Source organism: Brienomyrus brachyistius, chromosome 8, assembly GCF_023856365.1.
Source record: "Brienomyrus brachyistius isolate T26 chromosome 8, BBRACH_0.4, whole genome shotgun sequence".
Lineage (NCBI taxonomy): Eukaryota > Metazoa > Chordata > Actinopteri > Osteoglossiformes > Mormyridae > Brienomyrus > Brienomyrus brachyistius.
Window position 1 is genome coordinate 11,839,929 of NC_064540.1, and position 60,948 is coordinate 11,900,876.

A 60,948-nucleotide genomic window follows, 5' to 3' on the forward strand; every position below is an offset into this window, starting at 1 on the left:
TTGGCACAAGGAGTTGAATCAGGTGTGTTAAATGAGAGGAAACCCAAAAATGTGCAGGGCTCCGGCCCTCTAGGACTGGAGTTTGACTGAACTGAGGCATCAGCAGAACATAAAAAGATGAAGGAGAGTAAAGGGCAAAAAAAGAAAACAGTGGCAAGATCAAACTGGTAATAAAGCACTAGCGAAATCCTGCTGAAGCTGATATTTTTAACCATTGCAAGCCTCTAGGCAATGTGCACTATGCTAACTGTGTAACAGGTGTGGCTTGCATCGACAAAACATAAGCACAACCTGCACAGTGTGAGCCTTAAATAAAGGTACAATCTCCAATGGACATAACTGAACTTCTGTCCTAACTATGGGGCAGAGTTGTCATCCAAGTGGACCCAAGGGGTAAATAATGTTAATAGCTGTAATACCATCAGCCAACCTCTAGGAGTTGGTTTGAGGAGCCCAGCTTTTTCTTGAATAAGGATCGAACCCATATCCTCTATAATTAGAAACTCCGCATGCTCCTGGCAGGATGATCAGCCGTGGTAAAGACCCGTGACCTGAGCTATGAGAACTAATCTCATTTTTTCCTTGACTCCAGGGACTGTGCATCATGACTCAATGTCATGGCTCAATGATCTCCAATAAAGCATCTTCCTCGATTGTTGTACAGCCATCAATGTGTAGTCAAGAGACGTATAGTGAAAGAGAAGTTTTTAATACCGGAACTTCCAAACCATTTTTATGGTTTCATTTTCATGGAAATTAAGTCTATAGTGAACTTCTTCCATCTCATTGTAAAGTGTATAGAATGTACTAAAATATAAATTAGATTTTTTTGTTAAGTTTGAAACATCTGACCCTTTTAGGTTACAAATAGACTTTGAAATGAAATATGAATTTACTGTAACGATTCCACCATGGTCAACCTCCAGGGTCAAACCTTACTAAGCTAAATGCCTTAGATCTGTTTTCCCAGTTAAGGGAGCTAATCACATTTTTTTTTTTGGGGGGTGGGGGGGGGGGGGGGGTGGGGCAACAGTTTGCTCTTAAAATGACTTGTTAGACACAAAGTCACATGCTTGCTGAAACCAGGCATTGCTATATAATAACTGCTAACATCAACATATGAATTCTCAGACCAACACAAAAGCAAAATATCAGCAATCTTTGATGTTGTCATTTGTCTGTATTTGTGGATCGTTCACATAACATCTTCATGTCCTCATTTGTAAGGTAGCGTGGGAAAAACTGCAAAAACATGCTAATGCATTCCGCATGGTCGGCGTAACTGTCGCTGCATCGTCACTGCACAATGGACACGTGCATTGCCCCAGATCAGGGCAAACTGGTAAATTTACATTCAGGTCTCGGAAAACAGTCACCTCCCCTCACAATAAAATGCAAATTGTCATTATTAAACAAACAGGTCACTACATTATTTTGACGTGTTATTTGTTATCGCCATCCACTGGGAAGAATTCAATGCAGCCAAATCCTCTCAACACCACAAGCCGAAAGGCTGTAGAAAAAAATTGCCGGTTTGTGATGACAGGGCATAGCGATGGCCTGCTAAGGTGGTCAGAGTGACTGTACGCCTGAATATGACTGGAGACACCATTCATGGGCAATGCTATGCATACCCTCCTACACAGTCTTGCTATGTACCATATGCTGCTTGGTTTCAAGAGCAGGTTTCAAAACATGACTGGATTTATAGGAACTAGTCTTCAAAAGTTGCCGGTTGCCAGTCTTCTTTCACGCATTGTGCTGATCTCGCCTGATGTGGGAGCAAAAAACTGTTTCAGTTTCAGTGCCTTGTATTTTGTACATAATTTTGATTCAAAACATGAAATAGTTGTACAGCAACCAGATGAATGTAACACTATCTGCCAATATATATTATAGTGATTGCAATATAATGTGCAATATATGCTAAGTGCATTAAACATTATTGCTAACACACGATACACATGCTAAAGACTGTTTAAAACTCTCCAGACCTGCACTGCTGTGGCCACCCATGGTCACTTTATCAGTAATATACATTATTTATTGTTACTTATTCATTTATTTGATGTTAATTATTGCAATGTTTCACTGCTTTTTTTCTCTATCTACTCTATGAAGAAGGCATTCAAGCAAGACTTATATTGTACTATTTATTCTGTACTTGGTACATATACTGTAACAATAAACAATGAAGTTTGAATGACCAGCTTCTTTTTTGTTGCAGACTGCTGTAGTTTCAGTAAAACATGTAAAATTCTGAATGAAATATCTTAGGAAAATTCTCTGAAATCAGGTTCAGGTGTGTTCAGAGTACGCTTCATGGGTTCATCATTATCATATCATATCATATCTATTGGGTATTAAGGAAGAGATCATGGATCAAGTCTGATGTTTTGAACTAATGTTGTCTTTCATTGTATCCGATATCTGGATCTTTATGTGGCACCAAGTGTCCATAATGTCGTCTTCTTCGGGACGCTTGACGTCAGTGGCATTAGTCATATTCCCGGGACGCAGTGGGGTCACTTTTCAGGTGTGGTGAGCTGTGGACCAGTGTTGGGCTCCCATATTACTCTGTCTCATACACACATAAGATTGTCTGTCAGATTTCACAAAAATGCAAATATATATATGATCGTTACCCATAAGACACTTGTGTGTGTATGGAGATATACATATAAGTGTATATGCGCATGCATGTGTGTGTGTGTATATATATATACATTAAGAGCAAGCAATGGAAAAACAAATTAAATGACGTCACCTGGAGTCAGAAGATTTGAAACTAGTTTCTAAATGTTGATCAGAAACCACCACATCCGTATAGCTTTAGGCTGAATGACTCACAGGCACCGTTTGTTGTAATTGAACTCTGAGAAGAATTCTAGGCAATGTGTACTATGCGTATTTATTTGAAATGGTAGCAACTTCTACTAGGTGAAGTACCTAGTGTGTGTTTGTGACCGTTTCCATTAATCACAGCAGATTGAGGCTGGTCTTGCTGATAATGGTCATATGATATGATCACTCTAGGCAGAACAACAGAGGATATTTAGATGCCAAACCCTAATAGGATATCAGACCCTTGTTCTGAGGATAATCCTGTGACTCTAAGGCAGTGTTTCCCAATCCGGCCCTTGGGGATCCACACACAGTCCATGTTTTTGCTCCCTCCCAGCTCCCTACCAGAAGCAAAAAAGTGGGCCGTCTGTGCTGTAAGTACCTTCTGGTGTACAACTTCAGGACTGTATGATCACTAGTGGCAGAATAGAGTTGATTAAGCTATTTGGATAATAATACTAATTAATTTTAATGTAGATATATAAATCCCTGGGGCGGCATGGTGGTGCATTGGTTAGCACTGTTGCCTTACACCTCTGGGACCCGGGTTCGAGTCTCCGCCTGGGTTACATGTATGCAGAGTTTACATGTTCTCCCCATGTTGTCGTGGGATTTTCTCCAGGTACTCCAGTTTCCCCCCACAGTCCAAAGACCTGCTGAGGCTAATTGGAGTTACTAAATTGCCCATCGGAGTGAATGGTGTGTGTGTGTGTGTGTGAGTGACTGCTGTGCGTGAGTGTGACCTGTGATAGGCTGGCCCCCCCATCCTGGTTTGTGCCCATAGCTTTTGGGATAGGCTCCGGATCCCCCGCGACCCAGAAGGGTAAGCGGTTTGGACAATAGATGGATGGATGGATGGATTTATTAATTCCAAGCACAGTAAGGTTATTCCTGAAAAGAAGGAACTTTTATTGGTATTTAACATCCTACTGATTTTTGGTACAAGATTTAAGGATGAAGAATAACAGGAAGAGGCAATAAGTAATACAGAGCTTCAAGAAAATTATTCTACATTTAACTTTTACCTTTTTCAAGGTAACATCAACGAATGGGGAGGAAGACAGGAAATCAGTCATGTCTTTAAATTTCAGTAACAACCATCCCAACTGGGCTTTGTAGCAGGTTTCCTGACACATGTTGTTTTTCTGTCACGCTGAAAAGCACCTTTTCTGAAGGCATTTAAGCTTCTAGAGCTTCTAGCTAACATCATTGGGTTTGTAATGATATTTATATTCTACAGGAGAAAGACTGTAGATATAATTATTTCTCTATTTCTACCACAAGCGTTAAATTTTCTGTACCGTTAATTTACAGTTTAACAACTAATAAGTAAACTGAAGAATTGATGACCTTTGCTCTAATATTTCTGTGATATCACTTACATTTTACATATTGTTTCCTGAAAATTAATTTCCTACCAGAAAAATGAATCGCTACTGCAAGTATTACTCATGCATCAAATCTGAATTATCTCCTCAAAGCCTACCCAATTTAATGTGTACAGGTCATTTCTGAATATGAAAAAGTTTTGATACTCCATGGGTAAGGAATTACTGAGTCATTTCTGAAAGTTTATCAGGCACAATGTGCTGATGCCAAGTAATTTGGAACACCCACATTTGATTATGGTAATGCGATGGAAAAACAATTCTACTAGAGGCGTGCTAAGGTGAAAGGAGAACCTGAAGAGAGGTTATAAGCGGAACAATTTATCAATGTGTGTTTTTCTCGAGCACATTATTTTTAATAATTTGAGCAAACCGTGTTTATTCACATAAAGCTAATGTAATGGTAGACTGTAGAGTTTATTAGCACAAGTCATTCTGTGTCTAAAAATAAAAGCGGCATCTGAATTTAATCTCTAGGACTGAGTCGGCAGATCTCTGAATTAGGCAGAGTGGGAACTGGGTGCGCTAACGGCTGTTAGCCTGCACTACACAAGCATTCCACACGATGTCAACAGAGCCGGAACGCGTGTTTTCACTGCAAGATGCCCAGAGGGGCATCATCCTGAAGCATTGTTTCAAATTCGCATTTTAATTCAATAATGGGAGGAGTTAAAATTAAATGCATTAAGCTTAGTCAAGTAAAATTATAGCACTAATTATGTGCTATATATCACTAATTATGTGAAATTAGTACATTTTGAATATTCTTACCTTTGCCATTTCCATTATGATACTTCTTTAAATGAGGCTTTTTGGACAGGATTGGCTAAAAAAAAAAAAAAAAAAAAGTAAAGTAAATGAGTCACTTAGACTATGTTTTTTACATTAAAACTCTCCACCTCTAAAAAAAATCTCCTGCTATATTCTAGTTCCTTTAAACAATACACTACCTTCATTTATAGCAAGGGCAGATTCCCAGTAAACCCTGCTGCTTTTCTTTCTCCAATAGTATGTTACAGGAAGAAGTGCGGTTTATTGGGTGTTTGGGTCAATCTAACAAACCGACTGACATCAGGATGAGTGTGAAAGCACGCAGCAGTCCAGCGGCCCACTTTTGCTCCCAGCCGAAACTCTGAAAATTTACTATTATAAATGGGGTTTGGCCTTTTTTTCATTCATCTGTCAGATGGCATCCATGTGGCTTTGGGTCGTGTGACATGCTACACTAAAAGGTGGACCATTTTCCCAGTGGATATAAGGATATTATTCATCTTTAAAGGTGTATCCCCAACAAGAAGAAACTTTAACACATGGACAGCAGGTGGCATGGTGATTAAGAATCGGTATTATTACCAAAAGGCAAGCAGAAACTCGAGTGTTGCTCTCCTGCCTAGGATGCTTTATTACAAACATCCTGATATATACATGAGTTATAAAAAGCATTTATAAACTGCATATCAAAGCTTTTGCTAAACAATCTAACACTTGTCTTTGGTATTATCATATCAAACACACCAAGTGGCTATCGGTTAGCATTAACAACCATAGCAACAGCAGCACATTCACTTTAAGGAAACGAATAGCTGTCTAGTTTTCACTTAAAAAGAAATGGTATGGTAATTTAAATCAGATTCGATGTTAAAAGGAAAAATTGCCATATTTTCATAGAAACTCTCCCCTCCTAAATTGTTTTCGATCTTAGATGCTATAAACCTTTCTCCCTGCTCCTATTAGACATGCTATGTTTAAAATGTTAAAAATGTTTTGTTGTTCATCATATATACAGACTGTCTTTTAAAGTTACTTCATTTGCTTTAAGGTATAAAAAAAACTTCACTGGTTTAGTATGCTAATAACTAAGACAAATAAAAGACTTAGTTACAGCACATAAGCTTTTCCGCATGGAGTAAAACCTAATCATAAACACAGTGACACATATTTTACGTAATTCTTATTATGGTTTAATTTTCACTTCCAATAGTCATGAATAAACATGTTTAATGTACTGTACACTGGTCAGCAGTAGAAGGTTATGCAATGGACACAAAGGAGGATTATGCACTGTGTACTTTAAGCAGGCAAGGCGTGTGATTTACAGCAAGACGCTGTTCTGGTCTGTCAGAAGGTCGGGGGGTTGCTTTCGGGGCTGGTGAACGTGTCCCGGATCCTGCGCCCTTCAGATTGTCTGACCCGTGACCTCCGTCTGACAGAGTGGACAAGAGCAGGAGATATGAGTGTGAACGAGCCCCCCCCCCCCCAAGAATCTGACCACCACCACCCCACCCCCCCCCACCAATCTCCCATTTCCAGGCACCTCCAATCTGGAACAGACACACAAAAAAAAAGCTATGCGGTGGTGGGGGGATGAGTAGCTATCCACCTTCGAGATTCTGCTTCCTGTTACAACCAGGCTCTGCCATGTAAGATTCGGCTATAACGCTAAGCCACCCTAATCACTATCTTAATGATTAGTGATAGTAACGCAAAAGGCTTGTTCTGAAAGGTTTTTTTATATCACAGTATTTCAATCGCTCTGTGTCTGTGTTATATTTGCTTACGAAAGATGTTGTGCATTTATTATAAACGACAAACCAATCTGAAGAGCGATGTCTGTTTTTCGTATAACTGCAATTTAGAACAATTTTCCGAATGTAATTCTTTCTTCAACTGAAAAATAAGCATTTAGCAAACTCAAACTTTGCTGTCATTTTCATAAATATGTACTATGGCAACACTTAAATGTATGCATTTTCGATGCTGAATAATGCAACAGAAAGGGCAAAACAAAACAAAAAAAATTAGTATTGCATGAATCCTCCATTTTTTCAACTCTAGTAAATGGAGCTGTAAAAAATCGCTACCGGGGGAGGATGAAATCCAATTATGGGAGAAAAATGACGTGGTCTTATTTAGCGAGGCAGAGCAGAGCGGCGCGTCCTCCTCCTGTCTCGGGACGCAGCCAGCCGACCGCTGACGGTCTGTCTATCATGATCTGCCGCCTTCTCGCTTTCGCTTGTCACCACTGCTGTGGCTAACTGTCAGCGCAACGAAAGCAGCCGGCAGACAGCAAGCCAGCCAGAGGGCCGGACGCGTGAGCAGATAATAATGCCGGCTCTCTCTACCGCCTCCGCTCGCCACTTCTGCAGAATGCGCTGATCGCTCCTACAGGGAAGAGTAGGTTTGTTTCTAATGGCTTTTTTTAACAGGCCGTGAAAACAACTTATTAAATATAGTAGAACCACAGTGATGGTGGAGAGAGGAAAATATATGTCTGTCGCAATATTGAGCAATCATTCTATGCATCACACCCATTACTGTTCCAATATTTAGAGTAGTAATAATCCATACATTAATAATAATATAGAGTAATGCGCTTGTGGAATTCATATTTGCCCGTCTGAGTGATTTCGGTACATGTCTGTGTTCTCCTGTTTCCTTGTAGAGCTGAGAGTGCAAGCAAGGTGTCTGTCCTGTGGTCAGGCGCTGCCTTGCTTCTCGCCATGAAGGAAACAGATGCGCACTAATCTGGTGCCACCAGGAGCAGACAGGAGGTCGCTGTAACGCTCGCTCCCCATCGGCGGGGCTCCCTCACCTGACAGCCCCACAGAGAGCCGGGGATTCTGGGGGACTGTGCTCTCTCACTGGCATCATGGACTAAGTGACACAGTAAAATGACAGCGGTGACAGGGACGGGTTAAAAGGCTACCCCCCCCCCCCCCCAACAAACACACACAGACCACATAAAGGTGCCAAAAAGGACCATCACACTCTCCAGCAAGATTATTAGAAGTGGCAGGAAGCTGCCAGGGTCCTTACATCACACTCCCATGATCCTGGGTTTGTATGCGCTTTATATTGGGATTCATACTTTTTACAGTTGAACTATTATTATTTTTCCATCCATCCATCCATCCATCCATCCATCCATCCATCCATCCATCCATCCATCCATCTTCTAACTGCTTAAATAGTGCAAGGTCACAAGTCAGGGTCTGGAGTCTATCCCAGACATCACAGGACACAAAGCAGTGGAACACCTTGGACGGCATGACAGTCTATCACACATATTATCATTTTTATTCTTCCTAATTATTAATGGGCGTGTTTCCTGTGCCTGGCTGACGCAGTGTACTGTAACCTTCACTGCGCTATGGTCCGCTGGCTTTGACATCATTAAAGGCCCTAATGCTGTTTACTGTATAAATGCAAATTGACAAGGCGGTTGGGAGTAAAGGTACATTTAAAGAACATTTTGTGTCATTTTATTGTTGCATTTTTAATTTCGGTAGAATTACCACTGCAACATGTAATAGTCCTCTTAATGTAAGGCTTAAAGCCAAAGAACCCGATAACTGTAAACTCATTAGCCTGCCTTTCTAATGCTAATTTGAAAAACATTTACTTTAGACATGTTTCATCCTTATTTCCCCAAAGAGAGTTTAAAGACTGAGTGCAGCTGATGAGTAGGACTTGAGGGGAATATAAGGATGATCCTTTATCCAGGAGACAGTGGTGGATTTGTGGGGACGGCTTTGTGAGAATTGCAAACCAGACCAAGTAGAACATAGACTGAGCACTTACTGAGCTTCTACTGTTGTCAGCATGTTTTCTGAATAACAAGGCATCCATCAGTCAATGATGATTAGTCAAAAGGAAAGGAAATCAAATCTCCCAGAATGCACTGCCTTCAGTCTGGTATGACTTCGTAAACCTCATTAACCAAATTCTTGATTGTTTTTCGGCATATCTGACAATTTTGATTTGTTTGGTACATTTAAAAATCTGGTTCCGTCGGCTATCGTATGATTATAAGAGAACCTTTTAAACACGGCCCTGGCCAAGCGTCCCTCCAGCGTACTGAGGAGGATATCCATCAGGACCACAAGTCTGTGAATTATCAACACAAGGACAGTTCGACTGTGTCACACTCTCTTCTTAGTACCTATTTTAAAGCCTATTACAACCTGCCATTGTTGCAAGTTAATAATAAATATTGTTCTAGGTTGTGATTGGTTAACCTGTTGGGATGTCTTACATACAACATTAAAGACTAAGACATCAAAAACATACTACTGTACTGTCATGTCTATGTGCATGTGATGGGCTGAACTTTTAAGATTTAAAATGTTATCTTCTTTTGCTTTTTAATTTGGTCTTATATGTGCATGCGAGACCTCAGGGTGGAGAAGGACTTAGCAAGGTGTAAAATGTATGGTGATTATTGCCTGTGCAACAATACTCATTTATTGTGCATTGGTCCACATTTAAAAGTGGATTTTCTCTGTGTATAGTTGTTGGACCGTGTAAGATACATACATAACCCTGTAATTGCTGGGTTATTAGACTAGGAGGAAATGGGAGGGGGTAATGGGGGGGGGGGGGGGGTAATAAGGACAGCATCAACACAAGAAAAAGTGCACACAAAAAATAAAGGAGCTATTCGTCTCCCTCCATTGGCTCTTGCTCACACAAAGTTCAAGTCCTTGGAGTTTGCGGTCACAGCTGTCAATGGAATGTCACTCACATACATCAAATCACTCATCAGAACCTGTGGTCCATCCTGCCTTCTATGGTTAGCAGGTTAACGAAGCCTGGTGATTCCTCTGTCTATGGTAACAAGCATCTTACAAAGCTACCCAACAAGATCTGTTCTGAAAAGTTCCTCACAATCTCCACGAAATAGACACACCTCTTCCAGTAACACCTTCCCAAACTGAACTCATCCCTCAAAACTGACCCTCATGGGCTCACTGTCTATTGCTGACTTGACACATTGCATTGTATTATACCTGTTACTAATGGATACATTTTGTTTGTGCATTTGACACTTGTGTATTACACACTAGGGTGTGCTCACATTCGGTGATCCACACCATGCCCAAACCCAAGCATGTTTGACTCCCAAAGTCCAGTTTATTTGACTGGTATGATTGTGAGACAGTACAGGCCGCTTGAAGAGGTGCACTCAGGCATAGTACACATCTAGCGTGATTTAACCATGCTCGAGCATGGAACACTGACTTGACAAGCGTTTGATGCAACTGCTATGTACTAAACCCAGAAGGAATGGATCGTGTAGGCTGTACAGATCGCATAGCGACAAACATTTAACAAAAATTCCAGCAGAGAGATCACTCAGGCTTAAAACAGAGGTGTAATGTTTGCTAATGAGAGAATCCAAGAACAACTGAATGCAGATCACAAAAACTCAGAGATATTTGGTAAAATACGGGACTTCTCGTATTTGCAGCACGATTAAATGAACATCGCTATGTTGCATCCCCAATAAATTCTTAAGAGGGCCGTGCATCACCGCGTGCAAAATGATTCCAAAAACCCCCAAAATAAGTACGTCCATCATGAGCTCCATCATGCTGTGTGATAGCACTTTCCTTCTTATGTTTTTATCACCACAAAAAGTCACACACGATGACGAAAGAGTGGCTCGGACCCAGCAAGTTAAGTGCAATGTGAGTGTAGACCAGCGGGGGAGTGAGGAGGGGGGGGCAATCATGTTTGGGCACCGTACAAGGTAACTGGGCCAAGTGTGAGTACACCCTTATTTTCTTACTAAGTTCTCCTTAGGAGACATTTTTGTGTTGATTCTATGATGCACCTGAGTCTGCCCATTTAATGACATGATGTAATGTAATGGCAGATTTCATGTAGCTGTTTTGTCTCAAATGTGTTTTGCCTCCTTGTTTCTAGCTAATCTTTGTGTGTTCAGCCTAGCAGCACTTCTGACGAAGTTGGATCACTGACAGCTGTAACCCTGTTTCATACGACCTGCCTCACCTGTACGTCACTTTGAACAAGAGTGTCTGCCATTTACATGTAAATTTGCTGCTACAGGTGAATGTACTGGTGTCAAGTTCTCCGTATGCTGAAAGAACAAAACAGTTACCCTTCATCTCCTCACAAGGAATGTGTCAATCACCATCTTCAGCTATATGTTATTTACTTACAGGAAATTTCTGTCAGTCTCCTTGAAAATTTATTTACCTGCAGTTTCAGTGAATGGATCTTTTGCTGAGTACAATAATGCCAAAATCGTGGCTTTTGTTTAATGTCTCCTAGGTACAGTTTTTAGCTTTAGCCCAAAGGCAGAAAAACTCATTTGAACTGGTGTCTTTAAGGTGTATTTGTCTGCATGTCCTCTGATGGATCTGCATCCTCTACAGAATGTGTCTCTCCTTTCCATGCTTTTCTCCAATTCACCCAATGTCCCAACTGGTTCCACAGCTGTCAAAAATCGACATTTTTATGTATTACATGTTTATTTGGTTGTGCGGATGTTTCGGTAAATTCAGAACCGGTTCCACGCTTGAGGGCAGTCAGTTCCGAAGGCATCCAGAAATCTTATGTTTACCAGCCCATTCCCTGAGGACGGTTCTACTTCCTATGATTTTTTTTTCCCTTCTCTCAGAAGAACACGCAAGACCTCTAATTGCACTGCAGGTTACCTCCAGCACATCTGTGCTCTGTGCTTGCCGTAAGAAAACTCAGATATTTCTGTCTGCTAATATTGCAACTGAAGCATTACCGTGTCCCTTCTACAATGGTTTAAAATTCTATAAAACATGCTTCCTGTGACTTTCTGCATCTTTGCATGAAAAATACATTGTAATAATGTGTCAGCTTCCTATTTTAAATATATCTGTATGATCAATTGTATGCGCATAGTGTTACAGTAATGCAAGGAATCTTGGACCTGAACCTCTCTAAGTCCCAGGGGATGGGCACATTTTCTCTTAGTAGCAAGGTGTAGCTCCTATCCAAAACTGCTTCAGTGAAAATCTGACAGTTGGAATACCCATGCTCTTCCAGTACAGTCTTCTTAATCTTCCTCTATTCAGCCAAATCCATGCCGGATGATTGTAAAAGATGAACAGATGGTGACATGAAACCATACTCCATACAATAGCTAAGGCGTGTGTATCTGTTTCTGTAGCCATCCGTTGCTGATTGGAAGGACATTATGGGAAAAGAAATGTGAAAAGTGCAGTGTTTCGCACTCCTCTCTCACTGGAGCTTTAATGTTTCTGCACTGTGTGCGTCTTTTAAGCACTGAGCAATTAATAAGGGCTGCATTCATACCCCATTCACAACTGCGTGTTTGCTTGGAAGTAATCATCTCGCAGACTGATAATGGACTGTCAGACCATGAAATCAGTGGATGCCCACTGACTTGTTTTTTGCCCAAATTTAATACCAGAATTGTGTATTGTAGTTATACTGTATATGCATTATGTGAAATGTGTCATGTTGTTTGAGTCATGAAAGAGAAAATCTTGTACTAAATAAGATTTATAGCTTCCAAAAATCAAAAACAAACTGTAGGTAAGTGGGTAAAATATGCACATACATATGGATAATTTGCTCTTTAATTTGAATGTGTTTTGAATCCAACTTGCCCCAGAAGTCCCTGTCTCACTCAAGCTGAGAGCAGGCTGTGCGCTCGCAGTCTCCTGAGGCATCAGCAATCAGGCCAAACGAGCGACTCCGACATCCCAACAGCAGAAATCGCACCCTGCTCACGCTCCATCAGCTGCGATTATACCACTGGATGACAGGCAGCGGGAAATGGGAATCAATTTCCTGCCGTTTAAATGCAAGGCGGACTTCCCATCTCGCTTTTTTCCTGCTTAGTCACAGGAGAGCTGTTGGCTTCATGGGCAGTGCTTGGACACAGTGCAGCCGACGATGATCCTGACGTATAACCGAGACTGACAGGCAGGCAAGGCAGCAGAAGCGCACATAAACTTCGTCTGCAGTTGCGCTAGCAAAGCCTGGGAACTGTGTACGGATGCCATTCCCATGTGGCTGCGGGCCTATCAATGCTCCTCTTTCATACATGCTTTTATTTTCATATCCCAGAAGTGGAGGCCAAAATGTTCTTTAGAAGGGGTACGGTAATATGATGAGCATCCAGGAGGCTCACACGCTAGTTAACGTATCCCAGCACTCACATCTAAGTGTGGTCTCCTTAAGCCATACCAATAAGAATGGAGAAAGGACTAAGGCATGAGCATGTTTATTTAAAATAATGCTAAAGCCTCCGGACTGACCTGGCATGTTCGGTCTCACTTCCCAACTGCTCATATTTAAAGATTACAGCAGGAGTTTCTTCCCGAAAGGAGATTCAGTTCTGCATGGCAGTTGCTGTTTAAGTCTAAAATCAAGAGTAATGCATGAACTGAGCGTTTGTCAGAAAACGCTGAAGCTCATTTCCCCCTGAATTATGTTGGTGAAAGATGGATTTTTCTTTTTGAGGCCTCATCAGTGAGATGGACAGTAGGAGCCGTTTCGTAGAGCCAATCTGTGCAGAGAAAGTCAGTAGTGTGAATTGCACTCTTCAGTCCCAGACAAAAATTGGTTCTAGTTTGTTCCTTTGCTTGTCACTGGGGCTGTATCTTATAATTCTTTACCTTTAAAGGTACAGAAATTGACTCCCCAAAAGTACAAACAACTTTAATACACCTCCAAAGGTACAAAAATGTTACTCATAGTCCATTTCTGTACCTTAAAAGGTGCAATTACATACCTACAGCTAAGGGTACACCTGGTAGACCCTTGAGGGTACAGCCCCAGTGACAAGCAAAGGTACAAATTGGTACATGTGTGAAACCAGAGCATGCGAGAAGCAGTTTTGTTGGCAAAGAAACTTCATCCATCCTTCCATCTTCTAACCACTTTTCATGGTCTGGGTAATAAGGGGCCTGCAGCCTATCCCAGGCAGCATAGGGAACAAGGCTGAGACATCCTGGACGGGATGCCAGTTCATCACATAACACACACACACATGTGTGCGCACATGCCTCTCTATGGGCAATTTAGAGATACCAGTTACCCTAACTGCATTCCTGTGGCCTGCGAGAGGAAATAGGAGAACCTGGAGGCAACTCGTATGACACAAGGAGAGTATGGAAACTTTGGCAAAGAGACTACGTAACGATGTATAATAATTTTGGTCAATGCTTGTATTTGTTTTGTATAAAGTGTGCATAGGTATGCAAAGAGAACATCAAGCTTATGAAGGAAATAGCAGACATTTTATTGTCAGGATTTGTCCCTGTCATGCCCATTGTGTTTCTGTTTGCCCAGCAGATGTTGCTGGCCATCACATTTTCTCCCCCTCATGTTCCTGATTACCCTCACTTGTTCCCTATTACTCAGAGTTCCTAGTGTTAGGTTCATTGGCAATGACTTGCACATGTTCCTTGTCTACCCTTATTGTCTGTATATATAGGTACATCCCCTTACCTCGCTTCTCTGTGGATTATTGTTAATATAAGTGTTATATACGTTTGGGAACCCCATTAGTGTATCATGTTATTGTTTCCTCTGTACCTCTTTGAGTGTTTGATTCCAGCCCTTGTAAATTTCTAATCACTTACCCACCTGTGTTTGACCCCTCGCGATCCTTTTATTTCTAGCGTGGCTTGTTTTCAGTGCATAATGAAGTCTCTTGAATGTCAGAACAGCGCACTGTGGATCATCCCTCCTTCCCAGCATGACATTATTACACAGTGGAGATATAATCTTTTACTGGGCATGCTCATTACGTTTACTGAGGACTTGGATACATGCAAAATATGTGTGAATGTAAGTAACACCTGGTTCAATTAAATATTGATCCTTCCATGATTAAAGATGCTTTGAAACAACATAAAAAGAAAACATGCCACCTTTAACATATACATATACATATTTTTAAGTCTCGAAACTACCTGGGATTCCATTTTAATACATATGATCCGTCTTTATTTTGAAATGAAAGGGCGTCTTCTGTTACTTCACATATTCATATCTGAATGACCTTGAAGAAACGCCAGAGAGTCACTGTATAAGGTATTACGTATATTTACATATATTCCATACACTCATAAATTAAGAACTGGGTAGCAGCATGATCAACAAAACAGATATAAATATATATCTCCTGAAATTCAATGGAGAATTATGCATTTCATTTCAATGCAAAGATGAATTGCAATAGAGCAAAGGATAGAGAATCTGTATGAAGAAAAAGCAATCGAATTTAAGTCAATGAAATTCAGTGATATTCTGCTGCCTTGTTTGTTTAATATTATCATATTAATCCATGTTTATTTTATTTTCAATGACGTTCTTGTATGGATTTCAATGCATGAATTTAGAACAGTAAAATATTTACTCACAAAGCAGTTTTTCTGGCACAAAGATCTTAAAATTAAAGAGTTAAAGTTAAAAGTTAGAAAACTATCAAAAATAGATACATACTATGTGGCCATTTTTTAAGAAGAATGCCTTTATTGTCATTGTACAGAAATCAAGTAATCTGCAGTTTAGGAGTGAGTGTTCGGAGGGTTGCTAGTTCAGATCCCGCAGCCAGCTGAGTAATAGTATCACTGTTATTCTTGTGAGCAAAACATTCAACCTGAAAATCGCTGCAGGAAGGCTATGCAGAAGGCTGACAGTACTCTGAGCCCAGCTGTCATTCCCACTTGAATACTGTATAAATGCATGCTATCCATATACCTTTCTCCATATCACTGCTATCTCTTCATGGGGCTGAGCAGGAGGCCCTCAAGGATGGCAAGTCATACTGAGCTGTTGCTTTTCCATGTTGTGACCAAGACTAGTCGTTAACAAGGTGTTTTTGGCAACAAAACTGCTGCTGATTGGCTGTTTTTATCTCACTGTTCTCTGCAGTCTCTGTACACAGTAGCATGTCGTAATCTCTGGAGGGTTACTGCCTCAGACATGCTGCAACCATCACGTCTGGCACCAACAGTCACACCACTCTAAAAATCACTCGCGTCTCGCATCTTAGCTGTTCTAATGCTTAGTGAACCTCCTGACCCTGTCTGCATGCTGTATGAATTCAGATGCAGACACGTGATTGGCTGGTTGGAAGAGCAAGCTGTGTGCACTGACAAACAGGTGTGGCCACTGAATGTGTGTGTGTAGGTATATATTCTACTTTAACAAACAAGTTATATTACATCACTATCATGCTTATAATCATGATCCCTGGATGGAGGAATCCTCGTTAATGCAATAACTCAAAAGTAGAAATCCACCCTGTTCAAATTCTAAGACAGGCAGGCCCAAAATCGAAACAGTGTCAAACGGTAATAGCCAAGAAACGGGCAGATTCAGATACTTGATTAACGCGATAACTCAAAAACTATTTAAGCGATGTTTTTTTCAAACTTTGTAGACATATTCTATTGCTGACAAACTGGAATTGATCTGGATTTGAGACTAATCACACTAAAACTGAAGCAATTCCACTTAGTGTCAGCAAAGGGAAGGGTGACTTCAGAAGACACTAACCCTTATGAAGAGGCTAACTCTGATCTTATTACTTTATTTGCTCCATTTGATCGTTGATGGACCTTATTACCACTCTACTGTACAGAAAAGTATATGGATGAAAATCTAAACCTGATACACCTGAGGCAAATCACCCCCAAATCGAAACAGAGGCGATAGACGAAGATGGAAAGGGAGGCTGCAGGAGCCATCTTGAACAAAAGGTCATATAAGAATCTAAATAATATAAATGAATTAATGAATTATATGAATTATACTATAAATGAATTAAGACATGGACCACCTAACTGGTGGGGAAAGACTGGCATGTAAGCGGAATGTGCTATAAATGAACAGGTGTAGATTCAGAGGAGTCACAACTAGAACTAGTAAAAAACATTATTATTATTATTATTGTTGTTGTTGTTATTATTATTATTGTTATAACTGGATAACTGGGCAGGGACAACAGATGAAAATGACCTATAGAGCTAATTGTTAATAGGCTGGCTCATTTAACGTCTTTTGTTCTGTTGATCATTGAGCACTGTCCCTGTCAAATAAATAAATAAATTCGATTAAGCAGACTATGTGAATAACAGAAATATTTTTATGTAACATTAAATGAAAATTTCTGTGCAAAAGTAAGTGAAGTAATTTCCTGCTTATAAATGTGTCTCTCACATTTTAAAAGATGTTGTTTCTTCTTGCCAATGTCCAGATTTTGAGCTGTCTTGCAACAGCCGGTTTCACGTCTTGCCACATTTTCATTGGACTACAGCCCAGACTTTGACAATGCCATTTTAAGACGCACATTTTTTTCTTAATCCATTTATTCGGAAGGTTTTCCGGAATGTGCATGAGAATTGTCCACGCTCGACTCATTTAATAAAGGATCTGACCGTCTCCAGAATATTTTTGCATGACTCAGAATTTCCAGCTTACCAACATGAGAAAACATTAAGCATTAACATAAAAGAAATATCCATCATTGAATGTCAGGAAAATGTATGATGGGCAAAAAAATTAAACGATCTTTCTGTGAAATGTCAATTGTGAAAATGGGCAGACAGTAATACTATTTGATGCTATTAAATTCTGTTTAGCTTTGGAAAAACTAATAGAGGAAAATATGTGAAAATTTCCAACAGGTTTTCCTGGTCAGGGTCACATTGGGGGGTCAGAAGACTGTCCCAGGCAGCAAAGGGGCACAAGGCTGGGACACACCCTGGGGGGTGAGGGGGGTGGGGACATGCACCCACACACTCAGCATGGGCACTTTGGAGATGTCTTACCTACATATCTCTGCACTGGGGGAGATCATGAAAAATGTACACACACACACAGGTGGGATTCGAACCCCCAACTGTGGAGATACATGGTCACTGTGCTTCATATCGTCACATTGCAGATTTATCCATCTCAAGTATGAAATGCTGCAGCAGAGGAAATAGTTCAGTAATGGAAGTAGTACTTCAGTAGTAGAAAATAATTATAACTACTTTCCATTTAAATTCCTCTCTTTATATTGTCATTTGTGTTTCTCGCTTAAAATAAGCTGACGATTATTTCATTAATTCACTATCTCCTCTGGAATGCAGGACGCTAGTACTTTAATCTCATTCCTCAATGGTTTCCTTGGGTACAGGATGCCACTGCTTAATGTTATTGATTTAAAAAAAGGACTTAATTCTATTGTCCAGCTGGCTTCAACAAAACACAGGCAGGAAGCCAAATACCTTTTCTATTGAGAGGTTCCTGTGCTCTGCACCATCTTTAATTAGCCCATCCTGTCTCATTAATAAATTCAGTACCGTCACGCAGCAAACCTGAAAAGACATCCCTGACAGCAGGCCAGCCTCTCTCTGCCGCTATTGCGATACCTCTTTGATGTCACCCCATTGTAAACATCTGTTTGTTCTCCAGGGAGCTCCAGCTTCCAGTTAAATTATTCGCCAACTCCTCCCGTAGCCTAAAAAGAGCATCAATTATTAATTACAATTCTAATAGCACCGTATTCCCTGAACTACAGAGCATTCCAGCAACTCAAAAACTACAAATGGAATTTGTCTGATTATGCTAAGCAGAGACGCAAATGAAGAAATTATCCAGCACATCAAAAATGCATGGAGCTTGTACCTTCGAAAGTTAAACTCAGTATAAACTCAACTGTACATGGCCTTGCTGTCTGATAGCAAGAATACACCATCAGGCCTGACCAGCTCCATTTCCCATAACATTTGGCTACAATACAAATCTGGTTCTATGGAGAAAAGATAAATGTTAGCAAATACTGTAGATATACCCTTCTTGCAAACAGAGCTACAATACATTTGAAGTTCTCACCACACATTACAAATGTTTCCAATAGACTGATATGACATCCAGATGAGGCGAGTTGCTGAAAGTTATCTGAATTTGTCTTTCACTTAATCTATTTTTCTTTTGGTAAAAATAAAAGATGCAGACATGCAGCTGAGACTATTTCTGGCCTCGTTTGAAACCCAGCCAAATCTCCGTGGCCTTTATGCCACCCCACTGCCTGTGTGTGGTATTACTCACAACACACCGATAACGTGAATGTGTGGGACAGGCTGGGTTCCGACCCTCCTTCTCCTGTACAGACCAATCAAATGTTTCAGTGTTTATCTGCCGCTAATAAAGTTTCAGCTACATTGAGTACTGTGTTCCCACATATTACTGGGAAAAAAATTCAACTAGCAGCTCATATGAAACATTTTTATAAGAATGTGGCGGACAGATCACTAAAGCAGCCTCTTTTCTGGCAGCTGTTACATGGTTGTCAGATGCTAATGCTATGGGCCAAATCATGTTTTCTTTTGCTCTCTCCAAAAACAAAGTCTCTTTAAGGGTGAATGGATGCAGTTTTACGTACTTTTTACATTTTTGGCGATAACACTTAACCTTAAAGGGCACAAATACTTAGTAATGACTCAGTTATGACTGAAGAACAAATCACGAATAATTTGAGTAGCTACTTGAGATAAAAGATGCGTCATGATTTATTAATGACGAACAAACATGAGATCAGTTTTTCATTTGTTATTCATTATTTGTTCTTTCAGTTGTTCCTTCAGTAGCTGACAAACGTTTACAGAATTGACAGATTTTGTAACAAATTCAGTATCTGCTTAAGATAAGACGTTACGATTCGTTAATGATGAACGAACATGAGATCATGTTACTTGGCCCAAATTTCTTCATTTAGAATATGAAGGTACATTCCTGGAAAAGGGTCACAACACCATGCTTAGATATGGTTAGCATCTAAGCATCTGAATGATGATGATGGTAGTAATAATAACCATAAATAATGCTTTGTCACATTGGCAAAAGGGCATCGCCATGCAAATAAAAGCTGTAAGGTAACTATGGAACCCTGGGACCTGCATGGTGCTCTCGGTAATGACAGAGCCGATTCCTCCCCCCACCCTCGCCCCCACGAACTGCTGAAGGGCACACTGGGGAGCGCTCTGATGTAAAGTTCATACGGTCGGTCTCCAGGGAACCCTATGCCTTTCACGTGGCAGAATACTTAAGCGTGCCGGGGCGGAGGTCTGTGTTGGTACTTCTTATTCTCCTCAGACCCAGGCTGGTCACACTGCAGTCAAAGGTGAGGGCTCTGTGCGCAAATCAGGGGACTCTCCATTATTTATTAAAAGCCTTGTTTTGTTGCCTTGGGGTGGACTGATAAGACTTTTTATGTTCATCATAAATCCAGGTGTTTATCATGACTATTGAAATGATAAAATACATGAACAGATGTTGGGATGAAGTAACCCGAAGCAGAAACACAGAAACTGAATCAGTCAGAGTGGTTTACTGCATTTCCAAACATGCTAAACCATGTTTCTCCCCAATAGTGTCAGTCAACACTATTGTTTCACCAGAAAGCTGAATAGGGTATTTCAACGGGACGTCCTTGACTTCATTGTCATACTGAATGCATTTACATGCATTTATTTAGCAGTTGCATTTGTCCAAAGTGACATACAAGTGAAGATCGGAGAGCCGGGCCAGCCAGTCCATAGAGTAACTGGGAGTTAAGGGCCTTGCCCAGGGGCCCAATGGTGACATCACTCTGCCAGCCAATGGATAAGAAGCTGTTAAGTCCCAGTCTACAAAGCCACTGCCCAAATAACTCAGGGATGCTCCGATCCCAAAACTGGACAGCAATTCCAGAATATCTTCAAGAATCAAGCTTGTGCTCACAAAACCACGCTCACACCCTGTAAGCACAAGCCGTTGGCTGCAAGCTTCAGAGCCTGGCAAGAGCACCTTTAGACCTGGGTGTGAGAGAGTTGTGGTGAGATTGGGTCTGATGTCCATGTGAATAATTTATATCAGGACATACCTCTGCTTCATAAGCATTATGTCCAAAAAAAAACACAACCGAGAGTGGCCTCACCATGACCCAACCGCTCAAAGCTGCATCGCACAATCAAGCATGCTCTGATGTGATTGGTCACGACTGAGGCATAGGAGGATCAAAGGCACTGAGCACTAGGCAGCGTCGCGGTTACCTGGCTGTACCTTTCACAGGGTGGCAGATTGATCTGGAGGGTTTTCTGTTTGGTGTTACTGAAAGCCCATGATATGTGACTGAAGATCAATATGATGTCATTTCTTAAGGGTCCCAAAATGCGTAGAAAGTTAAGTTTGAACCAGAAACTAACAATTAAAAACAAACAAACAAACAAATGGTTTATCATCTAGTTACTTCCCTGCTCTTTTGCTTATGTTTTCCAATAGATACTTGAATTTAAGTGAATCGAGCTCAGATTAATATTAATAGAATATGTTTGTATTTTTTCCATTGCCATACTGCTCACCAGATAGCACTAAAATTGTGAAGCCTGAAGTAAGGAAACAAGCATCAGAGTCACTTGTCTGTAAAATTACACCCAGTTATATGCAGGAGAAATGTTTAAATAGTAATATCCAGTGTCTCAGAATGTATTCTGGTCTCTCTTTTGTTGTCCTATTTTATCAAGTTTAATAATGATTCATTTTTCACCCTGGTATTCTTAGGAGATTTAGTCAAGCTCTCTAACGCTGCCTGTGGATCACCCATGGACCAGTCTCCTGTGAATTTAATACATAAATCATTGTCAATTGAGGTGTAAATTTTTAACCTCGGTCTGTTTGTCTTCAGCAGCCGGAAGGAGGGTTTCTCTCTCTTTGCTTTTACTTTCTTAATGTTTTATCTGCCCTGTTTTGCATCAGCTCCTACTCCTTCTCCTCCCTGTTAAGGTGGAGGTTCTCTACAGCTTCATATCGCTGACACCATGTGTGACTGTCGACATGAGGAGCTGTGTTTTGCTATTCTGTCCAAAAGGTTCTGACCTGCTGCCACCTGACCACAAGACCGATTACTGCAAACTCTGCGCAGACTGTGAAATGCTTTGCTTTTAGCATCGCTTCTTGCTCTGTCATACAGGCCCCTTTTATGAAGTACTGTTGAGTAATGTGTCTCAGGCACTATGATTCTTTTAAAGCTGGTGCTGGTCTCACACTTACCTCTTTGCTTGACTGTTCAATTTCCAAGGAAATGCCAGTCAGGGCAATATCTAGACAGTACAATGGATTTCACATCCATTAATAATTAAGCACTTTGTTCAAAGGTATTTTATAACCCCGGATTTTTAATCTTTGAAAAATTCTTTTGTCTCTGTGGCTGAAACACATTGGGTTTATATTAACTCTCTTTTGATTTTGTGCTTTGTGTGTGTGGGGATCTAATGTACGTCACAATGTGATAAGAAAACCTGTTATTTTGATATTGTATATAACATTTTTCAGGTCCCCATGAATATTTGTGAACGTAATCAAAAAACAAAAAATGGAAAAAGTCTTGTATATGGTTTGGTTACTTATGCCATAAGGTTACGGCTGAGTGGGGGTTAAGGTTGTCATGTTGGGATTAGAGTTTTCCCCATAGAAATGAATGGAGAGTCCCCACAAAGTAGGGCTGGGCGATATGGACCGTAAATTATATCTCGATATTTTTAGCTGAACCGCGATATACGATATATATCTCAATATTGTTTTCCCATAAAGCAATAACAAACAGACAGTTCCAAGTCAGAGCCAAATGTCCTCAATGTCACATGGGCACTTTTATTTATAGACAGCTGTATATATACATGAAAAAATGGCTCAAAAATGTCGATTTGTCCTACGTTACTGCGTTTCGACAGATATATCTATCGATCGTTGCTACCTTACCGAAAATGTTATTGTCATTTTTATGGGCTGAAACTGAAAACGGATAATCCAAAAAATAAATGCGTAACTTGTCTAAAAAACACAAACTAATGTAATGTAAGCAGGCATTGCGAGTCTGAAATACCTTATAAGATTAAGTGTTAAAACATGTCAGGTATTTCGACAGTAAATCAGCGTGATGCTGACAGTAAAGTGTGATCAATGTATTTAATAAAATATTTCAAATGTATTATAGGGCTGGCCCCCCGTCCTGGGTTGTTCCCTGCCTCGTGTCCATTGCTTCCGGGATAGGCTTCGGACCCCCGCGACCCAGTAGGATAAGTGGTTTGGAAAAAGGATGGATGGATGGATGATAGGTAGGATAGACACATGGGCAGTTCTTCAAGCACGAGAAAAGGGGCTTGATTTCATTGTGCGCATGGGTATTACCCGAAGGTAGGACATTTCCATAGGTTAGGATGAAATGGTAGAACACCAGCATATATTATTTTACCAAACAGGGGGTATTTCAATAAGCAGGATTTCTTGCTTAGCCAGATAACTTGTTGGATTTATGGTAATCTGGGATAAATGGACTATATAATCATCCACTTAAATGTAGCTCAGACTACCTTAAATCTGACAAGTTATGGGGCTAAACAAGAAATTCTGCTTCGTGAAACAGAACCCACAGCTCCTCTTTGCTAGCTTGCCTTGTGTCAGTGCCTGTCTCCATGTTGTTGCTGCATGCAGGACTTGTGAGTGAGTGGGAGGGATGGGTTGTGTTCGGAGAGGGACAGGGCAGGGCGCAGTTATGTAAGAGACAGACAGGATGAGGAGAAATAGGTGAAGTGGCGGTGCTATTTATATAATTTTAAAGCAAAAAACTTTATCAATATAAACGATATTGTCTCATCATATATCTTGTATGAAAATATATCGATATATCGTAAAAACCCGATATATTGCCCAACCCTGCCACAAAGATATAATTAGAAACCTGTGTGTGTGTGTGATAGTGTATATAACAAAAATGAATGGCTACTTAAAGTGGTTTTCCTCTATGCCTGTTCATGGGCCTAAGTAGTTTTGCAAGGGGCTGCAATTATAAGCCCCCTGGTCACAATGTCACCAAAAGTAGTTAATTAAAAATGGCCAAATCAGCAACCGTAACTCTGAACTGTCCTTACGGTACTGAGGGCATATTTTTCTAGTTCATCCGGGACAAATCAGGATATTTCTTAAGACACATGAGCCTGCATGGATCTCTCACATCTCTCACGATTCCTGGGCTCTTGAAAGCTCGTTTTCCTACTACGGCTCCCTCTGTGGGCAGCAGTGACACTCCAACACGCTAATCCCTGAGCTCACAATCTCTTCTGCCATGTGAGGGATATATTAAGAAGGGCCATTTTTGGCTAGAGGAGTATGCAGTCTTTGGTGATAATTGTTTTTCTTTCTCTTCTGTTTCTCCTCGAAGCGAGTCGCAGTGTCCCTTCAAATGGAAATGACCTGGAAGCCAATTCTTCACAGCGTCAAAAGGCTAAACCTCATCCATCTTAAGGATTAGCACAATATGTAGCTAGATTCTGACGGAATAATCAGTCACGACCGCACCCTGCACACTGTCCCCTGGCACCAAATGAACAGATTGGTCAGATGATTTGGATCGATGGGATTGCACTCTGATAGCACTGCCGTATACCCAAGCCTGAGAGAATAGATTGGATTTAATGGTATTTCACTGCTGAACCACTAACATTCTATATCAGCCCTTATATAATGATTATTTGCTGTAGTGATCCACAATTTCTTTTAAAAATAAAAGAGCACATTCCATTTCTTCATAAGGTTTCATCAATTCTTGTCATTTTCAAGCACAGAAAATAGAATCAGGTGTGTTGTGTAAGTTCTACAATGAAAATAAATACATGGTACTGTAAGTGAATTAGCTTAGATATTACAGGAACTTACATGGTTTCCTATAAAAAAATGAAAGCAATAAACTATAGTGTCGAATCAAACATAAAACGAGGAGCTTCTATCTAATGTTAAAGTCTTACTACGTTGAGTTATACTCAGTGGTGTTTTTTGCCTTGGGGGTCAGGAAATCTAATTTTTCCCTCTTGCCGTATTTTTTTTTAATCCACCCGAATCACTGGTAATATACAGCGCAGCAACTAGTTTGTGGACATCCAACATACAAAATATAATTCAACCTTTTCAAGGTCTGTTCCTTAAACATCTGCATGAATTAATTAGCCCGGCCAATACTGTTCTTTATTTTATGTGTAACATATGGGGCACACTGGGAAAAAGAGATGAGTTTCATTAATATGTAACATTCTCATTAGTTATTACAACGTATAACCTATCTCAAATTTACATAAAAATGGAATATAATTTTAATTAATCTAGAAGTGCACTTTAATTTTTCACGGTCCAGTGTTTCACTTTGATGTCCATGTCATTTGGCAAATAAATGACAAGCGCTCCTCGCAGTGAGAGTCCACTGGAAGAGAATTTCAGCCTGTCGTGCAGTAAATATCGATGTTGAAGGTTACCATTCTCCCCTGGATAATGTATTTCGGAAGTCGCGGTTAGGTTGACATGCACAATTAAAATTTTTTGTATTTCTCATGGCATGCGGGACAAAGGCGGGGTTTTATTAACTGAATGGGAGTAGGGAAACAAACGAGACCGCGAGGGGTCAAAACGAGAAGGCTGGTACAGGGAAGGACACGGGCAGACGGAAGGAGTATCATCAATGACCGGACTGGGGATGACGGGACACACAGGTACTTAAATACACAAGACTAACGAGGGGTAACAAGCAACAGGCGTGATTCATCAGGGCCACGTTAGGGAGGAGACAGGGGGGTCAGGCGGACGCGACCAGCAGGACGCAACATATTTCACGTATAATTTTTCAAATTCTGTCGCATTGAAGGCGTCAATAACAGGTTTGCTTCACCTTCCAGGAATATGCTGATAAAACATAACATTTAATGTTTCCACACAATTTACGTTTTACTTGATAAAATTTGATTTTTGGTGTTTTCCACATTGAGAAGCAAAACAGCCATGTACAATTTGACAACGGTCTAGTGCAGGACCATATTAATGCAGACTTAATATTATTATTATTATTATTATTATTATTATTAATAATAATAAATGTGCAGGAATTCATTCCCTCTTTGTTTCACAGATTTTTATTCTGCTGCCAGACAAAAAAAAAACACCATTTGATGTGTAGTTATCTGAATGAACGATAGTCACTCTGTCAGGCAAAAATGTATAACCTGAAATCAAAGTTAGATCTGAGTGCAAGATACCTATTACTCAAACCTCATGTCATTTCTGGAAACCAAGAGACATTTGAAGTGATCATTTCCATCATCTTTTTGTGCCATTTTATATCATTTTAATATCATCAAAGAACACCAGACACTATGATTCCATCTATTCAATTTTAAGGGGTCGATAGCTGAGATGTTAAAATCTTGGGATTGTCACTTGAGTTATATGTTCACCATTTGGGTTAGAACATTTAGAGAGTTTGTTCTCCATGCAACAAAGACACCGGTGAAATAAAGGTCAGGGCACAGGGTTGCCCGGCGTCCCTGCAGGAAATAAGGGTAAGGGCCTTGCTCAAGTACCCAACAGTGTCATCCTTCTGCTGACCGAGGGAATTGATCCAGCAACCTTCTGATCACAGGCACATTTAAAAAGTCTGTTTAGTCAAGGGTGCTGTGATTGTCAGTATTGGGCTGATGGGCTGGAATCTGGCCAGGGTGTACCCTGCCTTGTGTCCTACACTGCATGGGATAGGCTCCAGGTAACCATCAACAAGGTGGGGTACACCATGGACGGGATGCCAGTACACCACAGAGCACAAGTCGTGGTACACCATGGGCGGGATGCCAGACCATCACAGGGCACGAGGCGGGGTACACCCTGCATGGGATGTCAGTCTATCACAGGGCACGAGGTGGGGTACACCCTGCATGGGATGTCAGTCCATTACAGGGCACGAGGTGGGGTACACCCTGGACGGATTGCCAGTCCATTACAGGGCACGAGGCGGGGGACACCCTGGACGGGATGCTAGACCATCACAGGGCACGAGGTGAGGCACACCCTCAGTCCAGCATTGTCTGATGTGGCCTCCATTCCATGTTTCTGTTTTGTAATCTGTCTGTCTGGTTGTCACACTGATCTCATCGCCCTCTTTCTCATTCCCAATCATTCACCAAACATCCATTCTTGAGTCCTTCACCTTGTTAGATACATCCAAACTCATCAGCAACCCCAAGTCTTGGCAGTTACCTGTTTCCTAAATAGTTCATCCTGAAGGACTCTAGGATCATCAGGCAGACACCTTCAGAGGGTGAGTGGGTGCATAGGTCCGGATGCTTTATGTCTGTCCAGTCTTACAGCAATAAAACCATGTTCAGCAAACCTTCCAGTTCATGAAGCAGTATAAGCACTTGGCTGTCTCTAAATGAGCAAATTAACAAAGCCCTTGCGTTATGTGCCTTTCAACTATTTACAACTTGAAAGGCAATTTTAACTTTCTTAAATTTTCCCTCAAATCCAAGCTTCCCTGCAAATGGTAACTGATTGCGGATCAATACCAAATAAATATCCCTGCTCACGAACCTCTGTGCTGTATTTAGTAAATGATGAACATACTTTTTGGAGATTTAAAATATGCAAAGTACTCATTAACCCTTCACAGACAGAGCTGCATCTCCCTTATTAAAAACGCCGCCCTCCTGGCCTCAGCCACCTTCACTGCAGACGTATTTCAGCACACACACATTTGAGTTGTGCATGCAGCATCTGTCACAACTGTAAACTGTAAGTTGTCACACTGACTCAGCAATTTAATTTAATTTTGTCTTTTACGAATCAAAATAGCAAGGAAAGGACCTGTTAGTTACCCAGTTAGATGTCTGTAGGATTCTGGGTAACCTGAGCTTGTTTACATTAGCTGGCAGGAAACAAAGCCTAGTTATGGAATGAATTGTATGCCAGCAATTTTAAACTGATTGCGAAATACATAGCAAAATTAACAGAAAACAGTCAAAGAAATCAATTATAAGCTGAACTTCTAGCATTATACATACTGTTGAGAGAGACTGAGGTTCTTCTCGTTTACATACTTCAGCTACATTTTCAGTTATATTTTTGAGCGGAGACTAATGGAGCCGCCTGTGTCACTGTGACCTGTAACAGCTTCATCGGAAAAAATACTGTCTGAGACCCGTTTGGGCAAAAGGCCATTCATATATATGTATATATCGATCACCTCACAAGTTCTGCTTTCAGCCTGCGTTTCCTAAATAGACAGGCTAAAATAAGCCGGCCGATTTATGACGGCACATTAAGTGTCGCTCTCCATTAGAGGAAATGGAAGAGGCAGCGAAGGGGTCGCGGCGGCAGCTGCTCTCTGTGCTTAATAACCTTCAGAAGAAAAAGGAGTATTTACTGAGCTCATTAATATCTGAGTCTGCAGCCCATTTGACCACAGTAATACAGCCCTACCAATAGTCACTGACTACTTCTTTGACATTTCATTCATTAAATTTATATATGTAGTGTCAGAGTACGTCAGTGGTCTCCCACTATGCGACTCTGCTCTTTTCAGCTCTTCCTGCACCTCAGTTCAGTAGTTGCCATTGACAGTTAAAGCTGAATGTGTTTCTGGGAAAGAAACAAAACATGCAGTACCTCTCAGAGCTTTCATAACAAGCCATTTCTGTAATTCAAGGTGAAATTTCTTTATAGGGCTATTAAATGTGATTCCGGCACTCTACTACGTCCAACCACAAACCTGACCATGACTTTGAAAACCACATATTGCTAAATGTCAAGATCTCCACTTTCAGGAGAGCCTGTGTACACTTATAACGTTCTGAATGTTATGTGGAGCAGATCTGAGTCTGTGTTTTATCGCTTTGTCTCGGCAGATGGGGAGGCAGCGTCTTTGGATTTGACATTGAACTAGTGGACCTGCTTATGCTGACGTACTCCTCAAGGTCACCTCTGCCGCAACTCCCGCAGAAATGGACCATCCCTTCATTAGACAGGGACAGAGGAGATTATATGTGAAATCAATGTCTCCCGACGAGCACTTGATCTTCCGCTTTCACGGCTGAGTGACATAGGATACAATGGCAGGATTAAATTGAAGGAGTCCCTTGAATTTAAGGGCCAGAGAAGAGTGTTTTCCTAATATTCAAGGTAATACAGGGAAAACAAGGGCCAGTATCCATAAAAACATTCCACTGCTGCCATGTGTGGCTGCATGTTTCCATCTGCGGTAACCAAGCTGAACTTTATTGGTTTTCCAACCACATTCATAATGTTGTAATCTCAACACTTTCTCAATCGAGTGGATTATAGCCTTTTTTTATTTGTTTTTTATTTTTAAAAAGTGTGCATTAAGCCAGTTAATTAATCAGTAAACAGTTTTATCCAATATGGGAATTTGAAGATTTTGCCATGATTTCTTTAGAAAACCCAAAATTCCACAGGGTAGCAACCCATAAAAGTTTATTGTCCAAAGCAACATATATTTTTTTTTACTTATCAGAAGGAAAACTGGATATCCCATTTTAATTCAGTAAAGTATCTTTGCGATATGAATGATTTCTCTTAAAACTGGATATATAAGAAGGATAAAAATAATATCAGAAAAGGTCCATCCATGAATCAGAACTGAAATAATTGAGATTGTGGACTCGTGATTCATGATCAATGGTTGCCAGGAGAAGGACTTGAAGTCTTAGCAATAGCAATTTACTTTGAAGATGCTGAGATATGCTCAGGGTAGGGATAAGACCCCCTCATGACCCAAGACCTATTTTTCACGTCCAGCTGAGAAGTATGAGTCAAAGAAGTCTTATCGTTGTATTTTTCTGATCTTGTGCTCACCCAGGCAACACAGAATCGAAAAAAAAACATATCTTCCTGCATTTTTCTGCTTCTTCTGGCAGTGGTAGAAAAGAAAAAGTTGAAAAGCAGCATTTCATATTATACAGATTAGTTTGCAAAAGTATATCAAAACACAGTGTTATGATTATGCACTGGATAGAGGGCATTTGTAGGAAGTGTTCGTTTGTAGTGGATAATATTACTAAATCTCGTTTTATGTAGTTTCTGTGCATGTGGTTGCCACGCCGTTTTGGAAACGTTCACTTGTGTGGTGGACGTGACCCCGTTGGCAGGAACTGTAAGGAATCTTCTAGGCTTTCTGTAGCTCTCCTCCCACCCAAATGCTATTTCTGCCTTTTTTTAATAAATTCCCAAGGATCCCCCGGTTCCTTCTTGTTGCGGCGTCCCAGCGGAAGCAAGCCTTCCCTGACACACGCGCGCATGCATGCACACACACGCGCGCCTGCACACACACACGCACGCATGCAAACACACACGCACTCACACGTTCCAAATCCCCTGCCGTTTACTTACCCCTGGGCAAATATCACTTCTGCACTCATCGCCATGCAATTCCACGTTAAAAAAATCATACGAAATGAGAGGGACGCGCGACGGCTGCGCTGGGACGTGGCCATGCACATCTGCGGCCTGTGATAGCGCAGGCTAATCAGAAAGATAAATGTCAATTTTGTCGCATTTGGGCGGGGGCTGGTCTGATCCCCGGGAGCTGCGCTGTACAGAAAGAGCTGCCCCCTGTCACCCGGAGGTGAAGGCCCCCACAATTAACCCCTTTATTATTCGGCACCGCAAGAAGGCTGCAGCCACACACTCCCCGGGGAGACGCTAACTATGAGTGCTAAAGCTAAATCATTACATTAGGAAGAGCAGACACTGCACCCGGGGAGCTAGGATCCCGGTCATGCCTGATACTTCATCATTATTCGGGCTCATTGTCTCCGTGTTGTGGGACGTGGAAAGTGATGAGTGCTCGGGGGTCTCTTGCAGAGAAATCAGGGCAGAAAGGAATTAGGATTTTTATAGAAATGTTTTTCACTTTCATTGATATACATGCGGATGGCAGTGATCTTGCAGTGGGCAGTGACCGTCTGCTGTCACGCCCCCCATGTACTTCGGCAGATTCGCCAGGTTTGTGCATGTCCCCTCATAATAACCTTCACTGCTAATGTCCCCAAGGCCAGATTGGGGGGGGGGGCATGCAGGTGTTCCCCTCTGTTCCTCTTTGGTCTTCTGGCGCATTCGCAGCACAGACGCAGGCACACTGACATACATATACACACAGACACTGATATACACACACATGCACACAGAAATGACATGCACATGTGTAAACACATATTTGTACACACTTGCAGGCAAGCCCACATGGATGACACACTCCAGGACAGTGTGCATATGCAGACGCACTGAGTCTTTCTTAGTAACACACTTGGATTCAGACCACATCTATCTGCAAGTTTACTGTTTCTACAAATGTTTTGGCTCATTATATAAAACTGCTGTCATGCATACAATTAACAATTCAAATCAAAAGTTACGTAAAATGGGCATGTTTTGGATAATGTATAATTGATTTATTATGTTAGTAGGAAACTGCAAAAACAGCAAAAAAAAAATTATAAAATGTAGACATGCATATCAGACGTAACATTGCTTACTCCAAAACGCTTAGTCAACATGATCACAATAAACATGCAAAACTGCACATGTAACTCGGGATATAAATACGCAAATCAGCCTAAAGGAAAAGCATGAGTCACCCTTTGTGCTTCTGTTCATTCCCATGTGGTCTTAGCGTCTTGGTAACATCACAGCATTTCATCATGACACTTCTAGATCTTATCAGTCTGTGTTGTATCGCTGTGTTTCCATCCACAGCATAGATGACAATGGTGGACAATGCCCATAAGATCAGGCAGGCAGGCGGGCGGACACACACACACACACACACACACACACAGACAGACAGACAGACAGACAGACAGACAGACAGACAGACAGACAGACAGACAGACAGACAGATAGACAGACAGATAGACAGACAGATAGATAGATAGATAGATAGATAGATAGATAGATAGATAGATAGATAGATAGATGCTTTAGGAAAATTTACAACAGCACCACGCCCAGTGCTGGATGAAGCACTCATACAAATATACAGCCAAAAATGTACTCTAGTAAAAGCTGAAGTACCTAACTGGCCTTTTCATTCACGCAAATATACATAAGTATTTGCTTGTTAATATAGTTAAAGTATTACTGTTAAAGACGTCTAATGTATTCCCTGTTGCTATAGTATATTACGGCAGGTAATCTGCCTACTATACGTATGTTTTGCTAAATACAAAAGCTCAGGCATGATGTTGCTGTGTTTTCCAATCATAACATTTAAAACATAAAATGCTAGTTTATAATAAGAGCTTCAGAAATGTAATTTTCCATTGTGTTGACTGAATTTAGGTTTACATAATTAGCAATCTACAATGATTAATGCTGATAAGCTCATCTAAACTGAGCGCATGTTCTCAGCCACAGAGTTTAGCAATAGTTCTAGCACTGATATACTAAGAGTGAAAATGTCAGCAAGTATTGTACAGAATTCCGTGGTAATATATCAGAAATAAGCAGCATTACTGTACATAGGCCTTAAGTGTACTGGCCGTATTTCACTAATTGTTCTATCCAGTGGATTGTGCAAAGAGTGAATGAATGTTCAGTGAAATGTGCTGAAAGCAGTTAATTTCCATCCTGACAGCAGCTCGCACACTCCTGACACAGGGTGACTTGTTGTAGAGTCCAATAGTGAAAGGTAGCACACGAGTAACAGGCATGCCAATAACGTATTTCCCAGTGAATGTAATCCCTCTACTGGATTTAGAAATGAAGAATGTGAAATGTCAATGAGTATACAACAATTGCTATACCTCTAGCAGATAATTGAAATGTCCCAGTCCAAAAAAAAACATACTTTCTGAAATAATGCTCTCTTACACTATTACACTGGGAGCAGCATGTTAGGGGGGGGGGGTTTGGCTCAGTGGGCTAAGCCTCTTTGTCTGTGATCATAAGGTCATTAATTCTAGCCCCAGCCTCAGCAGAAAAGTCACATGTCCAAGGGCCCTTGAGCAAGGCCCTTAACCCCCCAGCTCCATGGGCATCATTGCAGGTGGCTGCCCTTCACTGCCAAGCTTGTTCTCATATACATGTGTGTGATGGAGAGCAAGGTGGGGTAGGTGAAAAGAGAATTTCCCCATGGGGATCAATTAAATGTTATTATTATTATTATTATTATTATTATTATTAGAGATGCAGTAAACAGTATCACAATGACACATGGAATCTAATTAGAGATGCAGTAAGCTGTCAAAATACCTGCTATGATCTCTCAGACTAATGTACTCTAATTACTATTATTATTATAATTATAACAATAATAATAAGAGTACATCGGTCTGAGAGGTCATAGCAGACATTGTGACAGTTTACTGCATCTCTAATTAGATTCCGTGTCACATAACATGCCTGCGTCATAATAGGATTTCCTGTGCCACCCATCGGTGTCATATGAACAACCTTATTGACTAATACTAGCATGTTAACATTCCTTAGCATGGCTGGATGGTTAGCATGGCAAGTCTTCTAATAGTCCCTTACTGAATGTGTACATATTTAAGAATGATGTAGTCAGGAATCAAATGTGTTTGTATTGCAACTATAGAGTACATGGGAAAATAGAAAAATTGAAGATAAAGTACATGAATCTCTCTCTCTCCTCATCTATACCTCCTACATCTTCTGATGTATTAGCCTGTGTCCCTATAAACACACATGTATTTATACTGCAAGAATTGCCTTTCAGTTTAAGATATGGTTTTCAACACAAGTAATTGTGTCATTACTTTTGGTGTAGCATCTGTAGTGTACGTTAAGGAGAACTCACTTTGGCCCTGCAATAGTACGTGTATTTTTACGTTTTTAGCATTGTGTTTTTTGGGTCGTGTGTTTTGTTTTCAATGAACAGTTTTATTAGCACAACGAACGAGATTCAGTAATATGTCTACTCATCCAATCATTTAATTGTTGATTGTGAGTAGTGGAGCGTGATTTACACGATTCTAATTTTTTATATTTATGATACATTTGTAATTAAACAGACAAGGCACAAACATAATATATAACTAACCAAAATCATATTTACACACCATGCATGTGTTTGCAGAAAAATGAAACGCGTCAGAATCATGGCCGAGCCCCAGGCTCGTTTTATGTCTTTGATTTCCAAAATGGCGGCAAGCTGGGAATCTTCACAGGAGACCGGCAGAGCCATGGGAGGGGCTGAGAAAATCAACAGCAAACTGACATCAAAGCAAGGGCCAGCAGGAAAAGGCACGAAATGAAGCCATTTCCCTCGGAGAGAGACCCACGTTTACAGTATGTGATTCGATTTGGTGCTGCGTAAACGGCCCGGTGAGATTAACTGGTGCTCATGTGGAGAGTTGATCTGTATACACAGGCGTGTGATATGACCTGAGATGGAGAGCCGGGGTGAGCAGGTTTGGGGGGGCTGGTGAGGGGATGGGTGGGGGGGGCAATAAGACTGGAGACAAAAGCAGAGGCGTGCTTGTTGAGGAGGGCAGCCAGGGTGTTGTGAGATGACAGTAACAGGGACACGTCTCGCTTTGGCAGAGAGCTCAAGACCCAAGCAAAACTTGGGGGCAGTGTGTGGCTCAGCAGGACACAATGCAGTGCCTGTGGTCAGGAGGTCGCTGGTTCAAATCCCATGGCCAGCAGTGTGATCTCACCATTAAAACCTTTAAAACCAGTCGCTACAGGGAGTAGCTGACCCTGCTTTTTCAACTCCACGTCACTCAGGATAAAAGTGTACGCATCGTCTCCTCTGTTCCTCAGTTTGATCATTATCAACTCCCAAAAATGACACTCGGCGTGTTAACTAATTTTCAGCACATAGGGTGCAGTATTGAGCTTGGGTCCCCATATAAGTCTGCCAAAACCATGCTTGTTCATCACTGAAGGCTGCCGGAGGCGGGGCTACTTGTTTGCAGTGATGCTTAAGGCGGCGCCCCTGTGTGAGAGGCGGGTTTTGGGGAGTGATCAGAGCCATCACACTGACAGCAGGCGGTCAAAATGAGAAGCTAAAGATAGCATCTGTGTGGTGTGGGCATGGAGGAAGGCTCAGCATGAAGCCTCAGCTCACACTGCAGCACGGAATCAGCCTGGGAAACACCTCCGTTTATGATAACGGGTACTACCTCCATGCCATTACGACCACACAGGGAGGCCGCTTCGACATCAACCGGAGAGCTATAATCAGTTTCAGATTAACCGTCGTGAGCTCCCTCTGTTAGGATTACAATCATCAGGCGGTGCAGTAAACAGGGAGAGAATTACTTGAGTAAATTTCAGGCAGATATCAAAGTTGGCAGTAGTGGTGATATGCTTAATCATCAAAGTGCTTCCTGCTGCAATAATGCAGCCCTTCCAGAGACATGATGCACAGCACGTCGGCGCATTTCTAAGAAATAGCAGGTTACCCAACCATGCATTTTCAATACCTGTCTGTATTATGTAAGGAGTTTTGAGCCTGTCCACTAAGGCTACAGGTGCGAGGCAAGGGATAACCCAGGACAGGGGCACTCACGCACCATTCAGCAATTCTGACTAAGCTTCGCATATTTTTGGACTGTGGGGGGGGGGGGGGGGGGGGGGAACACCATAGAACTCCAGGGAAACCCCATAATGGAACGGGGAGGTCATGCAAACTCCACAGTCTACGGATGTCGCGATCACGTTTATTAAACATAAGGACCGATCACTAACTTTTGGCCATCACAATAGTCATCTCATTGATATTTCAGGCACACAAACTGTTTGTCAAACTGTGGGCGTAAGTACAGTAAACGTCCGTAAAGTAACGAAAAGCCGTCATCTAAAGCGCTGGTGATTATTGAGCATGAGCCATATAATCGCGATTCCATCGCGACAGCTCTACTCCATACATGTAGAGCTCCTTCAGCACAGATGAGTTGACTCCTTGTACTTGTAACAGATGTCGAAATCTTCAAGGGAGAGCAACACATCTGAGAGGTTCTCTGGCCCCTGTCACACAGCAGAGTCACAGCAGACACAAAGTCCTTCTCTCTGCCTAAATACTGTTGCATTGTAGGGATTTGCTGTGTATCATGTTATTGTACCAAATTACCGAATTTATTGTACCAAATTCCTTACCGAATTTAACTGGGAGTTTGACAGCATCCACTCTTTCTGTTAGCCAAATCTGCACCTTCCTATGCATAAAAGTATGTGCACAGTATTCTATTTTAATTCATTCATTAAATTATTCATTTAATTCATTAATACTTTCATTCATACTTGCATAGCTCTCATTTGTAGAGCTGGGCTGTTTAACAGTCTTGTGTAAAAGCACAATAGAGTTTTACGCTTTATGACTGACTCCAGTAGTTGATGATATTCTGCAATGATTGAAATCAATCAATTGTCCAAACTGATGAGGGCTGTCATAGGTTTTCCAGAACATTCTAAGAAACCATTTCGATGACACTGCAGGGCAAGTTTTATTTTTCAAGTCCCTGCTGACTTCTAAAACTTGGCAGTGAATTTCTGTTTTTTTTTTTTTTGTTTTTACAACTCAGACACTTTATGCTGTTGGTCTGTCTGGAAGAGGTGCAGTCAAATAGAAACTTACATTAGCAAAAAAGAAAAAAAACAGCAATGAATGGTAGTTTAAATTATATTTATCAAAAAAAAACCTCAAAGAAGCCTTCTTTCCCTTAAGAGGGAAGACTGCGAAAATGAGTGTGCCCCTGAAAGACACTGCACCCCCTCAGATACGCCTAAATTTGACACCCCACAGCACTCTGTCCTGATGATCCACAATCACTGCTCATGGGGCTGAATAATTCATGAGGAATCAAAGAGAGAGCAGACCTCAGTAGCTCTGATGCCAAGCATCACCGCCTTCAAAAATACCCGCTTAAAAAAAGAAAACAGTTTGCACACAGGAGCCCGAAGAGCTGCTTAGATCAGCATGGGAGTTGGCAAAATGTAGCACAGTGGCCTGTAGTCTACCATGAAATAATGTCCAACACCCACCGAGTCTGCATTCAATTATTCCCTGCATTCATTAATTTTTTCGTGAGGTACCTGAAGTCCTTGTAGGTGTGTAACGGTAGAGTGATTATGAGAAATGTACAAATGTGTGTGTGTGTGGGGGGGGGATACCTCACCCCAGCCCCCTTTTGGTTCTGCCTCGCTCTGTTCCTCATCAGTAGTTGCTCGGTGGATTATCCAGGCCCTGTGGCATGAGCACTCCATGATCCAAGCGTTCCTCTACAGCTGTGCAGATACCTAGCGAACTAAACCAAACTGCCATAAAGGGGTTCTAGGTGCCATGGATGCCTCAAGAGATCTTTCTAGAATTTCCGTTGGCTCCTGGTCTAGCCACTCACCCCTTATTTATAAACACCGTGAGTCATATGCAGTTATGAAACAGATGTGCGGCCTATGCATTCTCACACTGTGGCAGCTTCCCCTGTCGCTGTTGCCATGGTATCGCCATATTATTTTTTTCTTGCTCTCTCCTCCCTCGATTTCACGGAGCATCTTCTGAAGGGGCTCGGGACAGCGATCCAGTCAGCCGGAAAAACGGGGAAGGAGACAGAAGCAACGTGGCCGGGGTCCAGCCCAGCTCTCACTCCTCAAATTTCAAATAAGAGTCCCCCCACCCTCTCGGCTTTCATTACCCTCAAGCTAAACAAGGGGGGGGCGGGGGGGTGTGTCAGGATTTGGAGAAGAATTGGGGCAGATAGATGAAAAGCGTGACAGCTGGAGAGAGCCCTCCACGTTGTTTTTCTCTTACTCCTCTCTCCCTCCCTCTATCCCTCCCTCCCTTTCTCTTTATTTCCCTCTTTAGGCCCCCGCTGGTGGCGGCACTCTCAGCCAAACACAGGCAGCAGACATCTCCTCCCTACTGACTCAGTATGGTCAACACCGCCAGCGACAGTGACAGCGACAGTGATGCTGCTGCAATTTCAACCTCTATTTTTGGTGTAAAATTTATGTGCCCTAATCAAAGTTTTAGATATAAGCAGCCACTAGACAAATGTTACTGAAATGACCAGAACAAACCAAATGTACTTATAATTTAATTGGACTGGTACTGATTAATAAAAATCAGTCAGTCTTGCTACAACTCACGATATCACGCCGCGAATCTGTTCTAACACGACTCATATATTAGTGCGCAAGCAGTATCCAAGTCCAATACAATACGGATCGCATTCGTATTGTCATTCGGAGAGAAAAAGTACAACGCTATATGGTCATAGCCAGAAACACTACCTGCACAGTAAAACAGCTATCTTGTTAGGTGTTCTGTCTGCAAAATATATTACCTGTACTTGTTGAACATTGGAAATAATAACAACAACAACAATAATAATAACAATAATAATAATGATAATAATAAAAGAATAGAACAGCTATCTAAGTGACTAGTAGCGATGTCCGATTCCTAAACGAATCGTTCTTTTCAACCGGTTCTTTTCAGAAAATCGTTCAAACTGGTTTTCATATCTAAAAAGAAGCTAACTTTTTGTACATCCACGTATTACACAGGTTACATTCTAAGTGTCTTGTGTAAGATATCACACACATCATTTTTATATATTGTTAAATGTAAAAATAATTGACAAATTATATCAAAACACATAATTGTTTTTAATTCACTTACAGTTTCTTTTCGGAGACTGTCGCCATGTTGCCTTCTGTGCCGCCCCCCGCAAACCGTAATCAGGCAGTATTTCTGGTATCTGTATGCCCGGCTGTAGCTCACTAATTCCGACTACTGACAGCCGAAACAACGTTTTCTCTGTTTTAAAAAAGGCCTCAAACAACAAGCCCTAAAATAAACAAAGAGCACCCTCTAGAGAGGTCGGAAAATACAGCAAATGGTTCATGAAGCATTGTTTTGGCCGTCACTGCAACACCGGCAATGAACAAGTTACTGAGTTTGGCACGTTTGGTTTAAACGGCTAATAGGCAGTTCTTCTGAGTCATAAGACCCACAGGAGATGTTTATTATGTAGTTTATTCATGTATTTAAAATAATAATAATAATAATAATAATAATTATTATTATTATTATTATTATTATTATTACTATTATTTATTTAAAATACATATAATTACATTATTGGCCACTGGTATCATTGTTTTTATTATTTAATTCATTTTGTTTTTCTTAAGTTGCTAAGTTAAGTTGCTAAGTTAACTTTTAGCTACCTACTTTTTTTATAATAGGTGACTCTTCCTGTGACCCTGTAATGAAGTGACTGGAAGATGGATGGATGGAATTTTCCTTACATGCCAGATGCATAACTGTCATGATCACACTACACTGGCAGTCCTTCTTGCCAGTAGTAATCTTCCCAGCTCAGCGCTCTCCATTGTCAACATGGCAGAAGTATGAACACCAGGCTAAATAAGATCATCCTCTGTTTCTCTCTCATTCTCCCCCTAGGTTCCTGCTTCAGGGACACGACCCGAGCCCGCCTTCTTTCCCAGCAGGCCCGGCTCCGCCCATGTCAAATGTCAGACCTTTGTGCCACATCAGCCATGGGGAACTGCCCCCCCTAATCCAATACTTCTACAAGAGTGAGTTCCCTTCTGTTGCTTGAAAACAGCAGGTCAGAATTGGTCGGCCGGCTTAACTCCCCTTCACCCACCCACCCGACCCAACTCAAAAAGCTTGTTCTAAGCTCCCAAAATAATATTTAATAAGATCTCCCTAGCACCACCTGCGTGGATGATGGCTGAGGAGTGTGAGATTTAAGCGGGGTGTGAAGAGAGGGGAGGGAAGGACCCGCCCCCGTCTCTAGTGAGCTCCAAAGCCTGATCGCAGAGTCGCTCCATTCAGCCAAGTCACATGTTTAGGGCTGGGGGAGAAACACAGGACTTTAATGTGCCCCCCCATAACTCCAGGGATGTTGGGTTTAAAGGGGATTTAATTAATCTTGCAGCACCGTGTCTGTGGGACATCAGAGAGCAGATTTAACAGACCCCAAAATACATTTCAGTGAGGGCTGCTCTTTGGAAACTGTGATTTTCACATCTGTTTCATACCTTGAAAGATTAAATGATTTTCTTTGAAAATACTTTCTATGTTTTACTGACAGCCCTCTTATTCTCAGTGAGTGTCTTGCTGAAATAGTGTACATTCAATGGGGCAGCCTAGATTAAGTGCATCGTACAACAGTACAACTTTGCGGTAACAAGGTCACTTATATGAACTGTGCTACCATCCATTCATCCATCTTCCAAACTCTTATCTTGGGCAGAGTCATGGGGGGCATGGAGCCTGCCCCAAGCAACACAGCAAACAAGGTAGGGGCACACCCTAGATGGGACGCCAGTCCGTCATAGGGCGCAGGGCTGGAGCACACCCTAGATGGGACGCCAGTCCGTCATAGGGCACAGGGCTGGAGCACACCCTAGATGGGACGCAGTCTGTCATAGGGCGCAGGGCTGGAGCACACCCTAGATGGGACGCAGTCCGTCATAGGGCGCAGGGCTGGAGCACACCCTAGATGGGACGCAGTCCGTCATAGGGCGCAGGGCTGGAGCACACCCTAGATGGGACGCAGTCCGTCATAGGGCGCAGGGCTGGAGCACACCCTAGATGGGACGCAGTCCGTCATAGGGCGCAGGGCTGGAGCACACCCTAGATGGGACGCAGTCCGTCATAGGGCGCAGGGCTGGAGCACACCCTAGATGGGACGCAGTCCGTCATAGGGCGCAGGGCTGGAGCACACCCTAGATGGGACGCAGTCCGTCATAGGGCGCAGGGCTGGAGCACACCCTAGATGGGACGCAGTCCGTCATAGGGCGCAGGGCTGGAGCACACCCTAGATGGGTCGCCAGTCCGTCATAGGGCGCAGGGCTGGAGCACACCCTAGATGGGACGTAGTCCGTCATAGGGCGCAGGGCTGGAGCACACCCTAGATGGGACGCAGTCCGTCATAGGGCGCAGGGCTGGAGCACACCCTAGATGGGACGCAGTCCGTCATAGGGCGCAGGGCTGGAGCACAGCCTAGATGGGACGCAGTCTGTCATAGGGCGCAGGGCTGGAGCACACCCTAGATGGGTCGCCAGTCCGTCATAGGGCGCAGGGCTGGAGCACACCCTAGATGGGACGCCAGTCCGTCATAGGGCGCAGGGCTGGAGCACACCCTAGATGGGACGCCAGTCCGTCATAGGGCGCAGGGCTGGAGCACACCCTAGATGGGACGCAGTCCGTCATAGGGCGCAGGGCTGGAGCACACCCTAGATGGGACGCCAGTCCGTCATAGGGCGCAGGGCTGGAGCACACCCTAGATGGGACGCAGTCCGTCATAGGGCGCAGGGCTGGAGCACACCCTAGATGGGACGCCAGTCCGTCATAGGGCGCAGGGCTGGAGCACACCCTAGATGGGACGCAGTCCGTCATAGGGCGCAGGGCTGGAGCACACCCTAGATGGGACGCCAGTCCGTCATAGGGCACAGGGCTGGAGCACACCCTAGATGGGACGCAGTCCGTCATAGGGCGCAGGGCTGGAGCACACCCTAGATGGGACGCCAGTCCGTCATAGGGCGCAGGGCTGGAGCACACCCTAGATGGGACGCAGTCCGTCATAGGGCGCAGGGCTGGAGCACACCCTAGATGGGACGCCAGTCCGTCATAGGGCACAGGGCTGGAGCACACCCTAGATGGGACGCCAGTCCGTCATAGGGCACAGGGCTGGAGCACACCCTAGATGGGACGCAGTCCGTCATAGGGCGCAGGGCTGGAGCACACCCTAGATGGGACGCCAGTCCGTCATAGGGCGCAGGGCTGGAGCACACCCTAGATGGGACGCAGTCCGTCATAGGGCGCAGGGCTGGAGCACACCCTAGATGGGACGCCAGTCCGTCATAGGGCGCAGGGCTGGAGCACACCCTAGATGGGACGCAGTCCGTCATAGGGCGCAGGGCTGGAGCACACCCTAGATGGGACGCCAGTCCGTCATAGGGCACAGGGCTGGAGCACACCCTAGATGGGACGCCAGTCCATCATAGGGCACAGGGCTGGAGCACACCCTAGATGGGACGCAGTCCGTCATAGGGCGCAGGGCTGGAGCACACCCTAGATGGGACGCAGTCCGTCATAGGGCGCAGGGCTGGAGCACACCCTAGATGGGACGCAGTCCGTCATAGGGCACAGGGCTGGAGCACACCCTAGATGGGACGCAGTCTGTCATAGGGCGCACATACAGACAGCAGGAAATGTAGAGGCACTAATTAGCCTACCTGCATGTTTTTGGACCTCAGGAGGCAACTCACAAAACACAGAGAGAAGACTCATCACACCCACAGCAGAGGTTTCAAACCCCCAAAGCAGTCGGTCACACGCACCACACCACCCTACACTTTTCCATTTGCCTTGAAGGGCAGTAGTTTCTCTGACAAGGACTAGAATTAGTGTTTATATCCGTGGCCAGTTCTGCTAAAATAAGTTTCTTCTCCTTGTTCATAAAAGGATAGACACAAACTTCCATAAGTTACAGAGGATCTGCCAGGGAAATGGGAACTACTGGAAACCCAAAGTGCTGTTCCATTATGAAATGGACCTACCTAATTCTGAACTGACCATTCCAACCATCACTTTCTCTGAAATAAGCAGCCTGTGTCCACAGAATTTTGCTGATAATCAAATTATTATTCTTTATTCAGTGCAGTCCTAATTTACCATAATGTAAATGAACAAAATATAAATTCTACTCAGTAGAACCTTGAAGTATATAGGATTCTCCCTGCTCTCTTCTTGTGATGTATTTTTATCTGTACGTGATTGCCCACATTAGCGATTATTATATGCAGTATATATTATATTTACTCAAAAAATTTTTTTACATGTGAATACATGAAAATGAACAGTAACAATAGTTTCTTAACCAAAAAGTTGATGTCCTGTTAATTGTTCCCAAACCTCTCCTCAGGCACTAAATCTATTCGCTACATTTCACCACCGGCTAACTTAACTAAATAACTGAATTAGTTAAATAAGATGATGAGTTATTGATTAGTTAAACATGGTATGCTAGCGGTTGCAAATATACAGGTATATTGGATGGTTGCTCGAAAGACTTTGGAAGAGGGTTTGAAATGGCTAAGCTAACACAATTACACAGACATACATTTTTGCACCAACATGAAGATAATTTAAAGGTAAGTTTCATTAAAGACGGTGCTCTATACTTATATGTTCTTTGCATAGAAAGTCACATTGTACATGAGACATTTTCCTCAATCACTGTCTCATGAAAGACTTCCAGGAACGTCTTGTAGCAGGTCTGTCAACGCTGACGCAGACAGTTTAATGACGCGCTTCAGCTGGAGTCCCAAGGGAACAGAATTATACGGAGAAACATTACAGATGATGGATCTTTTGTGGTGGCTGCCCTTTGCTAATCAGTGAAGATGACAAAATATGAAAACGATTTCAGATCTCACAGTTCCTTTAGCAAGAATTATAATAAATGATACCTTATTATGCTCTTCCGGCTAAAGTGTTTGAGTACATTTGAAATGGCATGAAATTGCAAGTTTTTAAATCTCGCCAGAAATAAATGCTCACCTGTGTACTCGTAAAGATACAACTGTGTACAGCCGTGTGTCTAGTGACATCTACTGGTGACAATCTGTAATTACCAAAAACGGGGTTTGTCGGTTCTGTAGCGGCTCCTGCTCCGTGCAGAAGTGCGAGTGTTTCCACATAAGGAAAGAGAAGCGGGAAAGAGAAGCGGGAAGCGGGACATGAATTCTGAACTGCTTGACTGGCCAACAGTGAACATGACAGATGAGTCACCTTTTTGTTCAGATTTTACTTTCAAGGTGTAACACTGGTGTCTATCTGTGGGTGGCAGTACCTCAGCAGGTTGTGGCCAGAAGGTCATAGGTTCAAATCCTTGTGTCTGGTTGAGTAATCATCTCAGCACTGGGGCTTTGAGCAAAGCCCTTAACTGTAACCTCATCAAGCTCTCCACATGTGTATGTCACCTTGGGCAAAAGCATCCACGAAATAAATGTAACATATCTGCCCAGAAAACATAGTATTAAACTGAAAATGCTGATGTAGTTTTGATTATCGTTTTAAAATGTATTCTACAAACCGGGAATATCAGCAATTTTGGGGACCCTATTTAGGGACCAATTTTTGGTCAAGGCATGTTGTGATCCTCCTCAATTAATGCTGTACAGATATGGAGACCAGGAAAGGCTGAAGTGGAGAGCAAATATGAAGGGAATAAGGAAGAGAATAACAGGATGATGGAGGTATGAGAGCTAGATTGGGGGGATTGGTGATTAGATAGATAGATAGATAGATAGATAGATAGATAGATAGATAGATAGATAGATAGATAGATAGACAGATAGATAGATAGATAGATAGATAGATAGATAGATAGATAGATAGATAGATAGATAGATAGATAGATAGATAGATATGGATGTTCTACCATTCCTGCCTCGTCTGCTGCCAGCCGACCCGTAAACTTTCCATCTTCACTGACCTACAAAAGGATTAACCCCGCGGATCCTGCTCCATACTGTCAATAGTCCTGTTTGTGAGCATCCCTGACCCCCCGCGGGGCCGCAGATCTACATGCATAAACAGAGAGTGTCTCTTTTCTTGGCCTGACATCATGCCCCCTTTATCCCCCAACCCCCCCCAGTGCATTCACAGCTTGACGTGACCTTGGCAGGGGCCCAGCGCCGCCTGGGCAGGACAGTCCCATTAGCAAACAGATGCACCAAAGCCCTGCCATCACCACTGGTGTTTGAGGAAAGGCTGGTAGCACAATAAGGTGAGGAAGCAGACAGGGGGCACAGTAAAGATCAGGCTGGGAGAGGAATGCCATCATGCATGGGGCTCCTGCTTATTAACTGGAGAACGTTTGGTCTTTCACGGTGGGATGACAACTTCTCAAATATAGCATAAGTTCAGGCAGCCATTTTTTTTTTCAAATACTGTTTATTAAACTGTAAGACCAGCAAAAAACAGTCCACAGCCATGGTGATGCTGCGCTCGTGAATTTAGATAGAGCTTCAAATGGGGGAAAAAAGTATTGCACACAAAATGATCTCTCCCTGCTGAGCAGCAGCCTATCAGACAAGGGGAGGAGAGCAACAAGACTGATAGACAGTAAGCACTGCAGCGATGTGCAGCAGATAATTGAAAATAAAAGGAGAGACAGCGGATCAGGAGTAATCCCGCCTTTGGCTGAGCTGGCTGCGGCTGTGGAAGTGTCAGGGTGCTTAGGAGCCACAGCTGGGGGCCAGTCATTAACACGGAGAAGCCTCGTGCCCGAGATCAGTGCGGACTTCCAGCTCGGGATGCGGCAGATGGGTCACACCCCCCCTCTGCACAGGGGACGGCGCTTGGCTCAGTCGGGAGGGCCTGCCCGGCTGTCACGGGGTGGGGGGATCAACATCACACAATGGGAGCCGTGACACATTTGTCCAGCATGATGGAGCTGAAGCTGGATCAGGGGTGGGTGAGAGGATGGTGGGGGGTGAGCTGGGCTCTGCAGGGAGTCAAACTGAGCCCCTCCAAGGCCGGGCATGTTACCCTAATGTTTGTATCATTATGTCAGATTAACAACTGCCAATAAAATCACTACAATACATCCATCCATCCATCTATCCATCCATCCAGGGTCGGGATTACAGAGGGGCCTGAAGCCTATTCCAGGATCCCACTAATACAAGGCTAGGATACACCCTGTATAGGATCCCAGTCCATCACAAGGATATTATTATTTTTATTATTATTATTATTATCATCTTCTAACTGTTTATGCTGATTATATTTGGATGTGTTACTCAAAGCTATGATAATAGATATATGTAAATTAGCATAAAACAACCTGGACATTTCTTATGAAAAAAATGGAATGTAAGATATTTTTCTATACTCCATGAGAATTGCTGGTGGCACATTGGTTAGCACTGTTGGCTGTGTGTGGAGTTTGCATGTTCTCCCCATGTCATCGTGGGGTTTTCTCCGGGTACTCCGGTTTCCCCCCACAGTCCAAAGACATGCTGAAGCTAATTGGACTTACCAAATTGCCTATAGGTGAGCGTGTGTGTGAATGGTGTGTGTGTGAATGGTGTGTGAGTGTGTGAATGGTGTGTGAGTGTGTGAATGGTATGTGAGTGTGTGTGTGTGAATGGTGTGTGTGTGTGTGTGAATGGTGTGTGAGTGTGTGTGTGAATGTTGTGTGAGTGTGTGTGTGAATGGTGTGTGAGTGTGCGTGTGAATGTTGTGTGAGTGTGTGAATGGTGTGTGTGTGAATGGTGTATGAGTGTGTGAATGGTGAGTGTGTGTGTGAATGTTGTGTGAGTGTGTGTGTGAATGTTGTGTGAGTGTGTGTGTGAATGGTGTGTGAGTGTGTGAATGGTGTGTGTGTGAATGGTGTATGAGTGTGTGAATGGCGTTTGAGTGTGTGTGTGAATGGTGTGTGAGTGTGTGTGTGTGAATGTTGTGTGAGTGTGTGTGTGAATGGTGTGTGAGTGTGTGAATGGTGTGTGTGTGAATGGCGTGTGAGTGTGTGTGTGAATGGTGTGTGAGTGTGTGTGTGAATGGTGTGTGAGTGTGCCCTGCGATCGACTAGCCCCCCATCCTGGGTTATTCCCTGTTTAGTGCCCATAGACTCTGAATCCTCCATGACCCTGAACAGGACAAGCGGCTATAGAAAATAAATGGATTGGTGTCCTTTTAAAATATACTATATACTCTATAAGTTTATGTTTGATTTATTTTCTATTCTCTGTCCATCCCTGATGTATTATTATTATTATTGTTATTGTTATTGTCATTAGAAAAGGAAAATTCTTAACTGGTTAAACATCAGTTTCCTTGGATAGAAGTAATTTCTGAATAATGTAGCGCAGAATTAGTTAAATGTAGCGACATGTAAATCCTGCTGTGAGGAAGAGCAGCTGTTTGACTGCTGAAACCTTTAATGCTATGTCTGCTTGGATTTCGGACATTTAAACCTATTCACTGGCAAACTCATTTACGGTATTTACGGTATGTGCATGTATATGTATGTATGTATGCATGTTTATAGGTAATATAGTAAAACACAGTTGTAGGTTATCCATTGAACTTTTGTACTGCATGCTTCTATACCATGTGGGCTTTTCCTAATTTTAAGCCCAATCATCTATTTTTTAGGGAATTTTGGTGAATTGCATATAACCTCCTGAGACAGCCAGCCTTCACACCTTCTTATCACACCTGCTTATCGGGGTAACTTGTCGGATTTAAGGTACCACAGTTTAAACTGACTTCATATTCGTTCACTTACATTTTGTCCAGACTACCTTAAATCTGACAAGTTACCCCACTAAGCCAGTAACCCCGCTTGTAGTACAGGCCCCAGGGCATGCGTGAGGTTAGAGTACAGCCTGGATGGGATCCCAGGCCACATACACACATGTACATAATCACTTGTCCTGTTCAGGGTCACAGGGGGTCCCAGAGAGGCTATGAACGCAAGACAGGGCACAACCCAGGATGGGGCACTAACTCATTGCAGGACACACTCACACCATTCACACCTATGGGCAGCTGGGTAACTCCAGTGAACCTCAGCATGTCTATAGACTGCGGAGGGAAACCAGAGTTAAAATCGATACAATGTTATAAAATTTTTCCCAGTAGATGGTGCTCACACAACACTTTTCCAGTCCACTATAAAAAAAAAAACTGCTACATAATCCATCCATTTTCCAAACCGCTTATCCTATTGGGTTGCGGGGGGTCCGGAGCCTATCCCGGAAGCAATGGGCACTAAGAAGGGAACAACCCAGGATGGGGGGCCAGCCCATCGCAGGGCACACTCACACACCATTCACTCACACATGCACAACTACGGGCAATTTAGCAACTCCAATTAGCCTCAGTATGTCTTTGGCCTGTGGGGGGAAACCGGAGTACCCGGAGGAAACCCCATGACGACATGGGGAGAACATGCAAACTCCGCACACATGTGACCCAGGAGGAGACTCGAACCCGGGTCCCAGAGGTGTGAGGCCTGCTACATAATGCAAGTTCAAAATACAGGCAGTAACTGCAACCAGATTAGGGTTAGTTGCCTTGATGAAATTCTACAAATTTGGGAAAAGAGCGAAACAGCACTATTAAGAAGAGTCACACATCACGCTTTCCCAAACAATACCGAAACATACTTTGTATTAAGCTGCCACATTTCTAGGAAAACATTATCACAGTACTTACATGCAAAGACTACGTCCATAAGGGATCAAAAGGATGGGAATGAAGAGACTGGCATGGAAAACTCTTTTTTTTTTTAATTACATGTAACTCATGCATCTTACATGAATCATATAAAGTGTTCATATTATACTCAAAATAGTAGAACATAAAATGGTGGAATTAATCTCACAGAATTTTCACACATAATATTACCGAAATAATATAAAACTTTAGTAAGAAACAAGCAATGAACAAGTATTTCCTACTCAAGCCATATGTTGTCATGTATGGCAAAATGTAAAGTTAATGTAAAAGTTTTTCATTTTTGCCTGTTGAGTGTGTTTTAAGGTATGAATGTGGCCATAATCATGCAAGAAAAAAGACTGACTTGTTGTGAACCATGCTGCGTTTTCATATGCGGAATGCAGACAATACTGGCAGATGGGAGAAAAACATTATAATAGAAAATACAATATAGGGAAATTAACCATTATTCACAAGAGTAACGATGACACGCACCCCAAACCCAGTCACTGCCTCCCGACAACATTCACATTACATTCATTTGGCACACACTCCATATCCACATCGACAGACAACTGAGAGAGCAGGTCAGCCAGTCCCTGGAGCACATGGCGCTAAGGATTGTCCTCAATGGCCCAGTGGTGACCCTCTGATCACAGGCAGGACACCCTGACCCACTGGGCTGCACGCTGCCCGCGACACCCACGTAGAAAAAGCAACACCAGGTCTCCTACCGGACAAAGACGGACACACTTCCAGGTGAAGGTTAGGGTTCTCTTACTTGAGGCAAGGCAGAATCCTTCCTGGGTGGAGGATGAGGACCTTCTATGTGAGGCAAACACCTTCCTGGGTAGAGAATGACGGCCTCCTATCAGAGGCAGACATCTTCCCGGGTGGAGGATGAGGGCCTCCTATCAGAGGCAGACATCTTCCCGGGTGGAGGATGAGGGCCTCCTACCTGAGGCCGACACTTTTCCAGGTGGAAGAGGGCCTCTTAATTGAGGCAGATGCCTTTCCCAGGGTGGAGCATGAGTGCCTCCTACCTGAGATAGATGCCATCCTGGGTGGAGGATGAGTGCCTCATACCTGAGATAGATGCCTTTCCTGGGTGGAGGATGAGGGCTTTCTATGTGAGGCAAACACCTTCCTGGGTAGAGAATGACAGCCTCCTATCAGAGGCAGACACCTTCCTGGGTGGAGGATGAGTGCCTCATACCTACACTTTCCTGGGTGGAGGGAAGAGCACAAACAGGGGCCCGGGAGGCAAAGGCACGAAAGACTGCTTCTACTTAGGATGTTTTAATGAAAGTATCTCATGCACATGGTCCAAAGGAACAGCATTAGGGTCCAGTGGGGAACTGGAACACACCATCTGTGCATTTCAGCCCCTTACCAATACACAAACAGGCATACAAAACAGACGGTCTGCATTTTCTAAAATAAAAAACAAAAACATTATAGCTACTTTTAATGGGGCTGCGTTGCCTAAGAAGTCCATCCATTCATTCTTCAACCTCTTTTCCAGTACAGAGTCATGAGAATCCAGGGCTGAGAGCATCCCCATCAGAAGCAAAGGCATTTAATTAAGGCCAGATACTGAGCTGACCTCTCCCTGCCCCAAGACTCTACTCCCCTGTTTTATGGCATGTTTTTAGCTCTGGGAGGTCACCAGAGCAGCTAGACGAAGCGCTAGTGGAATTTATTGGGAAAGTGTGTTTTTAAATCTAAAGCATACACAGCCTATTGTGATGCCATTTATAGCATGCAAGAACATTTAATATTCAAGAACACTAAGTATTATTTCATTTCACCAACACAACACTTGCTCCAAAATACATTAAATTTTTCCTTTTAAGATTACAGCTGTCATGAACTGTTTGTCATAGTAAATCACAATCCAAAGTAAATCACAATTACAATAAGTAGTGTTATCGGCAACACTGTACTATATGTTATAGTCTTTAGGGGTCTGAAACTTATTCACATCGCGGAGCAATGCCATGTGGTGGTGATTCTTGTAGAAGAGAAAAAAAAACAATTATGAAGAGTGCTGTTGTGTGGTGCTGTTGGTCACCTGACACGGTTGGGAGAGCAGACAGAGGCAGCGGACAGACATACATGTGCTCACACAACCCTCATGTGCAGCGGATTACCAGCAACTAAGAAAAGGGGCTTTTTCCATGACACTGCCAACTTATCACTGTACCTCAGAAGCGATCTTATCCAGATCAACAGGCTACTCAACAGCAAGGTTCCGGAAAAATGACTTGGTTTGGAGATAAAATATCATGGCAGCTTCCTTGTGCAAAATGGTTGAAAGCTTTGAGAATTTGCCCTTCAGTTTTCCATAAATCTGTATCCAAAGCAGGATTATGGTGGCCCTGGAGCCTATCTCAGGAAGCAAGGGGCACAAAACCAGGTTCACCCTTGGACATGATACTAATCCGTCACAGGGTGCTCATTATGGGCGCTAATTCAGCAAAGTGAAAAGATGAACCCTTGCTTTCAGCAGGTACCAGGTTAATTACATTTGGTCCCCACAATGTAATACAAACGTAATCCACCCACACACACACACACACACACACACACACACAAGACCTGATACATACCCCCTCCACATTCCCACTAGGATGAATTCTATTTGTCAGTCTGGCTTGTATCCAAAAAAATGTGGCCAATCAGATTTCAAGTGCAAAGGACATATTTATTACCTACCGCTTCCCTATACCCACATTTTCTGTTTACAACCTGCAGCAACTCTTACAGTTAAGTCCATGCTGCCTTCCTACAAATACTGCTGTTATTATACAGTTTGCAGCAAAGCATTAGCATTTTAGTAATTGAAAAGAAAAATTGTGACCCTTCAGAATGCAAGATCAAATCTGGTAAGCCATTTTTTTGTTTGGTGGGGGGCGTAACTTTTGTGCTTTTATTGTGAACTTCATCAGTTCCAAGTCAACTACTAACATAAACATGAATCCTTTTTAATTTTTTTATATCTGTTGTGTTTTATATATTTTATGGTCGTTATATTAAGGTTTAAAATAAATGCTACAATTGTTCCCATCAGCAAAATATGAAATATTGACAGTATTCCAAGAACAAATACATTTCTGTACACTAGTTAGTTCTTGCCAACAGCCAGCACACTTAAAGTAGATAAGTAATCTTTCAGAACAAGGTACTATTGACTCGAAAGGGCTGTTAACGTAGATAAGGTGTACTTTAATTATGCCAGGAGAAAATTCATTATGTACCCTCTCATAGTTATTATTACAGGTGTCTTGCATACACAGTACTGTGCAAAAGTCTTAGGCAGTCAAAAGAAATTTTTAAAGCTGGTTATCTGGATACAAAGTGTACACAATTTAATATTACAACATATGAACATTATGAGTAACAAAATAAAAGACTTACAAGAATGTCCTCCGTTCTCCAAAAGTTTACTGGTAACTCGACGGACAGTCAGAAGTGCAACGCTTCAGTTCCAAACCCTCTCCTCAGGGGCACGCCAGCCATTCACTCTGCTTGTTACATTTCACACCCAGCTTCATTCATTCGTTCAGTTTTAAAGATCAGTGAAGTGTGGGTTAGGTGTACGAGGTCGGGTAATGGAGTCAAAAAATACACGGGTGATTTTAGGAGAGGTTTTGAAATGGTGAATAGGTGACATTCTTTGACAGACATACTGAAATATCGTAGTTTTACAGCAACATGAAGATCATTTGAACATAATTTTCTTAGACTGTCTAAAACCTTGGCACAGTACTGTATTTCAACACGCAAGTACAAATAAACACATTTATTAACAATATTTACACGATCTGGACTATATAGCTGGACTGTGTATCTCATTGCCAAACATATTTTCTGATCTGCATCTCCTATGAGTACCAGAGAAATGTTTTGCTTACTTTATATAGTCTTTCTGCTTCTAAAATCCACATTACAGATCGTCCATCCATCATCCACAGCCCCTTTTTAATACAGTCTGTCCCTGGGGTCTGTCCCTTGAGGCACAGGGTTCACTCGGGATGAGACGCCAGTCCGTCACAGGGCACATACTCACACACCATGGGCAATTTAAAGAAGCTAAATCAGATGTGTTCAGAATGGGGGGAGGAGACTGGAGAAGCCAAGGACTGCAACAGTGGAATCAAGCGCACATTCCTGGATTTCTCAGGCCACTGTGTCACTGGGGCCAGCAGGCCGAGACAAATATCTCAAAGAACGTAACAGTTTGCATGACACTGGAACTACAAGCATAACCTAATACAATGTCACAGAGCACTGTTGATCTAAACTGTGTCTGGATGTTAATTATGGCTCAATAAACATAATGGGAATGTTCCGGAGACCCCTAATTTATTTATATTTTTTAAATTTTAAATTTGTTAATACCATACTGAGAGCAATGTGACAGAAGTTGATTAATTCACTTCCTTTATTATTAGGCTAATTTGTGTAATCTGTCACGCTACCTGTTTGAGAAGCGTTTTCTGCACGATGTGCTGATTTGCGTTGTTTTGCAATGAGCTCCGTGAGCATATATGCCACCTCGCAGCTATGACAACTATAAGAATGCAGCTGACTGGCTGCAGTCGCGGACAAAACACCGTCCCAAAGTGGCCATTGTATGCGGCTCAGGACTGGGACACTTAGCGAACGCGCTGGAGAGCCAGGACGCCTTCCCCTACTCGGACATCCCCGGCTTCCTGGAATGTACAGGTAAAGTCGTTATTCTGCAATGAAGCTGGTGCAGCACTTGAGAAGTACATGAAACACAAAGCCTGTGACACTGCTGCCTTCAGGGGAGACAGAATCGAGTTCTCAGGGTGCTGCACTGTAACATGGCATCTGTGCCCCGTATCTGTACTGCATACTGTATGTTACTTCATATACCTGTATATGGATGGTATGGCAATAAAGCCAACTTGACTCTATGTGCTGTAGGTCATCATAGGTCACTTCATTATAAGTATTCCAGCATAAGTAGCAATAGTCATCTGTTATTCATGCCCACTGGGAAATTGCATATTCAATCTTGCTCTCCATGAGCCACAAAGACATACAGGTGAGAGCAGGTTTTTGGGTCAGAGAGCAGGGTCAGCCAGCACCCATGAAGCAACTGGGCGGCCAGCATTGGCATCACTCCACCAGTGACCCTCCATCCCACTCCACCCCATCAATATTGATATAGTACTGATAGAGGCTGTCTTTGGTAAAGACCGGATGGTGACTCTGCATTATATGTGTTTGTCTCTGTGGCTTGGCAGCACCAGGCCATGCCGGACAGCTGGTGTTCGGGGTCCTCAGAGGGAAGTCCTGCGTGTGCATGCAGGGTCGCTTCCACATGTTTGAGGGACATTCCCTCTACAAGGTGAGACACGAGCCCATTGAATCCCCCGACGTGTCGTATGCAGGCAGCCTCACTTAAACGGGTCGTGTCACCTCTTGCAGTTTTAATCTGTAGTATCAGCGATGAGTTTCAAAAGTCACATTCAGGGATGTTTGTGTACGTTATATATTGCAGTTGAAGTGGAGGAAATTACCTACAAAAAAACAACAGAGTACAGAAAAGTTTGAAGCGCATCCAAAAAAGTGTTATCTAAGGATACAGGCCATTGAGGAACAGAGTATTTATCAAGTACCAGTACAGAAACCTATATGCACTTAGATTACAGGTATATACACACACGTATATTTTACAGTCCTAGTAGTAGATGTTTGCAAAACATTGAGTATAAACCTGATCTCAGAGATTTCATTGGCAGAAGCTCTCAGTTATATGTTTCATGAGGGACAACAGGGAGCTTAAGCAAACGTCCACAATCCCACTGCTGAATGCAAGTGCTGCAGGGGTAAAGCTCAGGAGATTTCATGTGTGTGCTGAGCAGATCACCTGGCCTGTGCTGAGGACAAGTTGGCGTGTAGACATGTAAACCGCTAAGTTCAGCTTAGTTCAGGGTTACTTGTCAAGTTGACTGAACTTAAAAGTAACTCATGACCGCAATGGAGTAATGATCCATCCCTCCTTCTGCTGACCACTGACCCTGGTCATGTAACTTGAGCTGCCTGGCATAGCCTCCAGCCCCCATACCATGTAACAAATAAAAAAAAAAATCTAAAAATTATGTGAACCGATGTGCCCCTTTTCATTGACAGGATGTCAGTACAAGCCACTCCTGTTCTGTTGTATAAATCAGCAGGCCCTCTGCCCTCCTCTTACCAGCTCACATCAGGCACATTCTTCCACATCATGCAGGTCACCTTCCCTGTGCGGGTCTTCAAGCTGCTGGGGGTGGAGACCCTGATTGTCACTAACGCTGCAGGATCCCTGGCCAGCAGCTACAAGACCGGGGACATCATGATCATCCGCGACCATATTAACATTCCAGGCCTCGGCGGGTTTAATCCCCTGAACGGACCCAATGACGAAAGGTCAACTGTCTCTGTGTATCACGGGGTGGTGTTTGGCTGGCTCTATTAGGAATCGGAAGGTTGTGGGTTCTAATCTTGTGGCTGACAGGGTGATGTCACCATTGAGCCCTTGAGCAACGTCATTAACCATAAATTGCTCCAGAGACACTGTGCATCACTTCGGACAAAAGCATCGGATGAATGACTGTAATGTTTTTCAGTTGTGTGACTGTGCTGGCTGTGAATAGTGGGTTACTTTCATACCATGGTGCCACCAATATGTAACATCTGCTGATTCTTAGGAAGGACCATTTACTAACCTGCCACTGACTCTCTCCCCCGCACATCAGGTTCGGCCCCCGTTTCCCCGTCGTGGGTGCTGCTTATGATAAGGGCCTGCGTCGTCTGGCCTGGGACTTAGGCAAGAAGCTGGCCATATCGGACCATCTGCAGGAAGGGGTCTACTGTATGGTAGGGGGACCCAACTTTGAGACCATTGCTGAAGCCCGCCTGCTGCAACGACTGGGGGTGGATGCTGTGGGTAAGCAGCTTTTTTCCAGAGTGATGTACATTTTGAGAGAGCAGGATCAGCTGGTCACTGGAGCAGTTGGGGGTTAAGGGCCTTGCTTGGCTATCGACGTAAGATAAGAAGATTTGACACACACAGTGGTGCCTGTGGTTCACGAACACAATCTGTTCCAGGAAAGTGCTTGTGAACCTATTTGTTCGCGAAACAAAGCAATTTTTCCCATAAGAAAGCACTGAAATTCGATTAATTCGTTCACAAGCCTACCAAATAATAATTTTTGTTAATTGATTTTCTGATTTTTTTAGTAAAAACTTTAAAGAAAAACACAATATAGTGTGTCGACGGCAGGACCGAGGCATCACGGGAGCTGAGAAAGATTCGCTTGCTGGGGAAACACGCTCTTTATTAACAGTCCTTAACCCTTGAATTGTTGTTAATGTTAATGGTTGCGTTTGCCTACTCTCACGCGTGTGTTTGCCCGTGTCTTGTGTGTACCCAGTCCGATACTCACGTGTATTTAGCGTGTGTAAATCTTCCACTGTGTGTGCATCTTGTAGCTCGGCGTCTTACAACGTTGTGTTTCCTGTCTGTGTGTTTGGGTTCGGTGCTCATTGGGTGCCTGTTGAGGTCCTCCCACGTATAAATGCACATGAGGCCTGCTGGGACATGCGCCCCCCCGGTGTTACACTACTATAAAACACACACAAACACAGCTCTGGAGAATATTAAGAGACCACAGCAAAATTTCTTCGTTTCACTGATTTCTCAGTTTATGGACATGCTTCTATGTAAAACATACATTTTTGAGCAAACCGCAACCTGATTCTTCTCTGATTCTCATTAATGAAGGACTCCTTCCTGGTTTTATGTGACTTCAGTCCTGCTTCTAGGAGCCTGATATGAACTGTCCTAACGGTGCACTTCACACCTGTACTTGATGTTCCCCATTCCTTTTGACAGCCCTATTGGATTGCTTTTTCCCTCTTCCTGGCTAGTTTTTGGCAGTGTCCCCTGCTTCATCTTGTTCTTGTGTACTGCTGTGTAAGAAATTTTAAGCCTGTAAGCAACCTGTCACTCAGTGTAGCCTTATGCCAGCAGAACCAGAATTAAACCTGATTTTAACAATGCAGTTTCTTAAAAAATATGAAGTGGTCTCTTAATTTTTTCCAGAGCTGTAAAGAAAAAAAAAAAATATGTATATATATATATATATATATATATATATATATATATATATATATATATATATATATATATATATGTGTGTGTGTGTGTGTGTGTGTGTGTGCTCTTTGGACATGTTTTCCTGTCTGGTTAAATAGCTCCACTTTTGTAAACATGGTGTATGCATGTTACCGTATGTATCTGACAGATACGCAAGGTGGTCATCAAACATTTAACCGTAGATGGGAAAACATGTCCAAAGACCACATTGTGGGACACAAGGGCTCAAAGTGATAATCATAGGGTTGGTACCAGTTTTTTCAAATTTGTAGAAACGGTCAGAGCATTATATTGCTTATTTTCTTCATTTCTCAGTTCGAAAATTCTCCATATTTTTGAATCTCTGAAACAGAAGTTACTAAATATTTTGTCCTAAAATCACATTCATTACTTCTGGGCAAGGTGACTGTTGCCAAAACTACACAGAGGACCTCACCAGACCAAAAATCCGGGATCTAAGAAATGTGCTCACATTCCCACCCTCTTTCCTTTGGTATATCAGGGCCGTATTATTGCATGTAACATGCTGTAATCACTCCTTTCCTTACTGCAGGCATGAGCACGGTACCAGAAGTGCTGATCGCCAGTCACTGTGGCATGAAGGTCTTTGGCCTCTCCCTCATCACCAATAAAGTGGCCATGGACTACGAGGACCAGCAGGTAGTTACACAAGAGGAAGTGCTAGCAGTCAGCAGGAAGAAGTCCCACACTCTGCAGACAATCATCATGGAACTGGTGGCCCAGTTGGGCAACACCACAGCCTAATGGAATGAAATGCAGTCAAATGAAGCTTCATTTGCCATCTGTAGGAGTATGAGAACTGGTACACTGGAGTGTGTTTTGTCGCATATCCCATCATGCTCCCCTTTTTTAATGACATACACACACTTATAGAGGTGAGAGTGAAGCCTGGGGTCTGCCCACTGGGTCAGCCATCCATCCAGTGCCCCGGAGCAGTTTTCAGGCCTCAGTAAAGGCCTAGTTCAAGGGCCCAGTGGCCATATAGTCTGCGGAGCACTGCACAGCTGAGCTGAAAAATCAGCTGATTAATGTTGTATTTTAATGATATGCTTCTTAACTTTGGCCTTTCGTCTAAATGAATTACTGAGTTTTGATTTTATTTCCTTAAATATCTTTTTTTTTCTGAGGTTTACTTTATGTTGAAAGGTTAGTTGAAAAAGAAAGTAGAGCTTGTGTCACCATCTGATATAATTCTGTAATCAGAGTCCAGTGGTCTTGCGTGGTTTTGTCTTTGTGTGCCTGTACGGATGCTAAAATTACTTTAATCTTTAAAATCTTTCATTTTCATACCATGCCCCTCCCAAAACTTAAGTCAGTCCCTTTTAATTCCTCATAATGTTCCTGGGAACAAGTGCCTGTAACTACTCAAGATTTTGCATCATTGTACTGTTTAAACTAGGTCACTTTCTCAAAACGTCTACTGTAAGAGGAAGACTAGGGCATTGCTTTGTATTAACAACATTTTACAATAAGACAAATCGATGTATGTTACATTACCGTTACAGAAAAAATTATTAGAAAGAAATATTAAAATTTATTGTTTAAACGTGTACTTCACACTTAAATAAAACTTTGTGAAATTTGTATTTTCATTCGCATGAGTACAGACACTCCTCACTTAATGACCGATTTCCATTCCTACGACTAGGTCGTTAAGCAAATTGGTCGATAAGCGAGGAGCCACCCCTTACCAAACATGCTGTACTGGTAGTGGGTTTGTGTCAACCATCTTTAGATATTGTTTGCACCATTTATATCAATTTGTATATTTATAAATGTTTATACAGTAGTGAACTATATACTGTAATAAACAGAATAGAGGAAATCAGATGCTATATACATTGCACAATAAAGTACGAATTATAGACGAAATATGTAGTCTTGGAGATTGTGAACGCTAGTGTAGTGAATACTGAGTGACTGCAGGAACGAGACTGAGACTGAGAAAGGTGATGCAAGACGAGATGCTTGGTGCTGTGATGACATGCTCCCATTTCCACGACCAAAGTTCTCATACATTGTACAATACCGACCGGATGGAGAGCTGATCGTAAGTCCTAGTGGTCGATAAGCAGGTAGCTCCTTAAATGAGGAGCGTCTGTATAAAGATTAAATCAGCATGAATGAACTCTTTATCGTTCGCTATTTGGGGGAATCTTCAGTAATGTTCCACGTGTTAGATATCCCCAAAGCCACACACAGCTTGTTACCGACAGCTTAGAGCCGAAGACAAAGGTCATGGTTCCAGACAGACAAAAACCCCTCAGTACAGGGAATTAATTAGGCGCAGTACCAGGGTTGGTCATCAGGTGACTACGCTGATCTGTGGTAATTATCTTTGCCTGTCCCTTATTACGAACCCCAGTATAATGTCACTTACTGTGATCCAAAACCTTTTCCTTATTACTTTTCTATGCAGTATTTTCTAAAAGTCAAGACACACTGTTGCAAAATATCCACTGAAACGAGAAGGTATACTGTCATTTAGCAATCAGCTCTCTCTGTGTAAAGAATACCAGAGTACTCCCCAAATCAAAGTACTCTACACTTTGCGAGAGATTCTTCTGATTGTGTGCTGAACTACAGGGCAAAGGTCTGTCACAGGCAGGACAGAACGTTACTGTTAGTCAGTGTGCACTTCTATGACAGGTTTTGGACTTTCTGTCACCATGCACTGGATAAGCAACAATCCATGTGAACATGGAGTAGGAGCCACACTAACACTATCAGTGGAGGGAAGCAGTCCAACTGGAAGGCGGAAAATTCCACAGTGGTCCCACATCACCCCCTTTCACTCTTACATAACGGAAAATCCACAAATAAGGTGGCCTGGAAAAGCATTCAGTCCCCAACACTTTCCTCACATTAAAGAGTCTCAAAGTCATGAATTGTGATGTATTAAACTGAAAATGTGTTATTTCCACTGTATGTTGTACACAGAATGCCCACAAAATGAAAAGAAAACAACAAAATAATAAATATTTAAAAACCAGTGTGTTATTATTAAGTATTCATCCAATGAGGTCAGTACTTGGCTGAACCACGTCCAGTATCTCTTACAGACAGTAGCCTTTTTGGATAAGTCTCAATTAGCTTTGCACACTGTGGTGAGGCCATATTTGCCCATTCCTCTTTACAAAACTGCATATGTTGTGTCATGTTAGCTGGGGAACAGCCACAAAAAAACAATTTTGAGGTCATAGATTTTCAATGAGGTTAAGGTCCGGGCATTGACTGGGTCACACAAGGACATTTTTTTTTCATTTAATGGCTGTCCAGTGTTGCTTTCGCTGTGTGTTTTAGAACTTTGTCCTATTGAAGGACAAATCTCCCCAGTTTCAGTTTTTTGGCAGAGGAGCACAGGATTTCATTCAGTTCTTTTCATTCAGAGATCTTGTTTTTTTTCAGCAAGGGTCTCTTCCATGCCAGTCTTCCATAAAGGCCCCTAGGAGATGGCTGATGCATGAACATCACCTTGCATTGCAGCCACAAACTTCTGTAAGTCATACTTGGCCTTATGGTAGCTGCTCTCGTCCGGCACTCAGTTTAGTGGGGTGACCCGGTCTAGGCAGAATGGTAGTAGTTCCATATATTTTCCTCTCTCGTATGATGGACTGCATTGAGCTCTGTGGAATCTGCAGTGCCTTTGAGATCTTTGTATCCTTCCCTTGATACATGCTTCTCTGTAATCATATCCTTGACTTGCTTGGAATGCTCTTGGCCTTCATTTTGAAGCAATTCCTGTAAAAGCCTCAATATTATGACGGGACCTGGCAGAGGGAGGGTTTTCATCCCTATAGGTTAAAGCTGACCCCGTTGGAATGCATCAGCAAATTCCGTGACATGATCAAAATTTGAGCTTAACGTTACAAAGGGTACAGATCCTTTTTTAAGGATCTGATTATAGCATTGCTGATCAATGTTTTGTAGACTTTGGGAAACGATGGATCATTTCATGATTTAAAAGCACGTCACTCACAAATGTTTTATTCTGCATACCACCTCGAAAAGTAAAGTATTGTAGCCCCAATATGACATCAGCACATCGCCATGACAATGAGTATGACATAAGCATGGCGTCAGTATCAGTGAATTCCTGATTTTTTTTTGTCTTTTGATTTGTCATAGTGCTCAAAGCTTTGGGTATCAGAATGGAAAACTAAGGGAATTCATTTCACATTCAGAAACTAAAATAAAATGTGATAAATGTGCTCAAGGCTAAATATTTTTTTTCAAGCAAAATGAAGCACAGTCAGATTAATATTTTTAAAATATATCTGAAGAGTTCAAATGCAAAAGCGGACAAGTCCATTTTTGTGGAATTGAGAAAAATAACTTTTTGTGTGGTGGAAAACCAATGTCAAACCAACGTTTTGTTAACTAAGGTATTCTGAATTAATGTATTAATAATAAATGACATGTTAATTTGAATGAAAGCATACTTTTATTGAAATAAAATATTATTGATTGCATTTTAGGGGCGGCATGGTGGTGCAGTGGTTAGCAGTTTGCCTCACACCTCTGGGACCCGAGTTCAAGTCTCCGCTTGGGTCACATGTGTGTGGAGTTTGCATGTTCTCCCCATGTCGTCATGGTGTACTCTGGTTTCCCTCCACAGTCTAAAAACATGCTGAGGATAATTGGAGTTGCTAAATTGT

The 60,948-nt window shown here is 42.5% G+C and overlaps 1 protein-coding gene across 1 annotated transcript; it reads left to right on the top strand.

Moving 5' to 3' along the window:
- Positions 1-50,831: 50,831 nt before the first annotated feature.
- pnp4a (purine nucleoside phosphorylase 4a) lies at positions 50,832-58,162 on the top strand. Its single transcript, XM_049023903.1, has 6 exons — positions 50,832-50,981; positions 52,661-52,824; positions 53,373-53,476; positions 54,362-54,537; positions 54,867-55,057; positions 56,823-58,162. Exons 1-6 carry the CDS (start codon positions 50,965-50,967, stop codon positions 57,032-57,034), a joined length of 864 nt encoding a protein of 287 aa, XP_048879860.1. The 5' UTR covers positions 50,832-50,964; the 3' UTR covers positions 57,035-58,162.
- Positions 58,163-60,948: the final 2,786 nt, after the last annotated feature.

Coding starts and splice junctions, on each gene's coding strand:
- pnp4a (XM_049023903.1), top strand. Junction 53,477..54,361: donor AGGGACATTCCCTCTACAAG/GTGAGACACGAG, acceptor CACATCATGCAG/GTCACCTTCCCTGTGCGGGT. Junction 55,058..56,822: donor ACTGGGGGTGGATGCTGTGG/GTAAGCAGCTTT, acceptor TCCTTACTGCAG/GCATGAGCACGGTACCAGAA.